The following is a 72,089-nucleotide window of genomic DNA, read 5'->3' as shown; positions in this document are numbered from 1 at the left end:
TAAATTATAAAATATATATTTTAATAAATATTATATTATTTATATATTTTATATACATATTATATATTTTATAAAATATGTAATGTTGAATCAGGTCGGGCCGGGCTTTTTTGATAAATCTCGAGCCCGGCCCGAAACACAGTCGGGCTTATTGTGTTAGGCCCGAGGTCAGGCCCACGAGCCTAATTACATGACCAAGCCCGATCGGGGTGCGGGCCGGGCCGGGTCATCAGGCTACCCAGCCGATGAACAGGTCTACTAGGGTCCTAGTGTATCCGAGCACTATCATTGAGGCCTCGTCTGCACCTCCTCTTACCTTACACCTCATACTAACTTGAGCGTTGGAGCTTTTGCCTTGGGTCTCCACCCGGGGCCTCTGACACCTCTTGTTTTGCAATACCTCGGGTCTCCAGGAACCTCGCTACCAAGACAACAACCAACAGTCATCGGCTTCTACCATACCCAGAGAGGGAGCACCTCGCCTCGGCTTACCCTCTCCAGAGTCCTCAAAGCCTTCGGCCTGCCTTCGGAACTTTGGAGTGAATTTACCTTGTTGCCCTCGGCTAATCCGAGTAGCAACAATTGGTGCCATCTGTGGGAACCGTTGCTAAGATGATCCCTTAAAGAACAAAAATATCTATACTCTAAGCCCTCCTAAGTTCAAAAGTCATGGTGTGAAGAACTAGGAATAATCAGAACCTGGTCACCTAAGAGCAGTTTTAGGTTGTCCTCAATCGTTTGGGCTGCCTTGTATGGAGCCAACCATAGAGCTGTTAGGCGTTCCGCCAGGACCTATCACCCGACTTCGTACGACCCTCATCCGATGCATTCATCTTCACCTACCTCCAACTCGCTCAAGTATAAATAAGAGGTAACTCTCCCTTGACAAGTGATCCAAAATCCCATAATTCTGATAATGCTCTTTCATTTACTTCTTGCACTTACCTCGCTTCCTTAGCATTCCCCCTTGGGGACCCAGCGTATCCAAGGACCATTGCTGAGGCCTCGTCTGCACCTCCTCTTACCTTACACTTCGTACTAACATGAGCGTCAGAGCTTCTGCCTCGGGTCTCCACCCGAGGCCTCTAACACCTCTTGTTTTGTAATATCTCAGGTCTCCGGGAACCTCACCACTAAGACGACAACCAACAGTCCTCGGCTTCTACCGTACCCGAGGAGGGAGCACCTTGCCTCGGCCTATAGTTTTCGACCTTGGCTTACTCTCTTCATAGTCCTCAAAGCCTTCGGAACTTGGGAATGAATTTGCCTTGTTGCCCTCGGCTAATCCGAGTAGCAACAGAATGCAAATCCTGATTACAAAGCAACAAAGCAAAACTGAACCAGGTACCAATTTTGCACCCGTCAAGATTTGCACTGCAACCAAACGCAGCCTTAAAATAAAAATTAAAAAAAAAAAAAAAAAAAAAAACATGGCCGCCAGTCCAGCGGAGTTAAGGAGCGTAATTCACCCAACAAAGCAAATAGATCTCCTCTTTTCTGATTAGTGAAAGAGCCTTTTCTGTTTGGTTTAGTAGTGCTACTGTGCCAGCCATGTAAATTTACAGGTTAGACTCACAAAAGAAATCTGCTTTTTCTACTTTTGTAGCTAGAGTTAGTTACTTAAATGTTAGCCCATTAAGGAGCTGAAGATGAAAGGAATTAATGAAGGGCAATTGCCCTACCAACAACTGAGCCAAATATGTCTGAATGAAAAAAAAAAAAAAAAGGAGACTGTATCACAAGGGTTAGCCAATATGAGGGCAAGCTCATGTGATCCAACACCTTGGGTTTGCTGAGTGTCGCCTTGCTCTGTGATTTAAAAACTCTTGTGCACACTTAACCATCTTCGGCTCCACTACCACTAGCTAGTGCTCGATCAATGGGCGTCTCAAGACTTTACCAGATCCATTCTTTAGACAAGAGTGATCAGTATGAGACGATTCGGCTGTGTTGGATGACTTTAGTAGAACAAATCTTTGTGAACTAATACAATTATTAGATTCTGAGTGTCTAAGGCTTTACAAGGTTGCTCTGCACTTGTACAACAGTGGATTGAAATGAGTATTATAACATTAGTTAGCACTGGTCGGTGGTGAATCAGAATGGACTTTCTAATGTGGGGATCACTCTTTTTAACTGTCGGGCCGGTGTCAGTAGGTGGAACTGGGGCCAATTTTAAGCAGATACAATCTGACACCGGAAAAGCTAGGAAATTAACCCCAAGAGAGGGCCCCTATTGGTTGGGTCCGAATCATCTGAAAGTTATTGCTTGGGATCCATGATGTGGGAATAATAGTAGTTAAGCTTATTAATTAGCTTAGCAGTTGTATTACAATGTTGTAAAAACCAGACTGTGTTCAACTGGAACCCAGACCCCTTACTGCTTCATTCAAAACTGGAAAAAGAAGAATATATACAGGTTGATGAATTGGGAAAGTGGGGAAACAAGGCCCTTTTCTGGCTCGATGTGCTTGTTCTTACCATACCGATACAATGAATTGATTCGATGTAGTACTTGATCCATTGTGATTTTCTTAGTCGGAAGCGAGGTTATCAGATTTAGGGTAGTGAAAACAACAATTCACCATCAATAAGATGAAAATTTACAAAATTGACCTTTTTAAACCTGGTAAGAGAACAAACAAACCTATATTTGTAGAGAAACTTGTTCTGAATATATACACAATGTACTTGTTAAACTATGTTGGTTGTTATGTTATAAAGGGATTTAATTATCCCAGAAAAGAACAAAAGAAAAATAAAAGATATAGTAAATCATTGACCCTCATGGAGCATCTATAGGACGATGCAAATATGTCTAAGGTACAAAACATGTTTTGCAGTTTTGCTACCACAAAAACCATTTGCATCCCATGTCTAGAAGATATACCGCCAAACATTGAACCCAAGCAGTGCAAGGTTGAATACTTGGGTTGCAGATGCTAAAACATTGAGGAGTCGAGCAGGAAAGCATATCCCTCGAATTTTCATCTCCCAAATAAATTAAATGTAATGTTTAGGAGCTACTGAGTTAGTAATTAAGACACCCTTCAATTCTTATTCAGTCTGACTTATCCACACAGAGACAGAGAGAGAGAGAACATCTCCCTAATTATTTTCTCATGCTCATCCACCACTATACAATTTGGGGTTTTAAATACAAAATGGTTGCAACGGCCGGTGTGGATCGAAGAACAATTTTCTCTCTCTTACTTTCTCTCACTCCACTAGCATCGGGGGGGGAGAACATCTCCCTTACTTTGTCTCCAATCCTTTTCCCCAAACTGGTTAAAGAATGTACCGTCGTCATCATCAGCAACAATAACAACCACACATACCCTTCCAATTCCTGCACCCAATGACCTTCATTTTAGTGGCCTACCGGCAGCTATTGATGGGTGATGGATCATCCTCTCTCTCTCTCTCTCTGATCCGTGCGTAGGCCATGCTATTTCATGTATATAAAAGGAACGAAGTTGCTTAGATACATGCATGCAAAGAAATGGAGTATGGAGCATGGACTGTGGAGTTGGTTAGGGACCCGTATCCCACCAGCCCCTGCCAAGAAGGGGGCGTTAGTGGGAGGAAAATGGACTCTCTCGATTCCAGAAAAAGGAAAAGTGGGGCGAACGAAATGTTGGGGGGGTACCACAGTTGTCAACTTATATACGTTATTGAGATGCCAATCCAACGACATTTGGCTCCTAATCATCAACACCGTCGAGGCTTTATATTATTGTTATTATGAATTAAATGAAAATTACAAAACCAACGAGGATATATATGCCAATTAACTTGAGATATAGCCCTTCTTCTTCTTCAACTGTGAATTGGGCACGGATAATGGATGGGGATCAGCAGAACGATGAAGTGGTGTGTAGTAAAAAAAATTTCCTTTATAGATTAGTTGGGAGAGAACTTGGTAAGTGCTAGCTCTGATGTTCAATATCAAAATGGTTGAAAACAAAGTGTCGATGCACAAGTGTGAGACATGAAAGAGATTTTTTCTGGTTAACCCAATTCTTTCAAGCATTCCTGAAAAAAAAAAAAAAGTTTTAATGCGATAAGTCAATTGGGTGATGATAACTAGGGAGCAAGTCGAGCATGCAGATACCTCAATCACTTCAATTCGTTGTGGATTGCGACAGCCATACAGAAGGTGTTATCTCTTTAACGTTCATTTTAAGAAACGGGTGTCATTAGAAGACATCTCTGATGTAGACATCAGCTATTTAAGCTAATGTAATATATTCAGAGAGAGAGAGAGAATAGTCTACTCTTGGTGATATCAGTGCCTCATAGCACATGCATCTCAGTGATCATTGAAAATATATCTCGTATTTGTGATCTGAAGATATTTCCAATACACGGTTGAAATGTGGTGTGAGACTTGTAGGAGGCGCTGATGCAAACTCTATAATGTGGGCTTTAAATGTGTCAATAGCCTTAAGTCAAAGAACGTGAGTTTTGGAGCATACTTTATAGTGGTTGTCCATTCACATTTTAGTAGCAATAAGGTCCACCACAGAAACTCCAGCAAAATACATTCACAGCACACAAATCCTACTTTTAGGAAGGCAGACATAGTGATCAAGTTGGTGGCCTTTTGTTTGTACAATACAACCCAATGTATTAACAAATCAAAATGATATATATATATATATATATATATATATATATATATATATATATATATAAGAGGAAAGAGAAGTGTGAAGAGAAGCAAATTAAAATTTAAAAGAATCATCCTTAATTTACAAATGGAATATATATACATGCATGCACCAAAACAAGCAGAAAAAGCTTTACAGTACGTTAGTTATTTGAGAACTCAAGTGCAACTGGCACTGGCACTGGCACTGTCACATGCCATATTTCCTAATTCCTGTGGACCAGGCCCATCATCTTTCACCTCCTTCAAAGCCCGAGCCCAGACCCCAGAGGCTCTTTCCTAGTTCTTACGCCACACACTCACACCTGCATCATAAGTACACATATATTCAAAATAATAAAACTACTATTGTTATTCCATGTTTATTTGGAAATTAATTGTATTGTTGGTCTAACAATTAAAAACATCTCTCGATGATAATATAATAAATTACGAGACATCATCCGAAGACTCAATACTCGACCTCGACTGAGATGTGTTGTGGGACTTTGTGGGTGGGCTTATCTATATATATACTCCAATAAGAAGACCAAAGTATTAAGATATCATTATCCCAATTCCCAACTGTTAACAGGAGTGGATAGAAAAGATGTGTCACGTAGTTCATCAGTGACATGTGTGCTGGGCGCGTGCAAAGTGATAAGGTTTGAGATTCCAAGTTGAAGGCTGATGTTGCCACCCATTTTTATTAAATTTCTAGTTAGATGAGCATAATAATAATAATAATAATAATAATAATAATAATAATAATAAAGTGGTAGATGTAGATGTCCTGTTAAAATCATTAGTGGATGTTCTTAATTAATATTGCACAACAATTTAAAGTGTGTATTCGGGCCATTGACCGTCAATCACACATCCACAAGTAGAACAACACCAACTTTCTCATGTTCTTGATGGTAGAGTGGCCATAAGTCCTCGTTTGATCTTCAACATGTTGGAATATCCAATGGCCATGTGACAAACCACATATTGATGAAAAAAGATTATTTTATGGTTATCTCTATGTAATACTTACATATACAATCATTCACTTCTTTTTTCTCAAATTATTATCTATTTATTTAGTTTCTATAAAAAGAAATTTATTTAATTGTTTACTTTAAAATGTTTTATGTATAGAGATGCCCAAGTTATTGGATTACTATGGATCTTAGTTCCAACACTAACTGGGTTAATGGATACCCATTTGACCCAGTGTAGACTGGATGACCAAGTGGTTAGATCCTTGGTCAACATGAGACACTTGTCTCAAATCTGATGGAACATGAATTTTACTATTGAGGAGCATTTATCTCAATTGGTTCTTTTGGTTAGTGTTTGTTCCTAATAACAGGGAATTTACGTCGGAGAAGCAGGTTATATAAGGGGTCACTCCCAATTGTTTCAAAGACATGAAATACGTTCACTACTGAGAAAGGAAAAGATCATGTCTCCTGCTCTAGCTATAATCAGATTCAGCAGTTCTCTCTTGCATTTGTTTAAGAGATAGGTGTCTCGGATCCCATATTGTGTGGCAGTTGCACTTTTCTCTTTGTATGCAGGTTTGGAGCACCCAAGTATCAGCCGTCCATCTCTACATCTTCATGGTCCATCAGTTCTTTTACTAGTAAAGTGTAGGAGTCAGAAATAAAACTTTCTTCCCAGTAAATTTTGGCAACTTATCTAGAAAAGCTCATGTGGATAGGTTATTTACCCATGAATGGAGGAAATTTGGCCAACTTTATATAACTAAAACACCCCTATCATAATAAAAAAGTTAAGGATCTTTTAGGAAATTTACCCACTTACCCAATTAATTCTTTCTAACAAAAAAAAAAAAAAAAGATAGGCAAATGTACTTATCACCCAAATAAATGTATTTATCAAAAAAAGTACCTTATCACCAAATAAAAGGGGCCCAACTTTCCATAAGCTCCAGACTGATGCTCCCCATAGAGCGCTGCTCACACCAACATCATAATGCATCCCACCCGCACATAAGGAACATCTGCTACACTTTATACTCATATCCTTGGGGATATGTCCACAATGGGTCTGTGAGGTGCGCTTTGTAAGAAATAAAACCCTGATTCCTGCATACAAGATTAGATAGGGCAAATTATTTGAATCTGATCCATGGATCTTTTTCCAACAAAAACCTTCTTCCAATATTGATTTATAGTTGCACATGTGAAAAATATTTTTCCCATCAATGTGTGCAATATATGTTTGAGTTGTGCATATATATATATATATATAGATCATATTGGTAGGGGTGCTCATGATTCAGATTATAAATCAAATTGGCCATCTTTCAGTTTTTTCAAAATAAAAAATTGAAATCAAATTAAAACCAATCTTTTAATCGGTTGACTGGTTCAGTATATATACGTGTGTATGGGTTTGATTTTTTTCAATCAAACCGATCGACTTGATTAATTGGATTTTTCAGTTGTTGGTGTTATTGGTCGGGTTCAGTTTTCAATATTTAGGTTTTATGATGGGCACCCCGACATATTGGAAGAATTTTTGTTGGGAGCAGATCCTGATTTAAATTATATTAATATAGCACTTAATTTTTATTTGAACGGCAATAATTACTCGGGAAGTATATATAACCAAGTCTCTTAGCTAGATATCTCATTTTTGACTAGTCAATATTGGAGCAGAAGCCGTAGGCTTACGGACCAAGAAAGCAGTACGTTTGGTTTTCAGTTGAATCATGAAACAGTCGACCCAGTTCAAAGCCTACAGCTAAAATTAACCCCCATACACAGTCCACTATATACACCTGCAGTCGTTGTGGTCGCTTTGTCATATTGGCTATACCACTCACTTAAGCTAGTTCCATCAACCAATCAGAATCCGCCATCTCTCCACATGCTCCAAACCCAGACAGACAGGGTGTCAATCTCTTGGAAGTCGCCAATTTTGATTTGAGTAGTGATTCTGATTCAACTCAACCCTGTTTGCTATTTGCTTATTAGCCAAAGTGGTGAACTCAACGACCATCTTCCTTTGGAGTTTAATTGGTCCAATTATCGTATGAACAAGCGTCATTAATCTGGTCCCCTGACCTCAGTTTCTCTCCATTTTTCTCTCTCTCAGTCTCAGTCAAAAAAACGAAAGAAAAAAAAATTAATAATAAGCTCTCACCAGACAACAGAGAAAGGTATTACCCAAAACCATTGGAGAGGAACATCCCCCTCATTGAAAAAGAGGGTTGGGGGAATTTTCACTTTTCACTTCTCAGCGGTCACCAAATTAATTATATATAAACATTAAGACAAGCGTCGTCCCAAAATAATAAAAGTGTAAAGTTTTGGCCATGTATGACTAGACTAGATTAGATAGATAGAACCACTTTTGAGTACTTTTGACCCTTCGCAGCCCCAAACAAACTCGTTTGCTTCAGCAGCAGCCTCCCCAGTCCCCATATGCTCGATATGCTCGATGCAGATGTGCTGCAATTGTGTGCAGCATGCCGATTCAGGACACCATCCACTGAATGCAAGTATAAATATACGAGTACAACACTTGTCATACAGACAGAGACAGGTGCATGTGTTGCATTTACTTTGGGTGCTTCAAACCCGTGGAGGCACGTTCCCAGCAATCACACTCCTTCACAATTCCAACCCACCACACACTACTAGTTAAATTGATTTATTTTAAGAAGAAATTTATAATTTTGACATTAATTTTCAGTTGAAAGATATGGTATTGGATAATTTAATTCTTTGACACGTTTTTGGTTTTTAAAACGTGATGGAATTAATAAGTTCATTAATAAAAATATGTTTGTTTTTTCTACGTGATTAGGTTAATGCTTCATCCATCAAAGTTTTGGCACATTGTAGACATAATTAGCTTATATAATTTCACGTCAACTATATTATACTGACTTATAAGGTATTCTTTTTTATTTTTTGCATTGTTGGAGATTTTGGATTATATGTTGTATCCGTCACGGAGCTAGAGAGACTAGAGAGACTAGAGAGACTAGAGAGATGGTCGTGGACGGAAGCTGGAAGAAAGGTAGTGAAGTGTGGTTGCTTGCCAAATTACACGGTCACAAGCGGACGAGAATACTCACGCCCACTATCCTTTGTGTAAATTGGAAAGAGGTTGCGACTTGAGCAGGCAACAACCCGCCTCCATCCATCCATCCCAACAGCTTATTCCCGGTCCCGGCATGCTTATTATTAATTGTTGGGTTAATAGAAACCCGCATGACCACGACCAGTGCAGTGACCACCGTTCATTAATAATTCATCCTGCTGCCCTACTAGCTAGTACTGTTGAGAGATTCTCTAATCCTGTGCAACTGCAAAATCACATATTGGATTCGAAGCACCTGCAGTTGTAATAGAAATAGATATAGATATAGTGGCATGAAACCCCATGACCCTAGAATTAAGGGAGTGAGGGGTTAATCAAAATCAAAGTGGGCCCCAAAAACCATTGGACGAGAAGGAAGGTTTCCCCTCAAAGTTAGGTTTTAGGTCATGATGAGTAACTTTTTTTTCAAACTTGGACGAATTCCCATATCTTAATCATATATACAACAGTAGGCCCATCATCACCTCTACAATACAGCCTTCCTTTCCATCTATTCTGATTTCTGACGAAAAAGATTCCACTTCAATTCTCATCGACAGCTGCATACATATGAGCCGTAGTCTAAGATTTGTATCTGTAAACGACAGAGTTGTAACTGCTGTTGCGTTTTCCTCCACTATTGCCTTTTAAAGTTGGAATCCTGCAAAAGATTTTCTGATGCCCATCAGCTACTTTTACAGTTTTAGATTTAGATTACATATGCTACCCATCCATCTATATACATTGTTGCTGTATCAACTCACACCCACACTGTGTTTGGACATTTTCTCTTGCCAATACTTCATCTTTTCCTGAATTCCCTTCAATTTTCTTTTTATTTTGGCTGAATTCCCTTGAATTAAATAACGTCAACATAAGGCTTTTCCTCTCTCTCTCTCTCTAATGCCATGAATACCCTTCATCTGTTCGTATATCCCTTTATCAAATATTTCTTAGGATCCGCTTGGTTCTTAGTCTAAATCGGAATGGAATTAAAATTAGAATGGTCCATTCTTGTACTCTGTTTGATTCAGATAGAATTGGGAATGAAACCAATATGATTTTTTTTACATAAAATCAACATGACAATATGTTTTTTTCTGACATGGCAATTGTATAGTTCACATGCAGGATTGTCATAGGGGTAGATCTACAGTGGAAGAAACCCGTGCGCCATTTTGGTCAAGCTAGAATAGGATAAGCTTTATGTGTGTAGGGTTAGGAGTTGCTTAATGTGATGGTTCCACCAAGTTCAGTAGTACTGGATTATGACCTCAAATCGCATGGTTGGGGCTCTCTGCTAGCTCTATCTGGTCCAAAGAAGGCGCCACTTACGTGCTAAAAGGGGACAACCATGATGAGGGGTGACTATGCGCCGATGAGAGGGACTCTTGTATGCCAATGATGATAAGCAACCGCTGGGCCAAAACACACCCATGCGCTATGGGCAACAGGATAGCTCATTCAGCTTAGGCAAGGGGCGGGCGTGGTGAAGGTCATGCTTAGAACAGGCCCGCATGCCAAGCCTCCCTTGAGTGTTGGTGGCACAATGTTGGTCCATGCACTGTCCCCATGAGCATTTGTGCGCCCATGAAGAACCCCGGTAGCCATGCTATCTATTAACCAGGGCCACCCCGTAAGGGATATTGGTCTAGCAGTGCCAAAGTTAGGCACCCAATGAGGTCAACCACCCCTCCTTAAAGAGTACGTTAAGCTTTTAGAGATCTACCGGAAGATAACATCAATTCTCCCAAAAATCTTACAAGCAAAAATGACAGGGATGTTCCTCAACGCAAGCCCACCAAGCATAGGCAAGGCTAAGCCTGTGTCAGACGGTGATGCCCATTGATGGGGACGGAATCATTTCACCATGTCAATTTGCCCGAACTTCACCCCTTGTGTTGAGGTTACTCAAACCGCACAACGGCTATGCCGTTGAACTGTGTGTGGGAAGTGCCCTCGAAGAAATTGAATGTATGTGCTTCACGGATGTCCGCCCCATGTATCATCTTTACCTCAAGGCTCGACTGTCTTCTTGGTAGCTTTTCGGTGGTGCAACCAAACACAATGTGATAGGTCTACTCCTGTTGTTGGCGGTGTGTCCTGGGTACCATTTCACCTTGCTGGCCTGCAGACTTCACCTCGTCCTGTTCGGGTTACTCAAAACTAGCCATGGCTTATGCTCTCTTGGCCCTCGAAACTACACTTTGCCTCGCCGACTCGGGCTACCTCTTTACTCCAAGGGGGCCCCAATGTGTTGCTACCTCAAGGAGATTTGACCGCAATGTGCGCGAGTGTGACAAATTTTTCCCATGATGTTGTCGAACATGCACTCGCCTTTGTGATGTGTGATTGCTGCTGCAAGTGTTCTGCCTTGCTGTTGAGCTAAGCATGTCCTCTGATCCATTGCTGGTGTAGGGCCGCCATGCTCTAATGGCTAGTGTACCCACATTCCTATCATTCCAATATTGTGACTTCAACCAAGGACCCATTTGATGCAAAACTGCCACTTCAGTTATCTTCATTGACCAACCGTTGTTACAAACCAATTTCAGACGGTTGTCCCTGCCTTAGTAGTGCCTCTAATAAGCTACGGAACAAAGGCTCATCCATCATGAAACTAAGATGTGGGCGCATCGCCCACAACTCACCAAAATGAACAGCAACTGATGTTCGTGAGGAAGCATGGCACTCCCCCACTCAAACCACCACAATATGCCTTCCGTGAAATGGTTCATGCATCTGCCCCCACATGAGCACAGCACCCAATGCGTCTACTCCCACAAGGGCGTTGCTTTGGGGTCATTGGAATGGGGACATGATGAATGGCCTCTTTCCAGGCCTGATGTGTATACTTGCTCGCTTGAACCTGGGTGGAAGTGCCTAGGGACTACACTCCACAATGTGCTACTTGTCGAAATGACCACTTCAATTGGCTCTGTGTGCTTGTCCGCTCTGATATCAACTGTCACAGGAGTAAATCTAGAACGGAAGAAACTCGTGCAACGTCCTTGCCAGGGTAGGACAAGACAAGCCTTATGTGTGCTTAGGGTTAGGAGTTGCCTGGTGTGATGGCTCCACCAAGTTCAGTAGCACTGGATCATGAACTCTGTTCGCATGGCCGGGGCTCTCTGCTCACTCTGGCCGGTCAATGGGAGGCGCCACTTACGTGCTAAAGGGGGACGACTATGATGAGGGGCGACTAGGCACCGATGAGAGGGACTCTTGTATGCCGATGATGTAGGCACCTAATGTGCCAATGATGATTAGCAACTGCTGGGCCAAAACACAGTCGTGCGCTATGGGCAACGGGATAGCTCATTCAGCTTAGGCAAAAGGTTAGCGTTGTGAAGGGTCATGCTTAGACCAAGCCCGCATGTCAAGCCTCCCTTGAGTGTTGGTGGTGCAAGGCCGGTCCATGCACTGTCCCCATTAGCATGTGTGTGCCCATGAAGAACCCCGGTAGCCATGCTAGCCATTAACTAGGGCCGCCCCACAAGGGATGTTGGTATAAGAGTGCCAATGTTAGGCACCCAAAGAGGTCAACTACCCCTCTTCAAAGAGTACGTTAAGCTTTTAGAGGTCTACCTGAAGATAACATCAATTCTCCCAAAAATCTTACAAGCAAAAATGATGGTGATGTCCCTTAACGCAAGCCCACCAAGCATAGGCAATGCTAAGCCTATGTCAAATCATGACAAGGTGTCAAGTGCCCAATTGGTAAGGTCTCCTACTGGTTGTAACCGAGACTTTGATCAAATCTTACCTGCGCCAGAGTGAGGATTATAAATTGGGATTATTACAATGTGTAGAGATCGGATTGGCTCCTCACAAGCGCCCCACATATACATGTCAGCGTTCATTTGGAACATCTCTCATATTTGTCACGGAGAGATGTTCCTAATACACGGGTGGAAAGTTCTGTGAGGCACCATTCTGATCTCCATGTGTAGCCCCATGGATAAAAATAATATTGTATCAATCACTTATGGGTTGTAAACTTGTAATAAGTGTGGGGTAAAAGAGTAATTGCACTCCATTTTCTTTTGACCAAAGTGACAATAAGCAAAAGGCTGAATGGATTTTAATGTATTATGATGCCCAAGAATGTTTACAGGCTGTTTCGTGTTGGCTCCCAATCGTCAAAGTTTTCTCTGTGAAGGAATTGAAAAACAATGAAAAATGGAAATTGTTGTCCAGCTCCGAGGAACAGTGAAGGTCAACCATTATGGGTTGTTATATGGAGCGGGATTTGGAGGAAAAAAAAAATAGAAGAGGTTTTTAATTTGAGACGTATTCAGCAGTTTCCTTTCCTCAAAATTATTAATTAACAAAACTTAACTCGTGGCAAAGTAGCAATGGGACATTACAAAATAAAAGAATAATGAGGCCGCCAATCCGCTCTGAAAACCACCCGATCCAGAGATTGTCAGAGCCCTCCGCTGATGTGATTTGCGTCGCGTCCCCTTGTAATCACGTCAACCTCCGGCCTCAGTTTTTTCTTTTGTTTTCTTTCAATGATACAGGACGTAATCGCGTCAATCAGTTGGAAGGATGGACATGGGCTAGCCCCATGAAGCCAGCCTAAATCAGAATTTTATAGTCTTATAGTACAGGGTAGGGCTGTTAATAAGAAGGTCCAATCCGATCAAACCGAACCCAGACCCATCCAACTTGAGTCAGTTGGGTTTTCATCAGCAACGGTCTGTTTGGGTTAGGCAAATTTATAAATTGAAATATCGGATCGATTTTGGTTTTCTTGTATAAAAACTGAAACCGAACCGAACTAATCTTCTACTAGTTCGATAGTTTCTAGTTTCCTATTTAACTAGTCTTCTACTAGAACTAGAACAAAAGGGGATTGAAAGTTTTAGAAATAAGGAATCACAGAAGTAGCTTCTTTTTCAGCCAAAGAAAGGAATCACAAAAGGGGATTAAAAGTTTCAGAAATAAGGAAACTCTAGAGCTCGGTATGGGAAAGGAAGTCTTACAACTTCATTACTCTAATAACAGATCAGGATCACTAGGTCTGAATCCAACGTCTCAATTCAAAACTTATACCCAGATGGCTACTCTAGGCTCTGAGAAAGGATAGTTGGGAACCCAGACATGAAAATTTCTCTGCTCAATGAAAGGTGGTGGTCAACAAAGGTCTGAACAGATTAAGGTTGCTTGCTTACCAAGGAAATACAAAAGTTTTTTAGTGGAACAGGGGTTAGTAAAATTGACACTAGACCAAAGGTGAGACAAGTTTCAGAAATAAGGTTTGACTATAGGAGTAAAACCGAAACCGACCCAATCCGACCAACCGAAACCGACCCAATCCGACCAGGAATTAATGTCAAATTCACGGACAGGACATGGTTTATAAAGGGGAGAGGGCTAATAATAGGCGGGGGGGGGGGGTTTGGAATTCAGAGTTCTGCATCGAATGTATCCGTATTTCTCCGAAAAAAAAAAAATCGGATCCTGGATAATCGAAGCTCCTCAAAATGCTCGAGGTTGGAAATTCGGGCAGGATGGAACCTGTAAAAGGCTCCACACTAGACGTCACTAATGACGATTACTAAAATGATAAAAGTCAACCGTAATCGCTGCACATTTTACTGATAGTTAATATAATTTTGTAAAACGAAATTACGAATACAAATACGAATTTGTGCTTTCCTTCCCCATATAAATACGAGTTCATCAGCTCCTTCTCTAGTTACTCACATCTCCGCCTCTTTCTGGAGAAGTCCAAGAGGGAAACGAGAGGCTTTTCCAAGTTTCAGTAAGGAGACAAAGCTTCTTGTTTGATTTTTTCTTCCTCTACCAACCTCCCCAGAAAGTGGGCGATATGGATAATAAGGTCGGTGTTCGAAATAATAAGCCTACAGTCAAGGGTGGTTCATTCCGAACCATCTTCATGCATGCCGACTCTATAGATACTCTGTTAATGATTCTGGGTGTTATCGGAGCCATCGGTGATGGATTAGGGACGCCGGTGATGTTGATCATCACCAGCAAGATCATGAACAATCTTGGTGGTGGCTCCACTGCCGATCCCCATCTCTTCCTTCACAACGTCACCAAGGTATTCCCTCGCCCACCCCCCCCCCCTCTCACCAAATTTGTATTTTCCTTCTCTCCAAGGTTGATTTGATTTAAGGTGACGAACTAATTCTTTCGCGGGTAACAGAGTGCAGTGAATCTATTGTATATGGCATGTGGGTATTGGGTCGTCTGCTTCCTGGGTAAGATTTTGTTCTTGTTTCTAAAAGGTTATTTTAATTTCTTTTGTATAGTTTTGAAGGATTGATGTAGATTTTTCTTCTTCCTGACTGTTCGATTCAGAGGGTTATTGTTGGACAAGGACGGCAGAGAGGCAAGCGACGAGGATGAGAGCAAGATATCTCAAAGCAGTAATGAGGCAAGACGTGGGTTATTTCGATCTGCAAGTGACAAGCACGGCAGAGGTGGTCATTAGCGTCTCCAACGACAGTCTCGTAATTCAGGACGTTCTCAGTGAGAAGGTATTGGTTGTTCTTTATAATTCCTGTAAATTATGAATGGCAGTAGTTCACTTGAACTCCAGCTGGTTCTATTGTATCTTAACTGTACATTCTTGAATTGTATTAGATTCCAAACTTCTTAATGAACGCGTCAACGTTCATAGGGAGCTACTTGGCAGCTTTTCTGCTAATGTGGAGGTTGACCCTGGTTGGGTTTCCGTTCATCTTGGTTTTAATCATTCCGGGGTTAATATACGGGAGGATTCTGATGGGTTTGGCGAGGAAGATCAGAGAGGAATATAACAAAGCTGGTACAATAGCGGAACAGGCTATATCGTCGATAAGGACGGTTTACTCTTTCGTTGGTGAGAGCAAGACCATGGCGGAGTTCTCTGCAGCTCTTCAAGGGTCTATAAAGTTGGGGCTGAAGCAGGGGTTGGCCAAGGGTCTAGCAGTTGGAAGCAATGGTATCGTCTTCGCTATTTGGTCTTTCATGTCTTGGTATGGTAGCAGACTGGTCATGTATCATGGTGGGGAAGGAGGGACCATCTTCGCCGCGGGAGCCTCCATCGCCATTGGTGGCCTGTAAGTCTCTCTCTCTCTCTCTCTCATGGGCAATTGTGTCTTTCGAGTATGCATGGTCAAAAGAAGAGCAAGCCAAATCAGTGAATATCTTTTCGTTTTTTTTTTTTTTTTTTTTTGCCTTTTGTGCTCTTTTCAATTTTTATACATATTTTCTTACTGTAATCATAAAAATCAAAGGTTTCCTTTTGTTTTTACCGAGAAGAAAAGCATCTTTTTGTTTCTCGTTTTACTGACTCAGATCTTTCATTGATCCAACTTTGGAATGACTTAGGTCATTGGGCTCTGGACTGTCCAACTTGAAATATTTCTCAGAGGCCTCCTCGGCCGGGGAACGAATAATGGAAGTCATAAAGAGGATACCCAAGATAGATTCCGATAACATGGAAGGCCAGATCCTGCAAGATGTTTCAGGGGAGGTCGAATATAGAAATGTCGAGTTCGCGTATCCTTCTAGACCCGAAAATATTATCTTCCAAGATTTTTGCCTGAAAATTCCAGCCGGAAAGACTGTGGCATTGGTTGGCGGGAGCGGTTCAGGAAAATCTACAGTTATTTCCCTGTTACAGAGGTTTTACGACCCTCTAAGTGGTGAAATTCTACTCGACGGGATCCCCATTGATAAACTTCAGCTCAAATGGCTCCGATCGCAGATGGGTCTGGTGAGCCAAGAACCGGCTCTGTTCGCGACCTCCATTAAAGAAAACATACTGTTCGGCAAGGAAGACGCTACCATGAACGAGGTTTTTGAAGCGGCAAAAGCTGCAAATGCTCATAATTTCATCGTATCTCAACTACCCCAGGGGTACGATACTCAGGTGAGCTTCTGTTGTCGCTTTGCCTTGACTCTGCTTACAGAATATCATAAAACGACAAACTCGACATAAACTCGGTTTGGCAGTTTTTATTGTATGTAATAATTGAACTGACAAAATACAAATCGGAATCCTGAGAAGGTCGGCGAGCGGGGCGTTCAGATGTCAGGAGGACAGAAACAGAGAATAGCAATCGCACGAGCAGTAATTAGAGCGCCTCGAATACTTCTGCTGGACGAGGCAACGAGCGCGCTGGACTCGGAATCGGAGAGAATCGTCCAAGAAGCATTAGACAAAGCTGCGGTCGGGCGCACGACGATCGTGATCGCTCACCGTCTCTCCACAGTCCGCAACGCCGACGTGATTGCAGTGGTACAGAATGGTCAGGTGATAGAGACTGGGTCACACGACGAGCTGATTCAGGATGAGAACGGGTTATATGCCTCACTCGTTCGACTCCAACAAACCGAGTCGGGCAGAGAAGAAGAGACTCCATCAACATCGTCCTTACCATCCCATATCGTGAACCAAGATAACTACAATAAAAGGCACAGCACTAGTAGCCGACGAATCTCAACGATGAGTAGATCCAGCTCAGCGAACTCGGCAGTTGCAGCGAGTCGAGCATCACTCGGGGGTGACGTAGAAGCCAGCGGGGAGAAAGACTTGCCGGTACCGTCGTTTAGGAGACTGCTGCTTCTGAACATTCCGGAGTGGAAGCAAGCGAGCATAGGGTGCGTGAGTGCGGCATTATTCGGCGGGGTGCAGCCGGTGTACGCGTTCGTGATGGGAAGTATGATATCGGTGTACTTCTTACCGGATCATGATGAGATAAAATCAAAGACGAGGTTGTACGCGTTGTTCTTCGTGGGATTGGCGGTGTTCTCGTTTGTGATCAACATAAGCCAGCATTATAGCTTCGCTGCCATGGGCGAGTACCTGACCAAGAGGATTAGGGAGAGAATGCTGTCCAAGATACTGACGTTTGAAGTTGGGTGGTTCGATCGAGATGAGAACTCTTCGGGTGCGGTTTGTTCTAGACTCGCCAAGGATGCCAACGTGGTAAGTCGTACTGAATTCCCTATTGTTACTATTATTTGTCTAATCTGTGGACCTACCTAGACTATAGACTATAGAGGCCTTAGTCTATAACGGTATCGGTTCGGCCGTTATTTTGTTTAGGCTAAGCTGGAGCTGGAGGGAAGGCATACTCTTAAATCTTGCTTGACTGACTAGCTATTTTGGCTGTTGGGAGCCAACAGGGAACAGCCTATGCTGTTCAGAGAATTTTCTGAGCTGGGCACGTTTCACGGCAGTTCACCTAAATTAGAGGACAATTATTAATTATTAATTTGTCCACTCAGTCTCTCATTATCACGTGCCCCAACAGCATACAGCATAAAGTTTTTCCGCTTATTTCTTTTCCTGGTTCCTACGTATTTAAGCATGGTTGAATACGTGGCAGAAAAATTAATGAGTCATATATGACCTACCGTTTGTCAATATTTTATGTCACATCATGTTGGTCCACGAAACTCCTAATCTTAATTGATGCACTATTTTATCATGTGATATTTGTTTAAATATTTCTTTAAAAGAAAGACTTTAATTAAGAATTGTAAGACTATGTCCTTAGAAATTTAAGCCCCTTGCACCATATGCGTAAGAACTAAGAAGTGATTAGTTAGTTATAAGCTGTGAGGTCTTTATCCATTAAAAAAAAAAACTAAGCTGGGAAGCCTGGGGTCCAAAACCAAAAGCGTAAAACACCCACAAAGATTAGCTCGAAATAAATTAAATGTTCACGATTTATTAAAGAACATGATACAGTGACACTGACACTTGGGCAGTGGCCACATCAATAGTTAATCATGTAACTGGGGAAGGGAGAACCAAAAGTTGTGTCTTTGCCTTCCAAATGGCACACTATTTTCTTTTTCCAGACTGGGCGTTCGAGCAACCTCTATAGCCTTGTATTGGGAATATTTATCCCGATGCGGCTGTTGGGACGGAACGCTAACCGAAGCCGATCTCTGTTTACAGCTATACTTCTTTCCTGAACTTTTTCTTTCACTTTTGATTCAGTTTGTAACTGGTACTTCTCCGGGTTTCTTCAACTTTTTTCCTGCTTTTGAGTTTTTTTTTTAAATAAATACAAGTTCTGCAAACTTTTTTCTTCCACCTTTTCTTGCGCTTTGTTCCGAACGAACGAGAGTATACAAACAATGAGACACCTGTCAAAAAATTGAATCGGTCCCGATATTTCAAGTCACACTTCATTCGGCCAATGACAGGTGTCCCATCACATGTGTACTCTCTCATCTCGCTCCACTATTTACACGTTTGTAAATAGAATATTTGTTATACTACGTATACGCTAATCTGAAAAAGAGTGCAGGAGGAATAAATACTCTAATAAAGCACTAAACTAAAGGCCTAAGGTCCTTTCAATATTTAAAACAAAGTTGAGAAAAAAAAATAATAATTATTCTTCGTGAATAAACACGTCCCTATATGACTACCGTTGTTGTTTGTTTTTAGGATGAGCTAGCGTTGAAGCTTCTGTTTTTTTTTTTTTTTTTCTGAAAGTATTAGTATCATGCGCAGCGAGGCATTAAATCATTCTCTTTTAATAAATGGGTTTGCTTGAGGAATTCTCTATTTCCGTCGCAAACCCATCTCTAGAGACTAGACTAGAGTAGATGGTTTCGACTATCTCATCCGCGAAATTTTAAAAACTAGTCGGCAAACTGGTTCTACAATTTTGTTTTAGCTATGTATTCTCTAATTCATCACCAGTCTCAGGCTCTGATCAGCATCCCTCAAACAGATTAATAAATTAAAAATTAAAACAAGAACGGGGTTCCGATCTTGATCTCTAGTTTGAATTAATGAATTATGAGCCACCCCTAGTCTTTGACCGAAACCGAATGCGTGATATGTTTTGCAGGTGAGATCGTTGGTGGGGGATCGAATGGCTCTTCTTGTTCAGACCATATCAGCAGTAACTATCGCCTGCACCATGGGATTGATCATCGCATGGAGACTCGCCATCGTCATGATCGCCGTCCAACCCTTGATTATTGTGTGTTTCTACGCCCGTCGGGTCCTTCTTAAAAGCATGTCCAACAAGGCCATCAAAACCCAAGACGAGAGCAGCAAACTTGCTGCCGAAGCCGTGTCCAACCTCCGAACTGTCACCGCCTTTTCATCCCAAGCCCGAATCATGCACATGCTGGACCGAGCCCAACAAGAACCCCAAAGAGAGAGTATCCGCCAGTCATGGTTTGCCGGCATCGGACTCGGCACTTCCCAGAGTCTGATGTCATGCACTTGGGCCCTCGACTTCTGGTACGGTGGCAAGCTCGTCTCCCAGGGCTATATCACCGCCAAGGCCCTCTTCCAGACCTTCATGATCCTTGTTAGCACCGGACGTGTCATCGCCGATGCCGGAAGCATGACCACCGACTTGGCCAAAGGTGCCGATGCTGTGGGCTCCGTATTTGCAGTACTCGATCGCTACACTCGCATTGAACCCGAAGACCCAGAAGGCCACCGCCCAGAGAAGCTAGACGGGTACGTAGAGCTTCGGGACGTGGACTTCGCATACCCAGCGAGACCCGACGTGATGATATTCAGAAGCTTCTCTCTGAGCATAGAAGCCGGAAAATCAACGGCATTGGTGGGGCAGAGCGGTTCAGGAAAATCAACAATCATCGGACTCATCGAGAGATTCTACGACCCGCTGAAAGGTACGGTGAAGATCGACGGAAGGGACGTAAAGGCATACCACTTAAGGTGTTTAAGGAAACACATAGCGTTGGTAAGCCAGGAACCCACGCTGTTCAGCGGGACGATCAGAGAGAACATCTCGTACGGTGCATCGGATAAGGTGGACGAAGCGGAGATAATGGAAGCGGCGAGGGCGGCAAACGCTCACGATTTCATCGCGGGGCTGAAGGATGGATACGATACATGGTGTGGGGACAGGGGAGTGCAACTGTCGGGAGGGCAGAAGCAGCGGATTGCGATAGCACGGGCAATACTGAAAAACCCGACAGTGTTGCTATTAGACGAGGCAACGAGCGCGCTGGACAGCCAGTCGGAGAAGGTGGTGCAAGATGCGTTGGAGAGAGTGATGGTGAGGCGGACGAGCGTGGTAGTGGCCCACCGATTGAGCACCATACAAAACTGTGATCAAATCGCAGTGCTGGAAAAAGGGAAGGTGGTGGAGAAGGGAACCCACTCCTCGCTGTTGAGCAAAGGACCCACGGGTGCTTACTACTCCCTCGTCAGCCTCCAACGAAGTCCAAACACCAACCAGCAACAGCCAGTCAACTAAACCATCATCATCATGATATCCCCGCCCCGCCCCGGCCGTTGCGCGCAAAATTTCCCAGCTAGCAAGCTGCTCATCACTCATCAGCAGGGATCGATGTTATATATATATATATATATATATATGAGGCTAGGTATATAGCTTATAATGACGATTTAGATTTCAGAATGTAAAATTAGTTTGCTTTATTCAAGTCAAAACTCGAAAGAGTTTGTTTTGTAGTGGCGTTGAAAAAAAAAAGATAAGGCACAACATATGACTATATCTATACATATGAGAAATTGAATTCTGTGAAGGCTTAATTGGAGTTGGGGCCTGGACGTACGGCGTACGTTTTTTTTTTTTTTTTTTTTTTTTTTTTTTTTTTTGACGGGTAAATCTAAAATATATTAGCAAAAAGAGATAGATATAGTTAAAGCCCGAGTGCTAGTACTCGGTGTTGAAAAAATAAATAAATATCTGTATGCCTAAATATATATAAAGAGGTAGTTATTCAATTTCATCCTCAGATTAATACTCAAACTCCAATTGAAATGTGGCTTCATGACTCATGAAAGTAACCAGTGAGAACTACAGAACCTGAAAGTAGTGATCGTGTGTAGCTTGACTACATAATTTCATTTCAATGCCTTCTTCTATTCACATTCACATGACCCTTCCCTCGCTCGCATTCCCTCTATCCTATATTCTATGTATGGATTGTCACATCATTTGCTCGCTCCATATCAATAATGCCTTTGCCTTGGGTGTTAGGTGTACGGTGTACCGCCATTATATGAAAGAATGTATGTCATTCTGTCATTCTTTCATCCGTTCATGTTCATGGGTTGTTTGGAAGAGAAAATTGTAATAAAACAATCTACTTTTGATCCCAGTAAACCATTAATGATAACTGGGCTTTTGGGCTTTTTCTTCGTCCACTAGGATTATTTGTGTTTAGGCCTGTCCCGGGCCTGACTTACACTATGTCGGGCTCGGACTTCAAACTTTGACAAAAGGTTAGTCCGAACTCAGCCTATTAACAGGTCTAATTGTGTGTTACTAACAATACCATGACACTGACGAGTCCGAATCCTTGGTATCATTGGCCTACAACTTAGAATAACCATCATTCTCTATCCTATGAATAAAAGCCAAAAAGGAAAGGAGTGCATTAGTGAATGGTGTCCATAATCTATATTACCCATCTCATCAAACTCCACTCCTGGTCCTGGGGAAATTTGCTGCATTACTGCCATCCGTCATCAACCTGTACAAATTCAACACGCAGATCGTAGCTGCAGGTGCCATGATAACATTTTAATAAGTTAAACCCAACACAACAGGCTGGGAGAGACTGGAGGGGTTTAACCTAGACAAGTTGACTGGGTTCTAAGGTTTTTCTGCGTGTGCTTTACACTTGTGGTTTTCATTTTGGTAAAATACATATCGTATAATATACGATATAACATTATTTATTATATATGATACATAAACACATGTATATGATAATAATAGTAATACATTGTGCCCGCTTTACACATCCAGAGAAACCTCTTAGTCCTGGCTAAATTTTTTTGTAACATGGTGAGATAACTGGGGGCAAGGACATGTGCTCATCCCCACCCAAATCAAAGCCCAAACAATGGAGCAAACCTGAGGCAAGATAGCGCTGGCCCTATGTCCAAATATAAGCCCAAAGTTGAGTTTGGCCGAACTTGGCCTAGCTTGAATTTGTCATATTACATAAAAAGGTTTATTAGCTGGCTTTAATTAGGTTTATTAGTTGGGTTATAGTCTGAGCCCTGACCCTGAGATGTCCAACAAGGAGAGGATCCTATCCTCTGGATTGATCACGTGGTCAATTCGCCCATCCACATCACTCATGTGTCTACCTTTAGTTGGTGTTTTTTGACAGGATAATTGATATTATTCACCTTTGAAAGTTTGAGGATCCATTTGGTTTGCAGGAATAAGAGTCTGGAATCGGAATTAGAATTCCAATTCCAACCATTTGGTTGGACGGAATCGGAATTTCATTCTTGATGAGGGGTAATGACTTGTCTTTGCCATGTCACACTTCCAAACCGTGACTTAACACCTCAATGCCATATAGGCAATGACTTGTCTTTGCCAAAATGATGGAGTCCACTTCGGATGCACCACAAACACCTCGCACACCTTGAGAGTGTTCCTGCACCACCTCGACAAGCCAACCTGTAGGCATCTTGATAAGATCAAGCCAGCGATCTCAAGACCAAGCCAAAGACCTCGGCATGAGGGGTGGCCTCCCACCAACCTAACTGAGGCCCAATTGGCAACCTGTGTGATGTGGCAACCAGCCTCCGCTACGTGCAATTTATCATCTCCAAATCCCCCAGGGTCACGTCACCTCACCGATGGAGTTGGCTCTCGTGCCGCCCGCTTTGAAGGTAATCAAATAAGCTCTATCACTTTACGTGGAAATCGTCTCCAAGCATGGTAGGCCAATAAGCCATGTCCTCCCGAAGATCTCAGACGTGCTATGTGAAATTCACAATTACTTGCACCTATATAAAGGCGCCCCCTTCAATCAGAGAAGATACGTGTGATTTAGCTCTCGAAACTCTCTCACTCTCTTGCTTCCTAATTCTCCCAAAATTCTTTGCTAACTTAAGCATCGGAATGCTCACTCCGTGTAAACCACCCTAGGTACTTTGACTGTCTTCTTGATGCTCAGCTAGCCAATCTCATCAAATAAGCATCCAAGTTGTCCTCTAGCAAGGAGCATTAGATCGTGCACCATCAATTCTCATACTCAATGGCCCTTCCCATTCCTTGAGAATAAAAATCTATTTCAACTGATTTCAATTTCAATTCCAATTCCCATATGAACCAAAGAGATGAGAGGAATAGAAGATGATAAAGAGTAACCTGTGGAGCCATTTTGAAGTCTAAACCTGCGATGTGGAAGTTTTTTGGGGGCTAATTACTTGCGGTTTGACTATAATAATTAAGAGAGAGAGAGAGAGAGAGAGAGAGAGAGAGAGAGAGAAAGATCTGTGTCAGTAGAGATGTGGAGTAAGAGGGGATTTAGTAAAGGTATCTCCAAGTGACCTGCATAATAAGTGATTAACATTTTGATTGGAATCACGCTACTTACCTAAAACTAAAAGATTTCAAATTCTTTTCAACTGAGCAAACTCGAGCGAGGTGGAGAGAGTGAAGGCAGGGATTTTGGATTCCATCCCTGGTCATTGGTGTTTTTAATTTTAACCTTGAAGTAAATGGACTTTTTTTTGTGGCAATAAACCAAATTCATTTTCAAAATAAATTCGTACAATTAGATGCCACTCCATTGGATGTAGACGTAATCAGCAGGGGTTGGTTTGCATATATTTTTCCTTTTTATTCTAGACTTAGGGGCAATTTGATAATGGCTAGCTGAAGTTGCTGAACTGAAAGTTTTATTGCTTTGTCTTTTAATTATTTTAAAAAGAGGATTGTAATCTATCCAATTTGATCAATTTCAGCCATTAAAGAACCCATGACCTCCTTAAAAACTTATTGAATAAAAGATGAAGTAATAAATTTTTCAGTTCAGCATTTTTAGCTGTTATCAAACAGCATCTTAAGTCAATTTAAAAAAAAAATACAAATGCAAATATGTACAGAACAAATACATAAAAAATATAAGGTTTTGCATTCTACACCCCTTCCAAACTGAGCTTTAGAAGTTTAACTGGTGTGCTAAAAAGACAAAGATCAAAATAAGTTTTGGGTTAGCATTTGGATGTGCTGAAAAAAAAAAGAAGGCCAGCTCGTCCCATGCAAAGTCATTGCAGGTGCCATTGATTTTGTTGACTGTAACTTCAGAGTCTGGGAGTTTGACAATTCTTGAAATCAGACACCTGTAGCTGCAGATAGGGCAATTACAGTTGTTGGGCCAGAAGATGCTGTCATGCTGATGAGTTAGGCAATCTGTCCAGTGTGCATATTTTCTGATGCAAAAGCGTTAATTAAGGACTAAGAATATCAGGTTGGACAATCAATGGCATATCCAGCAATAAATGGATCAATTACTGAGAATATGGAGGTCCTTCTCTCAATATAAACATTATATAATATTGGCTCACAACTTGACTTACTTTTCTTGTAAAAATCGGATGGATATAGTGCATGATACTTGTTTATTTTGCAAATAGATCTCTGTTCATGGACCGGTCTCAGGCTCAACTTTTGCCAAGAATCATGGCCCAAATTTCTGCTTTACTAGATCGGGTGGCTTTACAAATTAAGTTGTCCTGAGTTCACAAGGAAAGACCTAGATTGTGATGACATAGCAAAACCAACGACGGAATGCTAAACGAGTCATCCACACAAATATGAAATAGCCAACCATTTCTTCGGGCTGGGCTTAGGACACGTGGGTTTAGGCCCATTTTAGGCCTTCATCCAAATCTCCCTATCAAATGGAAATTGCGTCTCTTTCTTATTATCACTCTAGATCCTAAACACAGAGACCGCCACTAATGTGAAATCAACTAACTGTAGCAATTGAGCTAGCTAGCATCTGCTACAGCTTCTAGCCTGCATAAGGATTGTGATATTGGGTGGGACCCGCAAAGGCTGAAAACGAAAATGAATTGAAAAGATATTTGAGATTAAAAAATTTAAAAAAATTTTAAAAAAAAAGTTTTTTTGTATAGACTGCGATGATCAGAAAAAATCATTCTAATCTGACCATTGAATGAATACAAAGTTATGGTCTCTAGAAATTTTCTTATAATTTTTTATAACTCATGACTGCTGGTCGGATCAAGCGGGTCAACAGATCAACCACTCGGGTCACCAGGTCACTTATCAAATCAACAGTTATTAGATAATTTTGGGTTTTAGGTTAACCCGGACCAGAATCATGATCAAGTTTTAGCCTTTTAGGTTGAATGATCTGACCAATTGGAGCAATGGTGGCCGGTGGGTTCAAAATACTGGTGTAACCATACCACCCCACCAAATGAGAGATTAAGGATAGGTTCAGTTTGAAGGAAAAAGTGGGGAAAATAAAGGAAAGGTAGAAAAACCCTTACAAGGTTTATAATCATTTTCCTAACTTTCCTTTCCTTTCTTTTCCCTATTTTTTCCTTCAAATCAAACACTTAGGTCGCATTTGGCATTTCTTGTTTTAAGGATTTATCTTTTTTTTGCTATTAAAAATTCAGTGTTTATAAAGATATTTTAATTGTAAAAATGAAATAAATCCTTAAAATAAAGAATGCCAAATGCAACCTTAAACCTGTAAAGAATCAGATGGAATTTGAAAACCATGGGGGCTTATGGTCTATCAGAAGTTGTGCAAAACTGCAATTTAATTATCACTAGTGGCCCATTTACATTGCCAGGCGAAAAATAAACAAAAATACCATCAATCAAACATTCCATTGCTTTTATAAATTAAACAAAAATTTTAAAAAAGAAAAAAGAAACTCGTATTTGTGCTAGCAAACAGATTTAGATGTTAGAGCTAGAGGGTGCTGTTCATGTGCACCTGTACCTCAAAGCGCAATAGCAATTTGGCAATTTTAAGTAGAGATTCTGAAATTGTCAGAGCATGGGAGCACAGTAAAGTAGTAAAATGAATATGAAATTATTATATATTTAAAGTATCCATGGGTTTTTTTTGACAATAGGACAAACAGCCTAAACACAACTCTATGTTTTCCAATATGCTACCTCCATTGTCAAACCCTTGTAACCAACTCAGACCTTTTTCAACTCGCTAGATCCATCTCACCTATCAATCAAGTATCAAAACATGTGTGTGTGCTAGTCCAGCCCCATCCGAATGTACCATTTATTCATGCCTAGGGATGGCAATTTTCTCCATCCTGGCGAGGACCTGACCTTCCCGACCCTATTGTTTTGGTGGAGCAGGGACAGGGATAGGATTAATAGGAATCACCAATCAGGGTCGGAGTCAAGGGGAATGAGGTCCCTGTCTTGCCCCGATCCCGATTATGTATATATATATATATATATATATATATATATATCAAAATTATATTTTAAAAATAATTTAAAATATTTATTTATTTTAAGTAAATTTATTTTTCAAAATAAATATTATTATACATAAAAAATTTCAGGGATTCAGGTTCCGACGGGGAACCCATCCCCATCGGGGATTAGGGATGAAGGACAAAATTTATCCCCGACGGGGATCGGGGATGGGGACAGGGGTAATTTTTCAAAATGTATATATATATTTATTATTATTATTATTATTATTATATCAAAATATATTTAAAAAATAATTTAAAACATTCATTTGTTTTAAATAAATTTATTTTTCAAATAAATATTGTTATACATAAAAAATTTCAGGGATTCAGGTCCCTACGGGGAACCCATCCCATCGGGGATCGGGGATGGAGGACAAAATTTATCCCCGAAGGGGATTGGGGACGGGGATAGAGGTTACTTTTATAATCGAGGTCGGGGATGGGGAATATGATCCCCGCCCCATTGCCATTCTTATTCATCTCCCCCCCCCCCCCCATTATGAGAATACATCATATCATTTGAATGTATATATATGTATGTAAAAGATGGTATGGACTGTAATACCATTTGAAAGAGTCATTTTATTATTTGAATGTGTTGTGAACATTTGAACGCATCATTGAGTGTAGGAGTGTAAACGGATTGAATTCAAATCGAATCGGGCCACATCCAAATTTGAATTCGATTTGATATTCGATGGATATTAAAAATTAGTACCCAAATTCGAATCCGATTAAATATTTGAATATTCGATTCGATTCGAATTCAATTGATTAATTATTTTAGATAATTAATAAATGTATAAATAAATATTTTATTGATATAAAGTATATAAATATATAAATTATTTATATAACTTAATAATTATACATATAAATTATATAAAATATTTTATATATTATATATAAGAATTAAATAATCGGTCGAATTGGGATGTTTATCAAATTGAATAAGGTCATATCCGAATTCGAATCCAATTAACTATTCGGTACGAATAAGATATCCGAATTTGACCGATTAAATACTCGAATTCGATTCGATTATGCCGAATATCAAATTCAAAATATGATTTTCGAATACCGTTGACACCCCTAAGTGAATGAATGTGAATTTATCATTTTATTGTTATGTTGATGGTGATAATAGATTGTTGTATCATTTGAATATATATCATTTCCCCATGCTTGAATGTATCAATATCATTGTTAATCCCCTTTGGCATAAATACTACAGTTTCATTAAAGCCGATGTTATAGCGCTACATGTCTATAGAGGGCAGAAAGCAATTTGATAGCTCACAAAACACCCATGCTCTACTTCTACTTTGAAAAACATGCTTCAAAAGCAAAATTTATCAACTGGGTTTCATAGAAAATAGAAAGTCTGAAAACCAGGACTTTAAAAAGTTCAAAAGTCAAGCTTATCCAAACTATGCCTAAATAACTCGAGGATTTTTCTAGATGGCACGTTAATTGTATTGAAAGCCGAAAAGAAGCTCCTCTATCCATCGATACAATTAATGGGTCAAATTTCACTCCAAGAATCCTTACGTCGTGTTCAAGTTAAGACCTTCTCTTGAGTGATTTTTCACATAAAGAAAAACTAAAACAAAACAAAAATGCAGGTCTTGATTACAATACAGGAATAGGAATCAAGGTCTCAAGGTCAAGGGTTGGGAATACGGCATGACCTATATATCCATGAAGTCCAGACCCGTGGGCCGTGGGGTTCAACCTCTAAGTCGCATAAGTCAAGTTTACCTACTTGACCTGCCTGACTTTGCCATTCTGTTTTTAATTGAACCCTACTCTAGTTTGCCTTGTCAAATGGCTCAAATCTCTCAACAGAAATATAGACAATACAGAATCTTCCATGATCTGGGTACTTCTATTTTATTCGTGAAAGCTGTCTACAGTCTATCTGTGTATGAAACCATGAATGAATTAGGGGAGCCCAAAGTTAAGGAAAATTCCGCTGCTCTTGAATCAGTGGGTTTTGAATGAGTCACCATCGTTTGCAGAAACGTTTTTCACCGGAGTTGAAAATTCCGGTAAAAGTTAAGGACAATTCCGTGGGGATCCAATAATTATAACACGGTCTGAGCAGCGTTTTCCGCTTACAATTGGATCAGTTGGTCAGACTGGTCCATCCATCTTCCGGTCAGAATTTAGAATTTTAGATCCATTTTACTACTGAACCGGTTGTTTTCATCTAGGTCAACGATCCTAATGACTGGCCAGTTTAATTAACTATTGAACCGTTTGATTTGGTCAACAATGGGTCGTGAGTTAGATATTAGTATTGCTTTTTCCAAAATTTTGTCCTTTTTACTATTCATAAAATTAATTATTATTAATTAAACTTATTTTCATTTAATATAATGAATATATCATTTTTGATAACTTTTTGTGTACTTATATTTAACATTTTTATAATTTTATTATTTAAATAGACATCATTGACCATTTGACTCAAATGGTTTGGAGGCCAAATATTCTACTTAGGATGATCAGACCGACATGATAACATATCCAAAGTAGGGCTGTGGTTTGGTCCAATTCAATGCTGTCCAATGTGAGTTTATTACAAATGGACCAGGTTCAGTCCAATACAATGAATATTTTGGATGAATTTGGATTGTTTCCATTTAATGTCTGGACCGTCCAAACTGTTCAAATTTTGAAATTTGTTTTTGATGTTGCTCGATTTGAGATGATGTACGAACCGAGGTCATAGTCATATAGTCCTCACCAATAGGGCGGAGCCGAGGTGGAAGAACGAAGTCACGCTCAAAGATTTGTAATTAAGAGAGATGTCAGAGGCTTGAGGAGTTATCCCTAGGTAGATACTCGGACGCTCAAATCAATAGAAGGTAGTGGGCGGTCGGGCCGAGCAGTTAGAGAATAGTACTGGTCCGAGCAAAGTAACAGTATGGGTGCTAGAGGTTGGAATCCCTTACCTTGAGCGAGAGATACATTTTTATATCCAAAGATCAGTGTCCTGATCGGACTAGGCTTCTGAGGCTACCCGGATGAGGTTAATCGTCGAAGTCTTCGGGATGAATCCTAATCCCCAGCGAGTTGTCCCCATCCACTCCTGTTCTTGGTCATGTTTATCCACATGACGTGGAGTCGACGTGGTTGGGAGGATAAGGTGGGGACCACGAAAGTAGCACAGTACGGCCGTGGTCGTGGAGTTAGTGTTTGCCGCAGAGATAGTAGAGCAGCATCGACATGACCAAGGTGACTGTGCAGTGACTGGGCAGCCAAGTGGCACCCAAAGCCAGCTCAGCCATGACCCGAAACAGTTTTAATTTAAGTTAATTCTAACCCAAACCTAGTCCATTGACACCTATATTCTTATCTTCTATCAATGTACCAGATATTTGCTCAATCCAACCCAATCCAATATAAATTCATTACAAATGGACCAGGTCCAATCCAATCCAGTAAATACTTTGGACTATTAAGTCTATGGGTGTCCATGAAAAACTGAAAATTTGAACTGAACCGAGAAACTCAAACCACAAAATGCGGTTAACCGAACCAACCAATATATATATTCATATGTATATTTTATATATATAGATATATATATATATGGCACATATTTTCTATATATTATATATAAATATATATTCATTATATATAAATATATATTTATATTATATTTATAAATATATTATACATATTATATATTTTTAAAATATTTATAATATATTATATATCATTTATTATTTATAATATAATATTATACATATATTTATATAATATATATTATAAATATAAAAAGCTGAAAAACCGAACCAGTCAAAAACCAAAACAGGCAGACCTGTTAATCGGTGGTACCAATTCAGTTTCGGTTTGGAGAAATAAAAAAACTGATACCATCGATTTGGTGGAATTCCTAATTAAGTCTGAACTGTTCCAATTCAATATGTCTTTGTTGGTCCATCCAAATTGATTTTGGTTTGGACGGGTTATAATCCAAAATTGATCCATTGACAACCCTGGTTCCAAGTGACCGGCTAAAATTATTTAGTGCTCATTTGAGAGAGCTTTCATGCAACAGCTTCTTGCATTTTAGGGTGGACTATGCACAAAAAACCCAGAAGCTATATTTGATGAAAAATAAGCGTTTCATATAACATCTTCCACTTTTCAATGAAGCTAATTTTAGTAGCTTCCTACAAATCTGACACCAAACATCTCACCACGAGACTGGGACTATATATGAGATGTACAGTGTTAGATCATGTTGCAAGTATTCTGGATTTTGTTTGATCCGAATTCCTTTGAAGATGGAGAAATATTCATTTAAAAAAAAAAAAAAAAAGCCCAAGAGCCCATGGTCCAGGCTCCAATTACGAGTGATGTGGGCCCGGGATCCATGTAGCTTAATAGATGCAACCTCTAGCAGAGCCCATGTAATCCAGAAACATTTCCTCTAGGCTGATAACTAGCAATCCAAATCATTTAAATAAACAAAAATAACAAATTAAAAGCATACTGCAACCTTGCACAACTTGTAACTACTAATCATCCTGGCCTTATGATTATCACTCTACCAAGTATGATGTATAGCTCCTTTCCAGATCAATGAATGATAAGCTTATTTGCTCTTGAAAAATCATGGCGTCGTTTGACAGTGTTTTTTGAAAGATTTTTTAGAAGATCTGACAGTTAAAAGATATATAGAGGGCTTTTACATAAATATACTGATAGTTTACAGATCATTTAGTTGGAGGTATATCTTTCTATGTGTTTTTTTGCCAAAAATGAGACAAAAAAAAAAGCAAGAATCTCCATTTCTAGATTCCCGAAATAAGCTCATTTGAGCTTTTCATGTCTTTTTGGGATGCAGTCTTTGGTGGCTACATTTTATGTAACATTGAACAACTTGCTTGTGGCCCAATTGATACATTTCCTTCTTCATTGCAACAGAGACCTGGGAGTAAGGGTTTTAAAACCAAACCAGACAATGAACCATTCGGGGGTCTGGTTCCTGGATCGAACAGTCTGACCATTTGAACCAAACGGATGGCCCATTCTAATAAAAATTAAAAAATTAAAAAATTAAAAATAATAAAAATAACCAAAAACCACTGGATGGTTCAAATTGTTCAACCACTTGGATCAATGGTTTTTGGCCAAAATAACAGTTCTGGGATAAAACGAAACCGGTCAATTGATAAATTCCCAGTTTTTCTGATCTAACCATCCAGTCCGGTCCAGTTTTGAAAACCACGCCTGGGACATTACAGAATGATACTTTTTGCTGATGCACTTAGCCTAATATAAAAAATTATAGGAGTGGAAAAGCACCAGAATTGGGCTGAACAAGTATATATGGATAGTTTTTAAGGATATGGAAGCTGTGTGTTTTGAGTATGTAAATAGAGAATTTAATATAATTGCCCATAGATTAGCGCGGAGAGCTTGCTATGAGCAAAAACAAATATATTGTACCCAATCTGCTTATAATGGAAAAGCAGTTTCTCTCTTGCCCATTTCTAATGCAATTCCATTTGTAGATGTGCAAAAGTATTAGAGTGCATATTCTAGTTCACTTTTGTTTTAGGTTTTTTTCTGTTTAGTTTCTCTTCAATGTAGATTAAGTAAAATAAAGCTTGAAGCAAGGTAAGTAAAACCTGAAGCAATAGCAAACCGAACTTTGACTTCTTCTTTTTTTCATTTACACTCTGATGTATTTTACCGGTGCAAATAAAATTGCATTGCAAACAAATAGAGCCCCATAGTAAGAAAGAATGTAAAATGATGTGGTTCCAACTTTATATGAAAGAAAATAAAGGCGGGAAAGAAGTTTTTTTTTTTTTTTTTGGAGAATGAAATAAGAAGTAAACCAGCATGCTCCCAGCTTTATATGGGATTCTGAGCAAGATGAATATAAACCAATGAGACAAAAGTGCAGATTTTGAAACATCTAAGGCCACATTTGTTTCACTGTTTCAGGCCTCATTCTTTTAATTCTTGCCCATTCTAGGCAAAAATGGTTAAGAATGAATAACATTAAAGTGTTTGGTTACAAAATTCTTGCCATGGGCCACATTATTTTTAGAATGAAAAATCAATCCCATAGCACAAAAATTGAGTAGCCATCATGAAAAAATAAATATGCCCCATCTTGTTCATTTTCATTCTTTGAGGAAACTCAGCCTACAAAACTGTTGCCATAGTTGTTTACTTTTGCGAACGCACTTTTATGAAAGTATTTTTACAAAAGCACTTTTATGAAATCATTTTTATAAAAGTGCTTCTACACTAAAGCATTTTCATAAAAGTATATTTATGAAAAGCACTTTTGTGAAAGTAAAGTACTTTTATGAAAGTACTTTTACATAAACACTTTCACATTAGAGCACTTTTATAAAGTATTTTTACATTAAAGCACTTTTATGAAAAAATGATAAAAAAAGCACTTTTGCGAAACTAATTTTATAAAAGCACTTTTGTGAAAGCAATTTGTAAACACTTTTACATAAACATTTTTTACGAAAGCACTTTTATAAAAGTACTTTTATAAAAACACTTTTACAAAACATCTATACCAACTAGTAAACATTGATTGTTGGAGGCCTAGGTTGGCAGTTTATGAATACCAACACTTTTTTTTAAGAATGAAAATGAGTAATATAAGGCACTTGTCAATCTGGAAAAGAAAAAAAAAACATATTTTAGGAAAAAAGTATTTAATTCATAACAATAATTTTTTGTTATGCCTATTTTTACCCATTCTTATTTATTTTAATATTTCATATTGAGAATAAAAAATAAAAAGGAAAGTTAAACCAAACATGACCTAAATGTACAAATCATAATTAAAAACAAATAGATCATGAAAATCTAAATTGCGAATTGAATCAATTTTAGATTTACACTATAGAGCCTGGAGACGGATGCGGGATGTCTATTACACTTACAAGTTACAACATGTACATGTGCAGTGGGTTATCGAGAGGCTTCGACATAAACAACACTTATTCTAAGGTTACTTTCATTACTACGATGGAATTTCATATGAACAAGGTTTGGGCCTAATGGGATTCCTTAGTTGGGTGTAGGCTTCTAATCAGTTTTCAGTTTTCACTTCTGGTGTGGGGGTCCTAATCTCAACCCAGGTTAGTCCAGATCTCCTACCCATAAGAACTATCAGTACACCACATCCTCATATCAAGAACATCTTCCATTAATCAATAGCTTTTGCAGCGAAAGAGAATAAATAAATAAATAAAACAATGGGATAGCTTAAATAGATTAACAACAACCATCCCCCCCCCTCCCTGCAACCACCAAAATTAGGGGTCTGTTTGATTCATAGTTAGAAATGGAATTGAAATTCTTCGGAATTGAAATCAGATTGGCCTATTCCCATAGTCTGTTTGGTTCAGACAAAAATGGGAATGGGAATGGGAATCAGTGGGAATGAGATTTTATTTTCAAGGGAAGGATAGGGAATGGCCATTTTCTCAAATGGGGGAATGTCATTCCAACAGGAATGAGAATGGGATTTCGATTTTTCCCAACCAAACAACTTGAGTAGCTCACAACCATCCTCCCCTCCCCGCAAAAACCAGCCACCAAAATTAGGGGTCGGTTTGATTCATAGTTAGAAACGGAATTGAAATTCTTTGGAATTGAAATCAGATTGGCCTATTCCCATAGTCTGTTTGGTTCAGACAGAAATGGGAATGGGAATCAACATGAATGAGATTTTATTCTCAAGGGAGAGGTAGGGAATGGCCATTTCCTCAAATGGGGGAATGTCATTCCAACATGAATGAGAATGGGATTCTGATTCTACCCAACCAGACAGTTGGAATCGGAGTAGCCCATTCCAATTCCAATTTCAAACCCCTATTCCTATGAACCAAACAGAGCCTAAGTTGTATGAACCAAACCCTAGTTGGGTTCAACGGGAAGTTGGAAATGGACCAGTTTGATGATGAATTGTCCGATTAAACTAGAAAACCTTGTGTTTTCAACCCTTATGGTTGATTTGAACGAATGGGCCAGACCCCTATTCCTGTGAACCAAATAGAGCCTAGGTTTTATAGAACCAAACCCTATTTGGGTTCAACGGGAAGTTGGAAATTGACTAGTTGGATGATGAATTGCCCGATTAAACTAGAAAACCCTGTGTTTTCAACCCTTATGGTTGATTTGAACAATTGGGCCAGTGGCTCTTTTACAATAATAGTTTGGGTCAACCTCTAATCAATTATTTTACAGGAAAAAAAAACAATTGAATTGATCAACGGACCATTTGGGAAAAATAGTTCAATCTCTAGGTCAAGTTTAAAAATATTGGGAAAAAAAAACAAAGGCATAAACAAGGATTAAAATATCGATACGATACGCCTGATACAGGGCATATCGCATCGGTATCAATATCGAACTGTACTGATACAGGATACGCTATGACCACAGGTGTATCCTGTCAGTCGTGCGTACTTTAACCATAAAGTCATTTATCAATATTGCACGGCGTCTCACAATAAAAAAATAGGAGTGGCATGACTCAAACCTACATCATTCAATGCACACCTAATGCCCAAGCGCACTTTAACCATAAAGTCATTTGTTATTTCATGTTAGTAAGTGTAATAAAATAACTTTTATTAAATTTAATGTTTACATGCAAACAAAAAACAACATACATTTATTTTCAAAAACTCCAACTATAAATTAAAAAGAACAATATTCAAATTTAGCATTTTATAAATAAATGGAATAAATAATTTGTAAAATCCACATATATATATATATATATATATATATATATATATATATATATATATATATATATATATATATATATATATCAAAAATGAATTTTAATTTTAAAAATGTATACAAATAAAATATTCATAATAGAATAATTATTTTAATACTTAAATTTTATAAATTTGCATATGGTATATATCTTAAATTTTTATAAATTATTAATTAATATTTTAATTTGCATTAAATAACAAAGTGTTTATTATTTACAAAAATAAAAGCATTGCTTACAAAGTATTTGAAAATATAATATAAATTGAATCTATCAAATTAATTAATCTACATTTTATATAAAAAAATGATTTTTAACTTTGAAATTTTATAAAAATAAAATATTAATAATAGAATAATTATTTTAGTAATTAAAATTTATGAATTTTCATATGATATGCATTTTCAAAATTTTAATATTTTTGAAGTTAAGATTATATATTTTTATAAATTATTAATTGATATCTTAATTTAAATTTTATAATAACATATTTATTGTCTACAAAAATATAAATATTATTTATCAAAAATTTAAGAATTAATTTTTTAGTTGAAGTTTTTGTTAATGTTAAAAAATAAAAACAGAAAATAGAAAAATAGAAAAAATTATTTAATAATTGCATATGCTTTATGCCTTACACTTTAATAGATAATAAAATAATATTGGCTTTTTGTATATATTAATTTGTAAAAATCTATATAATATTTTCCTTGGACTCTTGATTGATGCATTATTTATAAAATTGTATAATATCTACGTTCTACTATATTAATTATAATATATTGCTTCATATGTATTATATATCATTTAAATATACAATTCCTATGTATTTATATATTATTTATAGTTGTTTTGATATTAAACTTAATGATATTAATATATTCATGGAATTTGTGTGCATTTTCTTAGCGTATCCAAGCATTTCCATATTTTTTTTGTTCATACCCATGCATTTCTCAAGCGTATCCGTATCCATATCCACATCTAAGTTGTCCGATACAATACCCGATGCTAGTACTTTAATCTTTGGTCATAACCCTTTGTGCAGTTTTGCTGCTCCTATTGATTTTCAAAATACAAATTGCAACATCATTGATGCATTGTATCTGAAGAAGCCAATTTGATAGATTTGAGTGGACAACATTGTTTATGGCATGGTTTTTGAACCACCGTTGATCCAGATGGTCGGACCGTTCGGTCTAGGAACCATCCAGGCAATCAGTTCTATTTTACCCCAAACCTGGTCCTTGGTCAAAAACCGTTGAATTGGTCAGCGACACCCATTGACCTGGTTTATGGGTTATATATAAAAAAATAAAAGTGTGAAATATGAGTTTTATCCATCAAATTTGGACTTTTGGGCTCAGTTTGGAAGCAGTACAAATGCAAATATGTACGATGTAAATACATACAAAATAATGCAAAATATAAGGTTTTGCACTCTACATATTTGCATTTATACTCCTTAGAAACTAAGCCTTGATTCCATTTATTTACGTTACAATTTCATTTGCATTAGTGAAAATGTATGAGAATGCAAATAAGAAGAATATAAGTTCTGCTTTACATTAATTTTGGGTCTTGATTTGCTTTGCTTGAAGTTGTATTTTACTTCACTTACAATTTAAACCGACAAAACAACAGTTCAAACAAAAAATAGACCATATTTTGCACTCAAATAATTTGCATCTCCATAGTTTTACACCAATAAAAATGAAATTGCATTGTAAAAAAAACAAGCATTCCAAAGTTCAGTCAAGCTAAACTTTAACCATTCCATTTTCTTGTGTGAAGTTATGCTAATTGCATTCAATGAAAAATTAAAAAAAATATACATAATTGCAAACATCAGTTATGATTTTGGGATCATTCTTTAGGTGGGACCATTCAATTGCACGTACTCTTTACAAAGGGATGCATTATAGTCTTTTTGATAGAAAAATCTTTGACTGCCCGCGTTTGATAACAGATGCTGTAATGAGGCTCCTTTCATATGACACATTAGTTCATATAGACATGTCTTCGGTTAACTCGCATTAGCTGAAAGTTTTAACTATGTAGCAAGCTGTGCAAGCAATTATAATGCCCCATGCTAGTGGCGAAAATACATGGGTTCATATTAAGAGATGATTAGTCTAGAGTGTTGATATTCGTATGGGTAGAGGTGTAAATCAGGTTGTGTTGTAACCAGTTCAGTACGACGATTCTAGTTATGTTGTGCTTGGGGTTCCAGGCTCATAGATCGGCATAGCTTGCGGGCCTATTATGGGCTGTGCTTGGCCCGCCCAACCAATAGCTAGTTTCAGCTTTGGGGTTTTTTTTTGTAGAAATACCCCCTAATAGTTATAAACAACTATATAAGAGGGTATTTATGTATTTTGGTTTTGAGGGGAGAAAGAATGACAAAAATACCCCACATCAGCTATATAACTAGTTTGAGGGCATTTTAGGTAAAGTGATAAATTACTTTATAATGACCAAAACACCCCTCCCAACAATTAAAAAACGACTAGTTTTTGAAGTATTTTAGGCAATTGAATTATTTCCGGTTCCTATAAATAGCCCTATCCTCCACCATTTTCAATTCCTACAATGACCAAAGTCAAGAACAATAGGAGAAAATGATGAAGTCAATATTTTTTGCATGCTCAATAATCGTATAGCAATTTTTTTTTTAATTATTGTAAATTTTGTTTTAATTTTATTTAATTTATTTGATATTTTTTAATAATATAATTTTTATTTTCGATTTGTAACTATATTGTATTTTTTATGTTTTATTAATTTATTCTATTTTCCATTTTTCATATTTCATTCTCTAACCATTGTATTCTTTGTATCATTCAAATTTAAATGAAATAAAATTCATACTTTTCTTCCAATTTGTTACTCACTTTGAGTCTTTGTCTCTTTGACTTCTTATTTGGTTATGTATTTTTTTTTTCATTTCTTTGTTAGATTTCTTTTTTTTGTTTTTTCAAATAGTTCCCAAATGAAAGTTAAATATTTTAGTTTTACTTAGCAAAGAAATTAAAAAAAATAAAAAATGTAAAAAACAAAAAAATTAGTCTAGCCCGATTTGACCCACGCCTAAGGCCCGACCTGTGGCCAAGCCTGACACGGCCCAAGCCCATGGCACAGCCTTCAGCCCATCCGGTCCAGGCCTACATCATGACACGGGCCCGCACGAGCTTAGGCCATGGACCATGCCGAGTCGACCCCCCAAATTATCCTTGGGGAGGGCGGCAGGGCCTAGGACGGCCTGCACTTTGCATGAGCCACGACCCCCAAATTATCCTTAGGTAGAGGTGAGCATTATTCAGTTAAATCTGAAAATAAAAATCAAATAAAAAATTTTGGTTTTGGTTTTTGAATATTTCAATTTCGGGTTCAGTTTTTTGAAATAGAAATTTGGTTAATCAAAAAAATCAAATTAACCAAACTTTGCTATATAACATATAATATATAATAATAATATATTTATATATTAATATATAATATAATGAAATTTGATTTCATAATATATATGTATATATATTAATATGTATTTTATGTTATATATATATATATATATTATATATATATATATATATATATATATTATTGGATTTTGGTTTTAATTGAAGCAACGAAAAAATTGAATCGAAAAATTCAGTTTTGGTTTATTCAATTTGGTTTTTAACTAAATAAATCGAATGCTCACCCATAGTTGTATCCTGCTAAACAACTATTGTGTTTAGTTAATACCATCTCATCTTTAGGTTGAGTTTGGAAGAAGTACAAATACAAATATGTAGAGTGAAAAGCCCTGAGGCCAGCAGATGCTGTCCTTAACGTTTTTATATGAAATTCATATTGATTAACATATCAAACAATGAGAGCCCTGAGGACAGTAGATGCTGTCAAATTTAATCTAGTTTTTTTCTATATCAACGATGAATTACTGTAGGGTAAATTAATCATATCTCATAGTAAAAAGCCCTATTGACAAATGACAACCCAAACTATCAAATTTAGTGGGTGTTTGGCACCATAGCATTTTCATAAGCATTTCTTTTCACAAGTAGGCTCTAATTCACAAGTGTTTCATTTTACATTTTTTTTTTTTTGAAAAAAAAACACAAAAAAAAATGAGATGCAATCTGATTGACATTTAAAGTGGTTTGACTTATTATTATATTATATTTATAATAACAACTGTATGACATTTCAGAAAAGAAATCAGCTTTTTCAAACTTCAGCGTGCCATGTCATTTAATGATTCAAGATCACCAAGGTAATTCAAGAAACCCTTCCTTTAAACTACTCATTGCAAAAACAGTTTTTTTTTTTTAATTTTTTTTTAAATAGACTACAGAAATGCGATTTTCTTATTGACTTCGCTTATTTGCTGATATAGCATGAATGACACACGTGCAAAAACAAAACACTTGTGAAACACTTGATGCCAAACACCTACTTAGACAACAGACCTTTTCCCTTAGGGTACATAAATTACCATATCAAATGATACGTCCCTTTATAATATACTACTACGAGAGTCCTTGTGCAAGTAAGTATTAACCATAATCTAGTTTTTAGATTTAACTTGTATGATTTGCGTGAAACCCAAAGCAAGTACTTATCTCATTAAAAATATTATACATAATTATAAAACAGTTTTTATACACACAATTCAATAATAAGGGTGCAACTTGGGCGGGTTGGGTCAGGTTTATGGTCAACTCGAGCCTGACCCTAAAATTTTTGCTTAAGGCCTAAGCTCGAGGTCAAGCCCAACCTTCCTAACTTGAGTTCAATCCACGGTAATTCGATGCACTTGGGTTGGGCTCGGGCCTGAGGCGTGCTTGAGTTGGTCAATGAACCCATTCTAAAATTACACACACACACACACACACACACACACATATATATATATATATATATATATATATATAGTTGGGTTGGGCTACCTAAGGGCTAGGCCTAAGTCCACCCCGAAAAATAAAAAAGCCCGACTTCTTAGGCCTAAGCCCAACCTGAAGACCGAAAATCAAAGCCTAACTCGTGTAAAATTCAGGCTGAGCCCAGTCAAGTTGCATCCATATTCAATAATATTGTGTTTGATTTGGAAAAGAAAAGGAAATGAAAAAGAAAAGCAAGGAAACATATACAAGGGTTGTTGACGTTGATTTTCAATATATATTAGCAGAATTTGATCCAAGTTTGTTTTAAATCCGATTGTGATCAACTGTAGTTTACCTTCATTCATCTTTTTGTAATGTTCAATGTCAAATTAGGGCATCAAGGGATGGAATTTTATTTGGGTTTAATTCAATCCAAGTAGGGATGGAAAATTTTCCCATTCTTAACAGGGACCGACTTCCTCGACTAAATGGGGCCAGAGATGGAGATTGATGAAGGGTGATTTGGCCCGACCTAGTAAAAAGGGGACACGTTGACATGACCTAACCAAGAAATGACAACTCAGCCTGAAAAGTTCAGTTCGCAACAATTGAGCTCGCGTATTTAGTCACATCGGCACAAATGCCGCCTCAGCTTAAGGCTCACCTCGGAGCAGGGCCACCTTAGTGCAAGTCTCACCTCGGCATCGAGGCACCTCGGTATTCAAGTCAGTTTGGAACTAAAAGACCGAAGTGTTAGTTCAGAACCAACAACTCGAATCGCCACGTTACTGATTCCCGCGCAACCAACTCCAGAGGTCTCTCCAACGAATCCCAAATCCCTCGAGATCACGATAAGTTAATAGACCCCGACTTTTACGGGATCACGATAAGGACTTATCTTGACTCCGCCGGAATCGGAAGTAGAAAGAGATAAGCCTTACCTGTATACTACTCCTTCGGAAGTGGAGCAAACTCTGTCTCCACATCCCGGATATCCCGAAATTCTTTCATGTGCCCCATGACTATTCAACTATATAAAGGCTCCAACCCCGATGGCACAAGGTACGCGTGATTTTTCTGCTCTCTATCTTTCTAGCTCTCTAAACTCTCAAAACTCTTCAGTTCGCATCAAATTACTAACTTAAACATCGGAGCGATCTCGGGTTAGCCACCCTGGGTTCTCTGATCCTTTCTTGTAGATCCTCTTAGCTCGCCGTCCCACTGAAAGTCAGATCATCCTCCAACAGGGAGTAGTTAGATCGCACTACATCAGAAATTATTTTGATGGGGCGGGGATAGGGATTAATAGGAAACATCTCCACCGTTCGAAAGGAGTGGAATAGCAATATCTGATGCCCCGAAAGCATTGAATCTCGTTGACATCCCACATCCACTGATCCACACGGACCACAGATTTAAACGGCGGGCCTCGTCCGGCTCATCCGGTTCGATCCGGTTTTGTCACTTCGGGTTGCAGTTCCTATTTCACGTGCATAATGGGTTCCAAATATTTTGCTTTCTGACAAGTACTTCGGATACAATGTAACGCTGTTACGCCAAGCAGTTATTGTGAGCAGTGAGTATTACCCTTAATTCGTCAGACGTCAATACCAAACCTTTTGTCCATGAAATGATCTCAGTCATCCGATTAGATAGATTGGCACGATGACGATTATAATAATACAAATCCAACTTCAGAATGGAAAATCAAAAGTCAGACAAGGAAATAACGATTCTGGATTTCTATTAGATAAAAAAATCGCAAAAAGAAAAGAAAAGAAATCCCGAAGTCCCTAACCCTAAATCCTAACATGAAAGATGAAACCAAGAATTACACTAAAAAAAAAAAAAGAGGAGAAAACAAAACATCTATTCAACTCAAGTGTACCGGTTCTTTACAGAGAAAAATTGAAGTATGCCGGTTTAAACCGGTCGGAGTTGGACTGCTAATAGCCGGTGGACATAGCCGGTGGACAACAGTGTCCGTTAACGAGAGGGTGACTGGCAATCGGACGTGAAATAGCCCCTTCTCAACACCCATAACCCATTTATAAACGAAGTGTTCCGTTCCGCTCCCCTCTTTCTTATATACAATATCACATGTAAACTTTCTCTCTGTTTTCTCTTCTTCTCTCGTTCTCATATTCTTTTGTTTTTTCTTTCTTTCCTTGCTTCATCTCCCTGTAATGCAAAGCAAAACAAGGCCTATTCTTAAGTCTTTTTAATTATCGATTTCCCTCTCAAGGTTTCTTCACAGAGGTGCGAGATTTCTTCAAACCTTCATCGCTCTGTGTTCGCTCGGGTCTTCCAAAGCTTCACCTTGAAGGGATTTGCGCCTCTGGAACTCCAAACCATCTCTATTCTTGTTCGCAATGTTTGTTTCCCTTCACAATTTCTATTTTTTCTCTTACTATTTCTCGCTTGTTTCCTTCTCGTGAAGTAATCTGTTGTTTATTTTCTGCTTTTTCTTTTTCTCGTGCAGGATTTGCTCTCTGATGGTGATCTATTGAAGAGGTTCGAATTGAATTCTCTTGGGTTAGATCTACTCAGTCGTTCAAGTTTCAGGGTGAAGTTTCCAAGCGATTGTTTTGAAGATTCTGAACCGACGACGTGCGTTTCTTGGATTTTCATTTTTAATCGGGGTTTTGTTTTTAACACGAAACATGGTTTGTTGAAGAGGAGTTTTCTGCACAGATGAAAAGGTCTAGAGAAGACGTTTACATGGGTTCTCAACTCAAACGACCCCTCGTTTCCTCTCGAGGGGAAGCGTAAGTCTCTAATCTTTATCTTTAATTTCCTGATTTTGTATGTTTTAAGCATTTTCCATCTTTCATTCTCTCTAGCTGTGGTTATGGCTTATTGCTGTTTTATATCTTTAAATTTATTTTTTTTAGTAATGGGATTAAACCTTTTCGTTGTGTGCTGGCTGCTTTTCTGCTATTTTTGATGTTGCTGTTAATCATGTTTTCAGTTAAAATTTCTGAATATCTAAAACTTTTCTCTTTCAGGTTACTGCTTTTTTCGTTGTTTTTTCTCTTGTTATTTAATTCCTAGAGGATGTTGTAGGTAATTCTTTAGATTATTGCCAGATCATTTTCTTCCGTTAACTTGCACCCGAAGTTCATCTCTGGTAGTGGTTGTTCTTCTCAAATATAAAACGGAAAAAGAAGTCATTTTTTTTCTCTGGAAACATGATTTGATCTCTTCCTTTTTTTTAGATGATTTATCCTTAAAGAGAATTTGTGTATATGCAAATATTGTCAAACGAGCTTTGTCCTTTTGGGGTATTTACTGAATTTGGGGTTTCTCTTTTCTGGCAATGAAGCTCTGGGCAACCCCAAGTCCCTAGAGGCGGAGGAGGTGGCGGAGGAGGAGGAAGTGGAGGGGGAGAAGGTGCACAGAAACTAACAACAAACGATGCCCTAGCCTATCTTAAGGCGGTCAAGGACATTTTTCAGGATAAAAGGGAAAAATATGACGAGTTTCTTGAGGTCATGAAAGATTTCAAGGCCCAGAGGTGCGGTCATTATATCATTCTTTTTTTTTTGTTTTTTGGGTTTCTCACCAGTTTGTCTGGATCGTTGATTCCTTGATCTTTGTTTGTTTCTTGCAGAATTGACACTACTGGGGTCATATCAAGGGTGAAAGAATTATTCACAGGGCATAGGGACTTAATTTTAGGCTTCAATACCTTCTTGCCAAAGGGATATGAGATCACCCTCCCACTTGAGGATGAAACTCCACCAAAGAAGCCTGTTGAGTTTGAAGAAGCAATAAATTTTGTAAACAAGATCAAGGTGAGACTTCTACCACATTGTTAAATATTGAGTTGTAATTTCTATTCCGTAGGGTTTTCAATTAATGTTTTTTTTTTTCCTACAGACACGGTTCCAAAATGATGATCATGTATACAAATCATTCTTAGACATTCTAAATATGTACCGAAAGGAGAACAAGTCCATTACTGAGGTCTATCAGGAGGTATAATTGCAGAATGCTTCATGTCCTCATTGGTGTCCTTAATGGGTTTCATCTTTTTTTTTTTCATGTCTCATCTGTTTTCACAGCATGTTTCCTTCATTTAAGCACTTAGATCATTTGCAAGTTTGATTTCTTTCTTTTTCCAGGTGGCTACTCTTTTCCATGACCATCCTGATTTGCTCAGTGAGTTCACACACTTTCTACCTGATTCATCAGCAACAGTGCCCACACAGCATCTTCCATCAGGCAGAAATTCTTTTCTTCGCCGTGACGAGCGAAGCACTGCCATGCCTACGTTGCGGCAAATTCATGTGGATAAGGTATCCTTCCTTCCCTCTTTCCTGTTTCCTCTTTTCTTTTTCAAAGTTTTTTAGTGGTTTTGTTGGCGTCTTGTAATTGGATAGAGAACTGACATCATGTTTTATTTGCATACTTGTCAGAAGGAGAGAACATTTACTTCTCATGCTGATCGTGATCTAAGTGTTGACCGTCCTGATACAGACCATGATAGAACAGTCATGAAAGGGGATAAAGAGCAGAGAAGGCGCTCTGAAAAGGACAAGGAGAGGAAGGATGATAGGGATAGGAGAGACCGTGATCGGGACGATAAGGATACTGAGCATGAAAGCAGTAGGGACTTCAACAGCGTGTCACGCCTTACCCATAAACGGAAATCTTCTCGGAGGGTTGAAGACTCCATAGCTGAGCAGATAAGCCAAGGTGGGGAAGGTGCTGAAAATTTTGGAATGCATGCCGTATCATCTTCTTTTGATGATAAAAATGCCTTGAAAAGTGAGTGCTTGATTATATAATTTGATAACGAGCAAAGACGTTGAGTATGTGGCTTCTTTCTGTTTTTTTTTTTTTTTTTTGGTTTTTATGTTAGTTGGTTGAGCTGCCTACTTGTAAATTACATATTTGAGTGCCTTATTTAGAAAACTTGTTAACTTTGCTTGTTAGCCTATAACTTCATATGATACAGGGAATTTATTTACTTTCATGAAATGATCAGATGTACTTTCTAGGCTACGAATGGTGTAGGTTCATATGTAACCAAGTTTTTACATTACAAGAAGTCAAGAACGTAGGAGAGGTTAGTAGACTTGATGTATGTTGCTTGATTTCTAGGTTCTAAAATTAGCATATTGGCCAGATAGATGCATGGGTAGATACATGCAATAACCAGCCACCAAAAGGTTTTCAAAGAGTACCTTTCATTCTCATTGGTATTACCTGGTTGCTTGATCGTGTGAACTTAAATGTTCACTTTGGAACAATTTCAACAATCTTTGAATAGGACCAACTGAGAATTTAATATCTGCATGCTTCATTTACTTTAATTACTACTGCTAAAATCAGTCTTAAAACTGAATCCACCCACATAGGGACTGCTAACATGTTCTGGTCTCAGTTTCACTGATATTGCTGGATTTGCTTATCCATTGGAAATATATTAGAACTGCATGACGAGGTATTTTTTGATAATATATTTGTGTTCATTGACAATAACACTGAAGACTTCATTTTTCACAGGTTCTAATATTAATAGGAGGATTTTTTTTGTTGGAGCCAAGTAGTCAGTTTATTTAAGTTGGTACTGAACTAACAATGTAGTTCAAATGTCAAATTCACAACTACTGAATAGGTAGAATATAAGTATAAACTCATGATTTGTATCTTTACAAATGCCATTGTAATCTTTCTTCTGTCATTGGTGAAATTGGCTTTTCAAGTTCAAATAGGCAGGGCAGGCTGTTTTATGGTATTTCTTTTGAGAATGATCTAGTTGATTTGTAACTTTATTTATTTTTATCTGAATAAACTTTTATTTTTCCATGTCTTGATAGGTGCATACAGCCAAGAATTTACTTTTTGTGAGAAAGTTAAGGAGAAACTGCGTAATTCTGATGATTACCAGGAATTCTTGAAATGCCTTCATATTTATAGCACAGAAATAATCACAAGATCTGAACTGCAAACTTTGGTATGCCTCATATTTTCCTTGTTCCTTATTTTGATAAGAAATGTTGGGTGTTCTTTAAACCAGATCTTATGACTGGATGCTTATATAGAGCTGTTATTTATACGTATGCATGTTAACCAATAACCGATAAGAGAAATGTATTACAACAGAAATAGGAGAGCACAGATGAAAGAGAATAAGAAGAAAAGTTGATAATGAGACAACCAAATATAGTCCTTTGACAGGGCTAGATAACCCTTAGTAATGAAAATATATTTTACTTTAAAAAAGAGCACTGATGACAGGACTAGTTTACCTAAATACAGTCTGTCTGTTGTTATATTATATTGTTCAATTGTTTATTTAGAATGGGTTCTGGCAACATATATAGGGCTGAGTTCTGGTCAGGCCCAGCTTAGACCAAGAGTGTATAGACTTGGCTGAGTTTGAACCTATTAATCTTTCTTGTCTTCGTCAACATGAATATACTGTACGGAATTCCTTTTATTCATGAAAGTATTTAAGGTCGCAACTGCTTTCCATTTGTATGAATTTGAGTTCAAATTAAACCCAATTAAGGCAATCTAAAATCAATTTGTTTCTAATTGGATTACGTATCCACCATAACTCGATCTGTTACAATCTGATTTGATAATATTTAGATTTATATTGCTTATATATAAGGCTGAGTTCTGGTCAGGCCCAGCTTAGACCAAGAGTGTATAGACTTGGCTGAGTTCGAACCTCTTAATCTTTCTTGTCTTCGTCAACATGAATATACTGTGCGGCATCCCTTTTATTCATGAAAGTATTTAAGGTCGCAACTGCTTTCCATTTGTATGAATTTGAGTTCAAATTAAACCCAATTAAGGCAATCTAAAATCAATTTGTTTCTAATTGGATTACGTATCCACCATAACTCGATCTGTTACAATCTGATTTGATAATATTTAGATTTATATTGCTTATATATACACAAAATTATTATGTATCTATTAGTAGAGTTGATTTAAATGCTATATCTTTACTAAGATTCGTAGGTTCAAGTCTCACAAGAGTTATATTCAAGTCATTCTATTCATTTTATACAATGTCAGTCATTTTAATTCATTAATACTATGTAATATTTTGATAATTAATTTGTTAATGGAATTTAATATCTGAATTTGAGCCAGATCTAAATCCAGCATATAAATTTTGATTTGAATCCAGATATTAATGAATGAAATTTGGATCTAGGCATATCCAATTTCCTCTGATCCATTTGCAGCCCTAAAAGTATTGAACATGAATTTGATTTCAATCTCATTGGTAAAGCTTATATTGTTATGATGACAATCTTGGTTCAGAATTTTTTTAATTTGCACTTCTTTCAGATGGGTGATTTGCTTGGAAAATATCCAGATCTTATGGATGGGTTCAATGAATTTTTGACCCATTGTGAGAAGATTGGTAAGTTTTGGAAACTAAAGGTTTTTTTTTCCCTGCATATCCTGCTCTTATTCGTATTATTTCTAATTGATATGTGTTCTGCAGATGGATTTCTTGCTGGTGTTATGAGTAAAAGTATGTGAAACAACATACCTTTTCTTATTTCCATTAATGATAAGGGCAGTTGTTGAGTATAATTTTCATGCTTTTGTCTTCTAATGTATCAATATAAGATTATTTATTATTCATTGATTAGTATTATCAAGACGAGCCATTCCCAAGTAGAGACTAGCAAATGCCCGATTAGACTGCTTGCTGGATGTCTCAAGGTATTTTAGTTATTTGTGTAGATTTATTTCATCAACCTTTTATTTATTGCAGAATCATTGTGGAATGAAGGACACTTACCCAGACCAGTGAGAGTAGAGGACAAGGAAAAAGACAGGGAGCGGGAAAGGGATGATAGGGAGAAAGATAGAGACCGTGAAAGAGAGAGGGATAAAGAAAGGGAAAGGCATGACAAGGGTGTTGGGGGTCACAAGGTTCCTTTGTATTCAAACAAGGAGAAGTTTATAGCTAAACCCATTTCAGAGCTTGACCTCTCTAATTGTCAACGCTGTACTCCCAGTTACCGGCTTCTGCCAAAGAATGTAGGCAATTCTTTCACCATCTTCTTGGTATTTCTTTTGATACTTTGATCTGAATTAGTATTTAGGTGGTCATGACATTCTTTGATGTTTGTCCTGCAGTATCCTATACCTTCGTCAAGTCATAGAACAGATCTTGGTCATCAAGTATTGAATGATCATTGGGTGTCAGTGACTTCCGGAAGTGAGGACTACTCTTTTAAACACATGCGCAAAAATCAGTATGAAGAAAGCCTGTTCAGATGTGAAGATGATAGGTAAAAGACCTGCTTGAGATTTGGAGCAATGATTTTTTCCCATATTTTTCCTGATTTAACTATATGTGACATGACGATTAAGCATTTTTGGAGCTTTTTTTATCAAATGTATAACAAAAAAAAAAAGTGAAAGAAGTTTTTTGGTGCATGATGTGGTTTCCATAGATAAGAAAACCTAACTTCTCATTTGTTTATTGTACACCGCATTCCTTGATCCAAAACCTCTCTGCCCCACGTCCTAAGGCATGCTTGCAAAACTTATCTACAATGGAAATTCTGAGCCTGGGGTTTTATACTAGTTCCTTTAACTTTGTAATTACTGTTGTTTTCTTTTCCTAAACAATATCAGGTTTGAGCTGGACATGTTGTTGGAATCAGTTAATGTAACTACTAAGCGTGTAGAGGAGTTATTAGACAAGCTCAATGACAATACAATTATACCAGACAGTCCAATTCGTGTGGAGGATTACTTTACAGGTTTATATATGCAATCTGATTAAGTATATGATAATCTTGGGATTTCCTTTCATGTAATGATATTTGAGCTCATTTACCTCCATATTTTCTGACCACTGTTTATATATTTTTCTTTCTTCTTGTAGCTTTAAATTTAAGGTGCATTGAACGCCTGTATGGTGACCATGGGCTGGATGTGATGGATGTGTTGCGAAAGAATGCTCCCCTTGCATTGCCTGTCATATTAACTCGCTTGAAGCAGAAACAAGATGAATGGACAAGGTGTCGTGCAGATTTTAATAAAGTTTGGGCTGAAATATATGCTAAGAACTATCACAAATCACTTGATCACCGAAGCTTCTATTTCAAGCAACAGGATACAAAGAGTTTGAGTACGAAGGGTAAGTTAATCTACCAAGGACTGAGTTTTATGGTTTTTTTATTTTTTGGAGGGGGAGTAGAAACTGAGTTTTATAGTTTGAGAATATAGTCAGATCATTCAACTATAGGAGCTTAGTTGAATTCAATTTTACCATTAAGAACTAAAAAACATTTTATCTTTTGCTATTCTATAAATGAATCTGTTTGATTGCTCCTGCAAGATTGTCTTTTGGTGTCTTATACATTCTTTTGCTTTCTCGTTTTATGTGCTTCTATTTTTCTAATTTTTGTGCTTTTGAATGCACAGCCTTATTAGCTGAGATTAAAGAAATTAATGAGAAGAAGCGTAAGGAGGATGATGTTCTTCTTGCTATTGCTGCTGGAAACAGACGACCTATAATTCCAAATCTGGAATTTGAGTACTCTGATTCTGACATTCCTGAAGATTTATACCAGCTAATCAAATATTCATGTGGAGAGGTTTGCACAACAACAGAACAGTTGGACAAAGTGATGAAGATTTGGACAACCTTCTTGGAACCCATCTTGGGTGTTCCTCCTCGGCCACAGGGTGCTGAAGATACTGAAGATGTTGTAAAAGCTAAAAACAATACTGTCAAAAGTAGTGTAGCAAGCAGAGAAAGTGATGGGAGTCCTGGAGCTGATGCTGCTGTTACAAATTCCAAGCAATTAAACCCTACCAGCAATGGAGATGACAGTACTGCACCAGAAAAAGCAAGTTCATGCAGGGATAGGCTGGCAAATGGGGATACTTCTGCCAAGGAAGATAGCCTTCATGATGCAGATCGAGTTGCTCGTAGAAATGATACATGCAATACTCCTCAGAATGGAAAAGTGCAGAATAATGCCCTTATGGCAGATGAAATGTCTGGAGTTAACATACAGGCTACATCTAATGAACGACTAACCAATTCTAACACATCACTTGCTGCTAGAGCAGAACAAAATCTTGGTAGATCCAATATGGAAATCACATCAGGTCAATATATACTGGCTTCAAAGTAATGAAACTATTAATTTTAATATAATTTGCTTGCCCAAGAAGTTTGAAGTTACTATTTTAATTAATTTTGATTTTTTTTTCTTTTTAATTGATTTTGAAATCATTACTGGATTATTGAGATACTTTTTTGTTGCAAGGTCTTAGCGGACCTCCTTCCAGACCTGGTCAAACTGCAAATGAGGGTGGGAATGAGCCCAAACTTAGTACTGATGTTCCACCATCATCTGAGGTATACACATATTCTTAAGGATGAGTCTATTTTTTCACATTTAAAGAATACAATATGCTCATTTTGGTCTTTTTTTTTCTGGGGTATACACGTATTCAAAAGGATGAGTCTATTTTTTCACATTTAAAGATACAATATGCTCATTTTAATCTTTCTTCATTCTGTTGGGGTGGTGCTTATGGTTCTTGATGTATGAGGGAGGAAAACCTGTTGGCAGGCAGAGCTGTTCAGATAAGTATAGCTAAGTCATTTGTAAGGGAAGGGTGAAAGCTAGCTAGTTCTCTTGTCCATTACTTTATGTAATTTTTTTTTTCTGTTTTGCAGTTTTTGAGGCCATTTTCTGTTGTTCAAAATGTTATATGTTTAGGGAATTCTTACTCTGCCTTTTCTTAGGCTGTGTTTGGTGTTGTTTGTATAGGTTTCCCTACCTTTCCCTTCCTTTGCCTACCTTTTTTTTCAAACCAAACACAACTTTAGGGGAAGTTAGCGGCTTTATCTGCAAATGCTATTAAAAGCTAATATCCCAAAGTAATTATCTCACAATTTTCCCCCAAGAGTAGCAATGTCTATTAGCTGAGTAGTGCCAGATTGCAATGTTTTACCAAGCTGTTTAAAGTGTTTTTCAAGCTGTTTAAAGTGGATATATGGTCAATCTCAGGTCAGTCTGAAATCTTTGGTTTCTGGCCAAGATTTCAGGGTGGTACCAAGGTGAAAATTCTGAGTAGTTGCATTCCATTTGCTGTGTGTTGGGAAGTATGGAAGGAAAGAAACAGAATTTTCGAGAATGAGAAGAAAAGGGTGGAAGAGGTGGTGGCAAGGATCAGTCTCTTCAGTGATTTGGGTGTTGATAATGCCAGAATTTCGAGGCTTAAAGAAAGAAGACTTTGGGTCAGATTTTTGGTGTTCTCTGAATTCTTAAAAGGTCTTGGGGTATTTGTTTGTTTGCTATGAAGTCTGTTTTGTTTCTCTCGTGTTGTTGCAGTATGGGGGCGACCTCTTGTTACCATATTTAGGTTGTAATCTTTTATTTTTAGAAATAAAATATTTTCTTTATTTATATTAAAAAAAAAGGTTTGCAGCTTGTATCTTTAATGAAATAATTGTAATGGTATTCTCTTCATTGTATTTTTCATGCACCATATAGTTTTATGAAAATTCCATCAGTAAGTCAAAGTTCTATGCACGTGCAGGGTTGAGTTAGACCAATGTGCAACTGTGTTTTCTGTTTTGTGGGATTGATAGTTAGCATCATCCAACATTTTTTCCCTTCCTGATGACACTTTCATTTTAATTTCATGCACCATGTAGGGTGGTGACAATGCAAGACCCACTGTACCAGCCAATGGGGTAATAACAGATGGCTCTAAAGTCCACAGATATCATGAAGAATCTGTTGGACACTTAAAAGTTGAGAGAGAAGAGGGTGAGTTATCCCCCCCTAATGAGGATTTTGAAGAAGATAACTTTGTTGGCTATGGAGATGCTGGTATTGATGCAGTGCCCAAGCCAAAGGATACTGCTACAAGTAGGCAATATCAAACAAGGCATGGAGAGGAAGAAGAAATATGCTGTGGCGAGGCAGGAGGAGAAAATGATGCAGATGCTGATGATGAGGGTGAAGAAAGTGCTCAAAGGTCAACGGAGGACAGTGAGAATGCCTCTGAAGCTGGTGATGTTTCTGGTAGTGAGTCAGGTGATGGTGAAGAATGCTCCCATGAAGATCATGAAGAGGAGGAAGATGTTGACCATGATGAGCATGACAATAAGGCTGAAAGTGAAGGAGAGGCTGAGGGGATGGCTGATGCACATGATGTTGAAGGAGATGGTATCTCATTGCCATTTTCAGAACGTTTTCTGATGAGGGTGAAGCCTCTGGCAAAATTTGTCCCTTCTGTTCTACAGGACAAAGAAAAGAAGGATTCACGAATTTTTTATGGAAATGATTCCTTCTATGTGCTCTTTAGGCTTCATCAAGTAAGTTCTATTTTGTTTTGAAATATATTATGAACTCATAAATTTTTATGTGATTTGATCAACATTTTTCTTTTATCTGCCATTTCAGACACTGTATGAGAGAATTCTATCAGCAAAGATGAATTCATCATCTGCTGAAAAAAAATGGAGAACTTCAAAGGACACAAGCCCTCCTGATCTCTATGCCAGGTGATTGAACCTTGCAGTTTTAGTTCTTTACCTACTTAAAATGTCCAAATTGCATTAATTGGGGATTTATTTTTTTCTCCTTGTAATTGTGATGCCCAGATTTATGAGTGCATTATACAGTTTGCTTGATGGTTCTGCTGATAATACAAAGTTCGAGGATGATTGCCGAGCTATTATTGGAACTCAATCATATGTTCTGTTTACATTAGATAAGTTAATATATAAACTTGTCAAACAGGTAAGTATCTTATGATTAATCTTTTCTCTTCCTGTTAGCGTTTCTACTCCAAAAACTTATGTATATAGCATTCACCACAGCTTCAAACAGTTGCAACTGATGAGATGGACAACAAGCTTCTTCAACTATATGCATACGAAAAATCAAGGCAGCCTGGGAGATTTATTGATTTAGTTTATCATGAAAATGCACGTGTTCTTCTTCATGAAGAGAACATATATCGATTTGAATGTGTATGTTTTTAGCTGGTTTTCTTTTGTTTAATATCATCTAAATGTAGTATTCCTTTTATATTATTATTTTTTTTCTCGGGGGCAGGGGGAGGGGTTGAGAATAATTTTCCGTTGATATATGAATAGTTTTATTTCTTGCAGTCATCAAGTCCCAGTCCCACCCGTTTGTCCATCCAGTTGATGGACTATGGGCATGAAAAGCCTGAAGTCACTGCTGTTTCCATGGAACCGAACTTTTCAGCTTATCTGCACAATGACTTCCTGTCAGTTGCTCCTGACAGAAAGGAGATGCATGGTGTATTCCTTGAAAGGTAAGGAGATCACAGCTCACATTGCTTTAAGCCCATTTATTAGTTAAATAAGTTACAACGTGTCAATAAGAGTCTACATTTCCAGAAACAAACGCAAAAGTTCAAGTGATGATGAATTTTCTACTACATGCAAAGCTCTCGAGGGAGTTACAGTGGTCAATGGTCTGGAGTGTAAGATAGCTTGTAATTCATCGAAGGTATTTTTCTCTCTCATCTACTTATTAAGCCTCAAAATTTGATTTTTGAGCATTTATTGCTAGAGGAAGAAAGATCATGGAGCTCTTACTCCCTTATATTTGCAAGGAAATCCATTTATATATCCTGTGTTCCTGTGAGGGGCTCCATTACAGACTAGGCATGTATAAATCAATGTTTTCTTTAAACCCAATTGGATCCATCTCTTAGCCTCACGTTTAGTGGTCCAAACTCAAAAATACCGAAATCACACTAAAACACTGACTGAACTGGGATAACCCTGCTTTCCCTGTTTCCCTATTCGACCCAACTGGTCAACATTGGTTTAAACTGTTGCTTCAGTGCTTTGTGGGCTCATGAGACATGTACATTGGCAGGTCTCCTATGTGCTTGATACAGAAGATTTCTTGTTTCGAAAGAGAAGAAAGAAGAGATGTTTATCTACGGGCATCTCTTCTTGCCACGACCAAGCAAAGGTATCGAATGGTTATGCTGTAAGAGTACAGCGGTTCCACAGATTGCTATCTGGTTCCTAGTATGCCTTGCTGGGATGTCAAAGGTAGATTCTGGATGCTCTTTCTTAGAAAGCTTGCATTTGGCCATTTTTTTTCTTCGTATTTCTTCGGAAATTCACTATGTAATTGTGTTTCTCATCAAGCCTCCTGTTACCGGACAGGTACCTCCCATGGGGTTGTGGATTATTGCTGCTGCCAATCTCTCTACTAAAACGCTTTCCCGAAGGCATCTCTCCCTCGCATTGGTTTTTTCGCGATAACAACCAAGGAGAAGTGGGAAAGGATCGTAAAATCTGGTGGTATCCTGTAATTTCGCGTCAGTGGCATTTGGAGCCACTTCTGTAAATAGGGTTTTATCCTGATGTAAAACTGAGAGATATATCTTCATTTCATTGGTCTACTGTTTTTTCCACCCAGAAACGAACGACAGCCTCTGTTATTTTTCCTGTTGTTGCAATTGGTGTAAATACTCCGTGGTCCGAAAGCCAACTAACCCGCTTGAGTATACAAGTTGAAGGAGAATTGAATTGAAACTTGTTTTTTCCCCATCATAGGCAGTGAAATAATCAGTAATGAAGCATTTTCTGTGTTTTTTATTCATTACTTCTGGTTTTCATTTGTTTCTTTCCCCAGTTTAAATACAGTAGCATCTCTTTTTCACCTTTGCACTAAGAATCCAAGTATGATGAACGATATTAAGCAAGTTTAGATCCGGGGTCCGAACACCCGAACTAGACGGGTCTGGAGCTCTCAAAAGTTAAAACTTGCCACCATTGTTTGGAGGATTGAGATATAACCATATCAAAGGGGGCTTTGCTAAAAAGTACCAAATCAGAACGCTATACTTCATCTGATCAATTTATAGTCATTGCTTTAGTTGATGATTGTTGAAACATCAGATTCATGCCAAATTTTCAATTTATGGATTTGGGGGCAGAGCTATCTATCTGTATGTCATGTGTCCTCGTATCCAAGGCAGAAGAGTTCAGCTAAATATAACGTGATTTGACATCTGAAGTTTTGCTGAAATGAATGACTTGTTTCATTTAGTGGGTCAAATTATCTGTAATAAAATATTTCTTATCCATCTTCAGCTTCAGCCAGAAGCCCACAGTATCCTTGAAAATTTATTTGTTAAAAGACAAAGTACAAAGTAATAATAAGCTTTTCAGTTCAGTCAGTTCAGCTAACTGTAGAAAATAATTAATGAAAACCCTCAATGGCCTTGTAAAACCCTTGAATTTCTTTGCCCTATAAAGAGAGTAGATCCAGGAAGAGATGCATCAACTTTGTCCTGTAATGTGTCATTTCCATGTCAACAAGATAAAGAGCCCAAAAGTTGCGTAAAGTGGTTTCTAGCATTGTTCTTAATAAATCTTTTCAATTTTTAATGTCTTTTTTCTTAGTACTGGTTAAATCCTTCGTTGTTATGACTTTTTGTTATTTATTGAAAAGCTACACACTGAATCGTAGTTATCGGTTATCCACTACAAATGGTGCAGTAAAAGAGAGAAAATTTTGGAATTTAAAGATGAAATATGAGAAAAATGTTAGAAATGGTCTCATTAAATGTGATATTTACTTTGGGGGCAGAATTGTAAAACATATGAGAAGTGTGAGTTACTACACTAATAAATGAGTGATACTTGGGGTGTTTTAGTTTTAAAACAAACGTGAGTGTTCTTTTTTTTTTCTCTTTTGTTTCTTAAATTGCTGCCACATTAGAAAAAAAAAAAAGGAAACAAAACATAAAAAATATAGGATTTGTTTGGATAAGTTTTTTTGAAGTACTTTTGTGCTTCGTTAGACTTTTAGTCAAAACACCCAAGGTAAAAACATTTGCACAACAAAAAGCAAGAAGTTATTTTGGATTAATTCGTGCTTTTGCTTCATACTTTGGGCCAAATAAGATATATGCCGTGTTTGATGCCCGGATACATGGCAAATTTATGAAATATGACAAAGTATATGCCAAGTTTGATGTCCATAAATATTGCAAAATATAAGCCACATCAACATAGCATTAATTTGTGCCATATCGCATAGCTATGAGTCATGTGACATTTTTATATTATAAATTTAAAAAATAACAAATTGACACATGGAATTTATCATGTCACAAGTGGTAAAAAAACATGATGTAACCAAACATTTATTTATGTTTTTAATTTTAAAAGCATGCTTTGAAAATATATTTACCAAACTGCATAAAGCACACATAAATGTTTCAAAAAACATAAAAACAAAAGCTTATTCAAATATAATCATAGCCTTGATTTGTGTTTTTGTTTTGAGAAGCAGAAAAAAAATGGTTTTGTTTTTGAAAACAATTCATGTTTTTTAAACCATCAAAATAATGGGTTTTAAAACAAAACAAAAAAAAAAAAACTTTCGGAGTACAATATATATGTTTTATAAAAAATGATGATGAATCATCAAATAATAATTTGTTTTTTTTTTCAAACCAAAAATTCAATCATTTTTTGTTTTGGCTTTGTAAACAAAAAAAAAAAAAACCACATATATAGAGCCAAGAATATGCTTTCCATGTTTTTTATTTTAAGAACCAATCTGTTTCCAAAACATATGGTTTTAATTTGTTTTGGAGCTCACAAGAAAAATAGTTCACATTGAAGAATACCTCCTTAATGCATTGTTTTCTTCAAGGCTAAATTTGGAAAGAGTGTAAATACAAATATGTACAATATAAATACATACAAAAGAATACAAAATACAATATTTTTGCAATCAACATATTTGTATTTGTATTCCTTCTAAACTGAGCCTTTGGTTGCGTTTAGAACCAATGTTAAATGTTATTGGTGTAAAATTACATCAATAGCATTTTACATTGAACCATAAAAAGTGACTGTTTTGAGTTTCAAAAAGCATGACAAGAAAAACAAAGTTTTACACTCTACTTTAGATGAAGTTTTACATCTATTTATGACATAAAGCTCCACTCCATCCAAATGCTAACAAAACCAATTCAGAATGGAGTTTTACGTCGGTCTTGATTTACACTCTTTCCAAATGTCAATAAAATCGAATCAACATAAATATTTAGATTGATATTGATTTACATTGCTTTCAAGCACAGCCTTTGGGAAAAGTACAAATACCAATGTGTTTTGTGCAAAACCTTATAAGGAGTACAAATACAAATATGTAGAGTGCAAAACATTGTATTTTGCATGGTTTTCAAATCATCCTTGGCCCGGATGGTTGGACTATTCAGCCCAGGAACCATCCAGGTAACTAGTTCTGCTTTACCCAAACTCAGTCCTTGGCCAAAACCCGTTGACCCGGGGTTGAATTGTCAACCCATTCAATGGTTTTGACTGTTTTTATTTTTATTTTTATTTTTTATTAGAATGGATCATCTGTTCGGATCAGACGGTCGAACTGTTGATCAAAAAACTGACGGTCAGAACGAATTTGGTTCCATGTCATTTTTTAAAACGTTGGTATTTGTATTCTTTTATATGTATTTATACTGTGCATATTTGTATTTATGGCTCAGTTTGGAAGGAGTACAAATATAAATTTGTAGAATACAAAATCTTATATTTTATATTATTTTATATATATTTGTACTGTACACATTTGTATTTGTACTCCTTCCAAACTGAGCCTATACTGTTTCCAAAAATCACAAGTCATCCCATTGTTTAGTTGCCATTATTATGTCTTCTGAATTTTGGGGCCCAAAATTGACAACCATCCGATAACTCACTGGCCTACCATTACTCCATGATTTTATATTGTAAGGGGTTTGACTATGATATTCAAATTAGGTGGTGTTCATGAAAAATCACAGGATGCCTTTTAAAGCTTTTTCAATATCATGTTTTTTCAGTATCATAGGTTTTCCCTATCGTAAGAGGTGAAGAAAGAAATATGTTTAAAGAGCTTGACCGGACCGACTGGTTGGATTGGAAAAACCATGAGCCGATCCATCAGTTAGTTTGGTCATACCCCAAAAATCGGGGGTGTTAAATATGGGTCAAAACCAGTTGATCAACTTAGCCAATTAGTGAACTGGTGAACCACTCCTGGTTTCATAAAACTTATTAGTTTTTTTTTTTTTTTAATTTGAATTCAAATTTTTAGGGGTCATAACTTTATGTTCGATTGTTCGGTTGGGATGATCTTTTTTCTTAATATATTATATAGATTACATTATAATTATTAGATATTAATTAATAATATTTTTATTTATTGCGTAATTATGATTCAGCCTCCAATTCAATCTCAAATTCTCAATTGAACCAAATGCATACAATGCAATACATGCGAATACTTCTCTCTCTTTGATTTGATTGGGTTACATATATTGGCAGTGTTAGTGCAGCACCTAACAGCTAACACTTATTTTAAGATTGGGAAATTATCTAAAATTGACCCTGACTTTTCACGAATTCTCTTAAACTCATCATGTCAACAAGATAATATTAACTTGACTGACGGATATTATTAATTTACTATTTTACCCTTTATTATGTTCAACCCATTTTAAAATATCTCAAAATTATCCCCATCATTTTTTTTCCACCCAAAACCCTAATAGCTTGAATGGAAGAGAACACCATTGCCGCAACTTCTTCCACCATTTGAGAAAGGGAAAACATTGCCATTTGCCACTGCTGCTTCTCTCGTCTGAGAAAAAGAAAATGATTTGTCGCTGATTCTTCCACCATTTGAGAATGTGAAAACGATTGCCGCTTCTTTTTCCACCATTTGAGAAAGACCTCCGATGGTAGTTGTATGATCGGAGTTTGGGTATGAATTAAACTAACTAAAGACGATTTCAGCAGAAGTGATTAATTAAAAAGATTTACAGGAACATACTGATCTTAGTTCCTTTGTTTAATACTGTTAGGGATGATGATAAAAGAATTATTTAGGAACTTTAAGTTTATTTTCTAGAAAATTTTTCCTGCTTCATCTACATGGAATGATGATGTGGCCAAACCAATATAGATCAAAAGAAAGATGCTCTTTATAGTTAATTTGCATCTTTAGTGTGTGTGTGTGAGAGAGAGAGAGAACTAGAATATCATTCCAAGTTGCTATCTGGGTGATTCCTTGAACTCTGTGTTTATTCGGTGTTCTAGATCCCAATCCACACTGCCAGTAAAGATGAAGGCTTCAAACCGTCAATTACAGATCTAAGTCAAAGGCTTGAAAAAAATCCAAGTTTTGTTCCTATGATCATCTTTGATTGGCATCACCATAGCTTCTCTTGATTCAGTGTAAGACAATGTAACACCCACATACAATGATTGTTATTACATCTCCCACCAGAACATCAAATTCAGTGTAAGACAATGTAACATGTGGTTTTGGAACAAAAAACCACCCCCACACTCAATGAAAAAACGAGTGCCCTAATTAAGCAAAATTGGATAAAATGAAGGTGAAACAACTGGTTAGAGGTTCGTTGGGCGTTGAGAGTAAGAAGACTCTTTCTTGGACGTACGTTCAGAGCAAAGACTCATCCTTGGTTGTTGAGAGCAAGAAAGACTCTCATCTCAACAAGCAGAAATCTTATATAAGAAAGAAATTTGGGCACTTCAGTAAAAAAAATGTTTAACAAGCTGACTTGCTATTCAGGGGTAATTTGGTCATAAAATTTGCATTTAGGTTGATGTGGACAATTTAGTTTTGAAAAATAAAAATTGACTTAGATGGTGAGTTTTGGATGTATTGAAAAATTATGATGTATTTAATAGAATTTGTGAAAATCCATGATGAGTTTTGAACAATTTCCCCTTACCATTTGCCTTAAGTCAAGTCAAGGCCTAAGTTAAGATACCTCTTTTTTTATTTTATTTTTACCTTCTTTTAAAAAGGAGGCTTTTGTCTTTGACACCTTTTCGATGATGAGATGTTCCCAATACAAGGTCGGGATGTGGCATTGTGGGGCCACTTCCATTATATCATAATTCACAAGCAACACTTTACACTGCTGAAATAGGTCCCACTTCATTCTTAGCAATCCAACGACATCCATTATCTCCCTCTCCCTTCCCACTGCAGTAACATACACCCACACGCCACCAACAAATTCAGTCTACGCCTCCCCAGTTGACGAACCGCTCCCGAGCCTATACTTACCGTGCGACTCTTCACCATCTAACCCTACACGTTGCTCTTGTAACGGACTTTCCCACAAAGTTTCCACGTTCGGATGGCTACACCCTCACGCCATCTCGGCTCGGTTCTCTTGTCGTTACTAGTAACTAGTAAGCCGTACCCATCCCTTTTTATTTACCCCCGCACAAAATAAATTCACAATGTTGCTAGGATGTCGAAAATACCCTTCTTTGGTCAGTCGCAAGTCGCAACATAAATTTTTGAAGAGAAACCGGTAGCTACGAAAGAGAAGTACGAGAACGAATCGGAAGATATGCTGACACGCGCAATGAAAGTGAGAGAGAAAATAATGTCAGAGAGGTTATTAAGGCTAGTAAATGCAATTTTCCAGTATTAGACACGAGTCTGAAAAAAAAAAAAGAAAATAAAAGATACCTAGGAAGATGATAATAAATTCCCTTTTTTATCAAAATCGGTTTAAGAAAGGGCATGGTCCGTAGTTTTTGTAGACAATTAGGGGCACAATTGTAACTAGATAATTATATATAGACATTCGTGGAGGGTTTAATTTGGGTGTCGTGGAAACTGGAAATTGAGAAGGAGAAGAGCTTAGCGAGCGCATCGCAGGGGTTTTCGTTATCCAGTGTATCTCTCGCTCTGCATCTTTCGTTGGTTCTCCTTTTTGGGATTTTATCTCTTCTCGAATTAGGGTTTTTGGGCGACCAATCGTTTTGTGCAAGGTCGAAGCCATGGTTTCTGATTCAATCATCAACGGTCAGGCTGCCGTGTCGTCAAAGGATTTCGCGAAGAAAAAGAGGGTAAATAGCCAATCTTGGTTCCTCTGCTTTTTCTTAATTTGCATATTGTTTTTCATATTTCTATTTCAATTTACATATCATATTTTTTGTTTATGTTAATTCATTCCTTTTTAATCTCTTATTTGCTGTTCAGGCAAACAGAACTGCCAAATTGAAGCAATGCAAGCTTGATGCCAGACGCGAGCAATGGCTTTCTCAAGGTACGTGAAATATTTTTTCCCTCTGCACATCGATTGTGTTCATCGTTTCCTTACCTATTTGTTCTCAAGCAAGATTTTGCCTTTTTTTGGATTCTTTTTTCTTCTTTTAGTTTTATTTTAAATTCTAGTCTGTATGTTTTCTTTTTCTCTTTAAATAAATATGGATGGGCGGCATTTTGATGCAGTCAAGAACAAGGGATCGAAAGAGGAATCGAATGGAGCGGGTGGATCTCCTGAATCTCCTTTACCTGTGAGTGATGAGCGGAAATCGTCCCTGGACAATTTAGACACGAGGTCAAGAGGAGAGGAATCTAGCCTTCATGACAGCGACTTCGATTCCATGGCCAATAGTCCGACTAGTAACGTATTGGGGGGTAATGACTTGGGGAAGGATCGCTCTGGGACTAGTAGCAGCAGTAGTAGCAGCAGCATCAGCAGCGGATGTTGCTCTGGCAACGTCAGCGAGGAGGACGATGATGGTTGCTTGGATGACTGGGAAGCTGTTGCCGATGCCTTAACAGCAAACGAGAAACAGCAACACCCGACCACTGAAACTCCAGCTCAACCTGAAATCCCAATTGCATCAGCCGTTCCTCCTGAATCGACCAATGAAACCTCTGAAGCGGGCACTTTGAAACCGGAATCCAAGGGAACCGTCCCCAGGTCCGCGCCCAACGGTCGTGCATGGAGGCCAGATGATGTCTTCCGTCCGCAGAGTCTGCCTAATCTCTCAAAGCAGCATAGTTTTCCAACGAACGCGGAGAGACGTTGCGGTCGTGGAACCATTAACTGGGCCTGCCACAGTTTTAATTCACAGCCTTCTTCGTGCCCTATCTGCTACGAAGATCTTGATGTCACGGACTCTAGTTTTCTACCATGCTCATGTGGATTTCGTCTCTGTTTGTTTTGCCACAAGAGGATTCTTGAGGCTGATGGGCGTTGTCCTGGCTGCAGGAAGCAATACGATGTAGACTGGGAGATGGGTGTGAATGGAGGTGCTCAACCATTACGCTTGACTCGTTGTTGTAGCATGAATACAAGGTCTTAGGGAGAGTCTTTGTGTTCTCAGAATATGATGTATGCGGGATTTTCTTTCTTTTTTAGCGTGTCTTTGCGTGGTCTGGTCACCAGTAGAGCTCTGATTTTCCTTCAGAAAGATGTGAATATAGGATAGGGATATGAAGCACTTCGGGAACTGAACTGGACCTCTTTTGAGTTTGATTCTTACATGTATTCTGCTTATGCTGATGTAGAGGATTAAGCGAGTAATTGGGTATGTGAATACATAAGGTGGTATAGATACTAAATACATCAAGAATTCTAGTAAAACATATTTGTTTCATCTTCTCTGCATATAGTTGTTCGCTTAGTGTCTATGCAAGTCTTAATTTCAGATGATCTTTTGCCACAGAAGTGTCTGATGTAACACGTAATTGGGCATATATCGGTGTCTGATTTCACTGATATTTGGAACATTTCAATCTGTTACTGTCATTTTTGCTTTTGAGAAATAAATCTTTAAAATAAGTTACCTGGCATATGGTATTGGTGAATCTCTTAATTTCTGCATATGTTTTTGCTTAATGTCTATGGAAGTCTGAATTCCAGATAATCTTTTGCCGTGCAAGTGTCTGATGTAAAAGTAATTGAGCATATCATCAGTGTCCGTTTTCACTGATATATGGAATATTTCACCCTGGTACTATCAATTTTCCTTTTGAGAAATTAATCTTTAAAATGGGTTGCCTGACTTATTGTATTGGTGAATCTCTTATTTCAAAGTGGGGTTATCTTGTTTGATTTGTTTGTGGCTTTACCCTCTTACAATGTTTTTACATGTTTCTTCAGCATTCATCTATTTTTGTACAAATTGTGAACTTGTAAGAAGATGTATCCTTGTGACTCGGGGCCATCATGTATGTGAAGACTTATCAGGTTCCTATTAAAGTGTATGGAGGACTAGTGTCTGTTATTCCAAAGCATTATAACAAGTTGGCTGGATCTGATTGGTAGGTACTGCAGTTTTATTGTCTAATTTGCTAACTGATCAAATGTGTTATTTGGTGATAATTTTTTCAGGAATCTGTTGGGACAGATATGGTTATGGGAGCATTGGAGCATTCCCAAAATGATGGTTGTATTTTCTGTTCTGTTTTTCTCTTTTCCTGCATTAGGAATAGTATGTATTTAGATCTAATCTGTTCGCTATTGTTTCTAATCCATATGTTAACAGAATCAGTTTATGGATTTGATGCAATATATTGTTGTTGCTGCTCTTTTGTATACAATTTTTCATTATGTCCGTAGAAATTGGTTCCACTTTTGTTGTGATAATTAACACTTCCATAGTATGCTGATGCAATTGTGGCAAATGGTTTATGACGTTGTATGACTATGTGTTTTATGTGCACTTCATTTTTGTTATAGTATTTTTCTCCTATTCTTTTGATGGTAGATGTGATAAAAGAAGCCAATGTGTTATTGCTTGTATCATATCAGGGTTCTACAAACAACTGAGCTAAGGCCAAGAAGTACTTCAAGTTCCACTTTGGTTACTGTAATACTACTCTCCAAGGGTTATGAGGTTTGGAGTTGAGCTACCGAAGTTTTTTTCTAGCTCTTGCAGAGGATATCCTTGGTAATTTCGTAAAAGTTTTAGTCATCACAAGCCACAACCAAGATAGGGGGAGGGGGGGGATAGGTTATAACTCATAAGCAGGCAAGTTGGAAAGCACATTTTGTTGTGAGATATTGTCTTTCTAAGGAAGCCCGGATTGGCTGGTGACAAAAATCATGCACAGTGGGCTGGGCAACCTATCAAGAGTTAACATACCAGTGTTCTGTATGCATAAGGTGTGGGTTCCATGTGGGCCCAGGTCTACTGAACACTGGCATGTTCACTCATGATAGGTTACCCAGACCGCTATGCATGATTTTTCTCCAGCCCATTCTTTCCCTCCCAAGGTACTAGATTTTGTATGGATGCATATGGAGTGTAGTATTGGGCATCAAGAAGCAGTCATCTGTAAGATAGGTGTAAAATAGATGAGGGATCGATCTAGATAGTTCAGATTTGATGTTGCTGGATAATCATCACATTGAGAGGTTAGGGATCTTTCATCTATAGTGAACATCTTGTTTAGATGTATGCGAAAATTATTAAACACCAAAGTTGACAGCATAGCTAGGAGAAGTTGGATGTCCAGAGTTGTGTATGGGAGTCTCATTTTGGGTATAGTTATATATGAGGAGATCCTGAGAATTGAGGTTATTGTAATTGCTGTTGTTTATTCAATGCAATTTATTGATCTGGTTACCAGTCTAAAAAATGTGTAACAGAGATGAGATGTAGACATGGATGAGTGACATGATTAAATTATAGAATCAAAGACGTAGTAATTTTAAGAATACTCAGGCTTGTAAAGGTGGTTGTGTCCTTTGGTATGGAACATGTAATTGAAGGGCTCCTTAAATGGATGGATGCTGGTTTTATCACTTTGTCTTGTAAATTGGAAGGCAGGCTTTTCAGATGGTTAATTAATTGCCTTAGATAATTGGCCATCCATGATGCTGCCTTCTAGTTGAAATCCTATTGCTGTGTGGAGAAGAATTTTGGGCAGTTAAGAAGCAAAACATCCATAAGATGAGTGTAGCCAGAATGATGATGCTTAGATGGATGAGTGGGGACACAAGAAATGATAGAATTTGAAACAAGTGATTTATCTGAAAGTAGCTCCAAGCCTTCAATATGTGACAAGTAGACAGAGACGGTTTGAGCATGTGTTCACCTTCTACACTAGCAAGGGCCAGGAAGTGACCGGACACAATTTGAAGAACTTGGTGTAGTCCAAAAAGACATGGTCTGAAGCAATGGGAACTGGTTTCATTTGTAGGAATCTTGGGGTAGAGGTCTTAGGTGAAAAATAAAGGAAAGTGTATTAATATGGTTTGAGCATGTGGTTGTGATTACATTCTGCAAGTCTGCAACAATAAGAGTGGGGTGGTAAAACAATCTGGAGAGAACATAAGTTGAGACGAAATATGTTATAGGCTCACAATTTAACAGGGGATAATTAACTCTACCTTTTACTTTGAAAAGGGATATGGCCTTGGTTTAGAGTGGGGTGGTAATACAGGATGCATATTGCTGAGACATGTAGTTGGGATAAGAATTTGTTGGTTTGTGTACTTATTATCTTAAGTTCCTGTAGTTATGTGGAGAAAAAATTTTGAAGGAGCATAAAACATGGTTAATGTTCCTGCTTCCCATATTTTATGTGTTTTACCCTGTAGAGAAAATAAGCCATAGCTAGCTTTTGGTTAAAATGAAGAGAACTGCTTTGATTGGTTCCTGCGACAAAAGTTTCAAATCTTGATTCTTGATTCCTCGAGGAACATTTTCTCAGTCTTATAATTAGTAATTACTACTATATTCTTTTTTAACTTTGCAAGTATTAATAACACATCTTTGATTGTTTCACTGATTCAAAAGAAAACAACTATATTGGTCTTGCAATCTCTTGAGCTTAGTTTTCAAGGCAAGGCGAGGCTAGGTGACGGGGATTTTTTTAAGTAAAAAACATATATCCTGGGGTAGTTTCCTAGGTTCCATAATCATATTTCCTTATTAACTGTCCATAATTTTCATAACAAAAGTATAAATTTCATATTAAAGTATAGGAAATCAACGTATTCATGAGAAGAAAAAGAAGAAAGAAAAGAAAATTAAAAACATATAGGGGCTGAACCCATATTTTTGTTATAGGGAAAAAAAGAAAAGGTGGAAAAAATGTGTTGATTAGATTTTCTAATTAATGAAATATTTTCAGAGTTATTGATAAAAAAGTGTCGATTAGACAAAATTTTAAGTTCCTCCTTATTTATTGGTTCAGGTTTTGAAGTCTTTGAGGGTTCAATACATCATTTAGAATGTCTGTGTTGATTAAACCCTAACAAATAAGTAAATAATAAAAAGAAATGTTCCTAAATCCCTGAAACATATATAATAGCTAGTGATGGCTTCATCATTTGCTATGCATAAAAAATGTGGGGATGAAAGAGATCAGTGTGATTGCCTGCGCTGAAGAATGGCACGTGTTGTTTTTCATGCACTGATCAGAAAAAATGTCTTTGTGTGTGCATGATAATAAAAAAAAGTGTTGTTTCTCATGCATATCACCTCCCAACTAAAAAAACACAATTAGACCTAACCAAATGGTTTTCGCCAAAACTAAGGGGGGCGTCTCTACAACGTAGGGACGTTCAATGACCTAAAGCATTCTTCTGTTTGTTATCAACACAACAAGCCAAAAAAATCAATTAATTCTCCAACTAGGGCGTCCCTACAACGTATGGATCAACACAACAAATTCTTGAGCCAGAGCCAAAAAAATCAATCAATTCTCCACCCAGAAAAGTGAGTTCAATGACCTCTGAACTTTGTCGTTCTGGTTGTTATTAACTTTTTATTGCCAGAAAAAAGGAATTTTGTCGTTATTGTTGTTGTAGCAAATTATGTTTGCATTGTGCTTGATATTACATCTGCAAATAAAACTCAGATGCTAGCACAGTGGAAATGGAAAGAATTTATGCGAACAAGCCATCTGCTGCGTATTGATCAGGTGATTTTAGTGATACTGGCATCAGCTGTCGTTGGTTTCTCGTATTAGTGCCCGTGTCAGTTGATGTATGAAAACATGTCACATTTTGCTAAGCAACCTAAAGCAATCTCTGTTGCCTCAGTTTTTGCTAGTCATTACATGCAACTATAAAACCCAAAGCACCATGGGATATTATGGTGATATGTGTCATCTTGTATTCCTTTAATCCATTGTTGGCTTACATGGTAGTGGGGTGATGTAGACGTGGAAGATTTGTGAAAACTGACAAATTGACTGCTAAATAATGACCAAATACATTTATTTGGTGTCATTTGTTATCTGATGTTCTATATTTCTACTTTTGGTTTGTATGGACGTGAAAATTTAGAACACAGGTTGACCCCTAATCCCCTAAATGATGGCCAATTTCATTTTACTTGTACTTCTGGTGTCAAAAGAGGAAGAATACCTAAATATTGTTCTCTTCGCCTTTCTGGATATTTATTCAACTTGCTCATCTTATTATTGCATTTTTATTTATGCTAATGTGGCTTTTGCATTCTTTTAGAGAAAGGGATACATGGTAATATATTTTTCTGGTCCATAAACCATGCTCCCATTCTTTCTAGTAAAAAAAAAAGTTCTTTTAAGTACCACTTCATGAACATGGTTATCCAGTTGTATCTTAACAACATCTGTGCGTTTTTTATAATTTTTGCATGAATTCCCAATATTTGGGTTTTTGTGGCATTGACTAAGCTACATTCTGGTGTTCGTCCATGGAGCACTTGATGGTAGGCATAGAACCCCATCCATTATAATATTTATCATACAAGGCTGTCTCTCAGAGGCTGACTGGAACAATTTTTTCGTTTTTTGGGAGGTATAGTTTTCTCCTTGCTACAATGGTATCCTGCTATCCCTACCATGAGACCTCACAGAACATGTAACTTTTTGGTTTCTCGCTGTTGTTCTCTTTGTACAAATACAATGGCATTCAGGTTTTGTATTGACCTTTGAAATTTGAAATAATTGAGCCTTATTCTTATTTCATCATTTTTTTTTTCATAGCATTGACTTGAAAGACATAATCTTTGGGTAGTGTACTCTCAGTCTCAGCATTGGGATCGTAACAAAGATGGGGCGTTTATCTTGTTTTATGGTAGGATGTGAGGTTAGATGATTCCAACTAGCTTGATAGGGCTTCTCAGATCACCTGCATGCGATGCGTCATTTAGTTGTCCGTCCTGTCGGTTCACGAATAACCCACGCCCACGTTTCCAGTTTCATCGATCACACTCCTGTGGTTTAAGTTGCCCTTGAAATATAGAATATTTGGACATCACTGGCTCTTGATCTCTATTTCTCTCTGCTTCCCCGTCTGGGAAACATTGTTTCTGCTGATCGAATGGTACTTTATCACTCTTTGATATGCCACCAAATGGGTTTTGTTCAGCATTCAGTGGCAGGAGCAACGTGAGTAATTTATTTTCATTTGTTTGATGTGTTTTTCCTCCAGTCCAATCTATTCTCAATCTTGCTCCCATTGTTTTGGGGTAAGATGATATTTCAACTATCTTATTTCTGATAACTACCAAGATTTTATCTAGTAGCTTTTGCCAGGGGACAGTTGCGAACCAGATATGCCATTAGGAAATAGGAATGTGGAAAATCCAGATAAATATCTCCATCGTTTATTAGTCATAAGAAAGCATAAAATTTGTAAGTTAGAATGGGGTTTTATCGCATTATTTGTTTTTCTTTTATGTTAACCACAGTTCTCTAATCAACACTCAACACAAGTAAGTTCTCCTGCCTTCCCGTCGATGAGACTTGCAATGGTGGGAGCCACCGACCTGAACAGGGGCTCGTGCTTCTTCCACCACTCGATAAAGGTAGACTTCTCCAAGAATACGTCCTTTCTTAGTTGTCCAATATCGACTGCTCTTGAGACTAGATCCTCCAGTTGCACCACCATGCGCCCCACCTCTTCATCAATGGGCTTGGTTTTGGTAGCCTCGCAAAGGTCCTCCACGTTGGCCCAGAAACAGGATTCAGAGTAGTATCCTTCTCTTTTCAGGTTTTGGCATGCTCGAGCCATCTCTGTGTGTACCTGTAATGCTTGGGCCTAGCCCTCTTTTTTCATGTAGGGTCCAGTGTCGTCGTTCCTCGAATGTCGGTAGTAGTTAGCGATGTCCAGAGGTTCGACAAGGCGCCGGAACCTATTCATATCTCTTTAGCATCTCAATGATCTCATCCCATATCCCTGCCAAATCCAACCTATTCACATTGATTTTGAAGTTTTCGGGATCATTTTGAAGCTTGAAGGCATCGTAGTACCCCACCCACCTCACGTACTTCACATACTGTTCGGTATCCATTAAGCGTCGTGAGTCCATCTTCAATCTTGCTGCGATTGCCAACGATCTTTGCTTGGTTTTTCAGTTTTTGCTTCTTCAACTCCCCAGCAGAGCATAAGCAGAGTCTGGCTTTCGTGCTCTGGAACGGAACGAACGAGCCAACACAAAACAGGGAACTGGTTTTTAACTTGCAATCTCGGATTGAAGTGGTTAGAAGTAATTAAGAGTAACAGCGAATGCTTACCAGCCCAAGATCGTTCAAGGCTGCGTCAATTAGCTTCGTCCCAGCATCGCCAACACCGTCTGAAGACAGCGGGAGCTTTTCCAGGTTGCCTAGATTTACCACATCCTTCGCTGGCAGGCTCGCTTGCAATTCAGCCTCGTATATCAAGTGTTCCTTGAGACTCCTACAAGCAATGTCAGCAATGTTTTCTTCAGGTTCAAGGCTAAGCTGGAGAGAGTAGAAAAGTAATTGTAGAACGGCATCTGGGTTTTTCAAGGCGACCAATTTGTTGTTGCCGGTACAGAATACATAGGTTCCACAAGGTATGTAGGGGCCAAGTTCAACTAAGCTGGTTACAGCGTCCGACAACAGATTGGTGCACCCCATGTATGAGCAAGCGACGTGGCTTGTAACGCACAACGCGTTTCTCATGACGGTGCTAAAGAACTCTGTGGCCTCCTCAGATTTGCCCAGGGGCTCGTAATTGAAGTACCTGGATTTGGGGTTGAAGAAATTAAGAATCGTCTGCAATTCACGTTGAATGGATGAAAGGGGGGCGAGTAATGTCCTGGGAACGATGTCGTATCTCGTGATAATGAACAAAGTGGCGTGCACAGTTCTCTCGTCGGAGAGAGTGTTTCACACACACGGGGATTCTGGCTTTGATGACTTTCTGGTTTTGGCCTTACAAAATGTTCTAGTACCCAGATGGTCGCGAGTACGGCAACGGCGCCGCCTGATGAGTGCCCTGTAAACACTATTTGCTTATTCTCAGTCACAGCCTTCTCCACCTGAAAATTTAGAGGGGCTAGTCAAATCTCTAAGCAAAGTTTGGAAATTAGTCAACTGTCAGACCCAGAAAATATCTACTAAAATCAATTGAAATTTATGAAATGTTCATTCCTTTCCCTTTCATTTTGTCACTGGTAGCTTTAGCATTTACTTCATGATGAATTTGTACAAGGATACGAGTGGCTGTGCTGGGTATGATACCTCCTTGGGGAACTGAGTCGTCTTTAGAATTGTGTCGAAACGACGAAGAAACGATCCATTCACGACGGCAGTTTCATCGTTGCCGATGCTTCTCAGGGAAGGGAAGAGAGAAAGGTCGACTTCTGAATCCCCAAAAGGGTCCTGAGAAAACCAGTCGTCCACGGACCACGAAGCAGAGAAGGCGAAGAAGAGATGAGTCGAATTAGCTTGTCTGTCCAGAATGCAGGTCCGAGTAGCCGTATGAGCGTTCACGGACAGCGAACAGGCTCTCCGTATCAGATCCTCTCCCATCCCTGTAGCTTCACCAAGGTTCCTCCTCTTTTTCATCTTCTTCTCTTGGGGTGGCTTCACCGCTTCAGAATTGCAGTGTGTCCGTGATGGGTGAGTGGGTGACTGAAAGGGAGAGAAATGGACAAGCAGAAACCCAATCACCAGAACTGCCCCTGATAGGATTGACTCCTTAACATAAAAGATAGGGTGTTATCGGTCATTACAAGCGTTGACAAGTATCGACTACTCGACTCGGTTCTGATGGAGGATGAGCTTCATCTGAGCCGGCTGATTTGCTGTATTTTTACGATAAAATCACCAAAAAGCCGATGGTCAACTCATAGCTGGTGTGGAAGTGGAAAATATCTATCCTATGTTCCTTTTCCCCGCCACAGGCTTTAATAAAAAAAGGGCACCAGTTGTGCAGATTTCAGTATCAAAAGCGCAAATGCAAACCATCCAAGCAGAAATATTGTTTATTTATTTGTTTGTTTTTCAGTTGTTGTTGTTGTTTTCTTTTTATTTTTTCACGCAGAGGCTCTCAGAACCAGCAGGCCCGAAGCGGTGATAAACATGATTCCAACCTTCGGATTTGAATCGATCATTTCAACATTGGAGTTCCAGAACAGTATAAGAGATTGGGCTCGAATTGGATTTTGCCATTTTGCTCCATACATTTTTCGTATTAAAATGATCTTTCGTTCAAATGAAAAATGATTTTCCGAAAGATTTGAGCTTGAACATTTTTTAGTGAAAATGGTTCTATCTGCCAACTTATTCATTTCTAATCTGGGTACTTTCTGTTTCTTTTTGTGTA

General features: G+C 38.0%; 3 protein-coding genes and 1 pseudogene across 8 annotated transcripts; 3 read left to right on the top strand and 1 right to left on the bottom strand.

Annotated features, from left to right (window-relative positions):
* The first annotated feature begins 14,156 nt into the window (after positions 1-14,156).
* Positions 14,157-21,292, top strand: LOC148862981 (ABC transporter B family member 15-like). The gene is made up of 7 exons (XM_088974178.1): positions 14,157-14,831; positions 14,937-14,991; positions 15,092-15,270; positions 15,377-15,834; positions 16,106-16,649; positions 16,788-17,708; positions 19,597-21,292. Exons 1-7 carry the CDS (start codon positions 14,595-14,597, stop codon positions 20,986-20,988), a joined length of 3,786 nt encoding a protein of 1,261 aa, XP_088830304.1. The 5' UTR covers positions 14,157-14,594; the 3' UTR covers positions 20,989-21,292.
* A 21,470-nt stretch (positions 21,293-42,762) lies between these two features.
* Positions 42,763-55,312, top strand: LOC148862980 (paired amphipathic helix protein Sin3-like 4). 5 transcript variants are annotated; one of them, XM_088976969.1, is made up of 25 exons: positions 42,772-43,059; positions 43,168-43,295; positions 43,380-43,453; positions 44,011-44,202; positions 44,299-44,482; positions 44,568-44,666; positions 44,813-44,986; positions 45,107-45,458; positions 46,514-46,650; positions 48,006-48,081; positions 48,166-48,195; positions 48,442-48,710; positions 48,810-48,964; positions 49,314-49,441; positions 49,567-49,821; positions 50,109-50,801; positions 50,963-51,054; positions 52,363-53,028; positions 53,117-53,217; positions 53,317-53,455; positions 53,536-53,688; positions 53,830-53,999; positions 54,085-54,196; positions 54,572-54,753; positions 54,871-55,312. In XM_088976969.1, exons 3-24 carry the CDS (start codon positions 43,380-43,382, stop codon positions 54,728-54,730), a joined length of 4,410 nt encoding a protein of 1,469 aa, XP_088833095.1. In that variant the 5' UTR covers positions 42,772-43,059; positions 43,168-43,295; the 3' UTR covers positions 54,731-54,753; positions 54,871-55,312. The 5 variants fall into 5 exon arrangements, with proteins under 5 accessions (XP_088833094.1, XP_088833095.1, XP_088833097.1 ...); XM_088976968.1 differs by having other exon boundaries at positions 42,763-43,059; positions 43,168-43,453; XM_088976971.1 differs by having other exon boundaries at positions 43,168-43,453; positions 45,107-45,386.
* A 6,063-nt stretch (positions 55,313-61,375) lies between these two features.
* LOC148862979 (RING/U-box superfamily protein) lies at positions 61,376-63,179 on the top strand. The gene is made up of 3 exons (XM_088976967.1): positions 61,376-61,626; positions 61,760-61,826; positions 62,012-63,179. The coding sequence occupies exons 1-3, from the start codon at positions 61,558-61,560 to the stop codon at positions 62,872-62,874; spliced, it is 999 nt and encodes a 332-aa protein (XP_088833093.1). The 5' UTR covers positions 61,376-61,557; the 3' UTR covers positions 62,875-63,179.
* Positions 63,180-69,104: 5,925 nt separating this feature from the next.
* On the bottom strand, positions 69,105-70,661 carry LOC148862978 (protein EDS1L-like; annotated as a pseudogene). Its single transcript, XR_016109706.1, has 2 exons — positions 70,031-70,661; positions 69,105-69,925 (listed from the first exon to the last, which is right to left on the bottom strand). The product of XR_016109706.1 is annotated as a protein EDS1L-like (transcript).
* Between the last annotated feature and the right edge of the window lie 1,428 nt (positions 70,662-72,089).

The sequence above is a fragment of the Nelumbo lutea genome, chromosome 3 (genome assembly GCF_056320005.1).
Source record: "Nelumbo lutea isolate HS-2025 chromosome 3, American lotus-T2T, whole genome shotgun sequence".
NCBI classification, from domain to species: domain Eukaryota; kingdom Viridiplantae; phylum Streptophyta; class Magnoliopsida; order Proteales; family Nelumbonaceae; genus Nelumbo; species Nelumbo lutea.
Note: the sequence above shows the minus strand (reverse complement) of the source record. Positions and strands in the feature narration are given on the sequence as shown.

Coding starts and splice junctions, on each gene's coding strand:
- LOC148862979 (XM_088976967.1), top strand. CDS start 61,558: ATGGTTTCTGATTCAATCATCAACGGTCAGGCTGCCGTGTCGTCAAAG. Junction 61,627..61,759: donor ATTTCGCGAAGAAAAAGAGG/GTAAATAGCCAA, acceptor TTTGCTGTTCAG/GCAAACAGAACTGCCAAATT. Junction 61,827..62,011: donor CGAGCAATGGCTTTCTCAAG/GTACGTGAAATA, acceptor ATTTTGATGCAG/TCAAGAACAAGGGATCGAAA.
- LOC148862980 (XM_088976968.1), top strand. CDS start 43,380: ATGAAAAGGTCTAGAGAAGACGTTTACATGGGTTCTCAACTCAAACGA. Junction 44,667..44,812: donor TTACTGAGGTCTATCAGGAG/GTATAATTGCAG, acceptor TTCTTTTTCCAG/GTGGCTACTCTTTTCCATGA. Junction 49,822..50,108: donor AAAGAGTTTGAGTACGAAGG/GTAAGTTAATCT, acceptor TTGAATGCACAG/CCTTATTAGCTGAGATTAAA.
- LOC148862981 (XM_088974178.1), top strand. CDS start 14,595: ATGGATAATAAGGTCGGTGTTCGAAATAATAAGCCTACAGTCAAGGGT. Junction 14,992..15,091: donor TTGGGTCGTCTGCTTCCTGG/GTAAGATTTTGT, acceptor TGTTCGATTCAG/AGGGTTATTGTTGGACAAGG. Junction 17,709..19,596: donor TCGCCAAGGATGCCAACGTG/GTAAGTCGTACT, acceptor TATGTTTTGCAG/GTGAGATCGTTGGTGGGGGA.